At 36.9% G+C, this 72,089-nt stretch overlaps 3 protein-coding genes and 1 long non-coding RNA gene across 7 annotated transcripts; 1 reads left to right on the plus strand and 3 right to left on the minus strand.

The window, feature by feature from the left end:
* Positions 1-7,443: 7,443 nt before the first annotated feature.
* LOC122059587 lies at positions 7,444-25,212 on the minus strand. Its single transcript, XR_006134083.1, has 2 exons — positions 22,677-25,212; positions 7,444-8,243 (listed from the first exon to the last, which is right to left on the minus strand). It is a non-coding gene; the product is annotated as an uncharacterized LOC122059587 (long non-coding RNA).
* A 21,814-nt stretch (positions 25,213-47,026) lies between these two features.
* Positions 47,027-48,308, plus strand: LOC122060137 (protein TIFY 5A-like). The gene is made up of 3 exons (XM_042623315.1): positions 47,027-47,250; positions 47,361-47,448; positions 47,839-48,308. Exons 1-3 carry the CDS (start codon positions 47,144-47,146, stop codon positions 48,076-48,078), a joined length of 435 nt encoding a protein of 144 aa, XP_042479249.1. The 5' UTR covers positions 47,027-47,143; the 3' UTR covers positions 48,079-48,308.
* Positions 48,309-54,530: 6,222 nt separating this feature from the next.
* LOC122060091 (pentatricopeptide repeat-containing protein At1g11290, chloroplastic) lies at positions 54,531-62,485 on the minus strand. Of its 4 annotated transcripts, none has more exons than XM_042623261.1 (4): positions 59,469-62,485; positions 58,090-58,225; positions 55,131-55,383; positions 54,531-55,045 (listed from the first exon to the last, which is right to left on the minus strand). In XM_042623261.1, exon 1 carries the CDS (start codon positions 62,214-62,216, stop codon positions 59,733-59,735), a length of 2,484 nt encoding a protein of 827 aa, XP_042479195.1. In that variant the 5' UTR covers positions 62,217-62,485; the 3' UTR covers positions 54,531-55,045; positions 55,131-55,383; positions 58,090-58,225; positions 59,469-59,732. The 4 variants fall into 4 exon arrangements, with proteins under 4 accessions (XP_042479195.1, XP_042479194.1, XP_042479193.1 ...); XM_042623260.1 differs by having other exon boundaries at positions 58,087-58,225; XM_042623259.1 differs by having other exon boundaries at positions 55,131-56,465; positions 58,087-58,225.
* A 1,413-nt stretch (positions 62,486-63,898) lies between these two features.
* Positions 63,899-70,261, minus strand: LOC122060167 (eukaryotic translation initiation factor 3 subunit G-like). Its single transcript, XM_042623361.1, has 2 exons — positions 69,776-70,261; positions 63,899-64,685 (listed from the first exon to the last, which is right to left on the minus strand). The coding sequence occupies exons 1-2, from the start codon at positions 70,143-70,145 to the stop codon at positions 64,147-64,149; spliced, it is 909 nt and encodes a 302-aa protein (XP_042479295.1). The 5' UTR covers positions 70,146-70,261; the 3' UTR covers positions 63,899-64,146.
* Positions 70,262-72,089: the final 1,828 nt, after the last annotated feature.

A 72,089-nucleotide genomic window follows, 5' to 3' on the forward strand; every position in this document is an offset into this window, starting at 1 on the left:
GAGACCTCTAAAGGGCAAGGGGAGGGGAGGTGAGGGGGAGGTGCAAATAATAAGATTAGAAAAGCTGATGGTTGAAGGGTGAAATAGGCATGGTTGTTTAGGGTTCTTCCTTCCATGACTATGTTCCTTCACTCCATGCATCTAATAATCGTATTGTTAACTACTACTTCATCTCATTATCCTAATTAAATGGGATAAGTTTTTATGTATCTCAAATAAGCTCTATTCGAGATCATACTTGATAAAGGGCAAAATTTTTCATGTCTCTCCTCACTTCTCTCAAAGTCATTTAGGATTGCATCTGACTCTTTTAACTCTTTCAATATGAATCAGATCATTCCTTCATACTGGAGCATCTAAAGACCTCTGTCGAACACAAATATGTGACCTTAGATGACTTTTTCATGGTTTATCAGGTATCAAAACTACTCCCAAATCAACTCTAATTTGACCATTTATAAATCCATTATCTCAATTACATTGAGTTTATCTATATAATACTTCTTAACTACCCAACATTCTGCACCATATATCATAGGTGGTTAACAATGTTAAATAAATATTAAATTAACTTGCTCCCCAACTAGATGCCTCATTGTCAGGAGCCATGGTTGCGATTGTAGCCGCAGTGTGTACACACTTTTTTTTTGGATGAATGATAGCGTACACACATTGTTTTCTGAATAAGATCAATTGAATATAGCTATAGCTCCTTTCCACGTCCTTGTTTTCTATGAAACACATTAGAGAACTTGGGAACCCACAAGCAAACGAGAAAAAAGAAAAAAATCATGAGAAAGTTGGAAGTCATATATCACCTGGTCTGGTCTCTGAAATTTATGGACTATGACTAACTACCTGATGTATTCTTCAGCTATAGAATATGCAAAAAATAATATTAAACAAGTATAAGACTCCACTTCCAAAATAACAATCCTTAACTAAGACATAATTTTATTTACCCCAAAAAAAATAAAAAGTTAAGACATAATTTCCTTCCATTCTTATTCTTTTATGCTACCTAACTATAACACACGTGAAAGGCATCCTTCTTTCCTTTGTCATAGTCACAAATACCTAACCTCTTGGAGTTCGCTGCTAGAAATATAGCCATCCCTATCCTCCTCCTCACGTCAATTCCACAAGCCTCTTATCTATTCTCATTCGATCACGATGGGGGAGCAAGTCAAAATAGAAAAACTTACATTTGTTTTGGGATAATCAGGTTCGAAATGATACTTCCACCATTCAAGGTGATACTCTACCGTTGAGTTATACCCCTTCCCTGCCTCCATCGATAGATAGAATTGAGTAATCCTAAGGTAAAAGGGTCAAGAAACTCAATGCCATTATTCTCAACAACTTAGTCAAAATCTTTTTTTCGCACTACTACTACAGATATAAATAAAAATAAATAAATAAGATTCAATTATTAACTGCTCCTACAAAAAATAGGATCAATCACGAATTCCAACTTGACAGATACCCAACTCCTCGATAGTCATAGTCATCGTCTCCCCCAAAACTTTATAGCATCAAAGGTCTCTGCAATATATTATTATTACTATTATCTTCTCATTATTAGTAGCCTTTGTTATTTTATTTTCCCTTTTTGACTTGTATGTCATAAACTTGTTATACAAGAGAAGAAAGAGGGTAGGGAAGTGGCCACTCAATTTCTCCACTTCCATTGGATGACTACAAACATCTAATGAGACTAATAATGATCTACTAAATACTGTTCATCACATTCACTTCACTTCTATAATTTTTTATGCAATAATAATCTTCCTTACAAACCTAAGTTTCAAAACTCTATCCTTTTTGTTAGGTGGGCATTGACAAAACACCCATCACTTAAAATACCCAAAAGAAATAACAGACTATGCCCTACGCAATGTCGGTCAAATACTAGGATATTGTAATTATCTTTTTTGGTACAAAGACATTGTAATTCAGTACAACAAAAGAGAGCAAAAATGTGGCAGTTGTTGGAGATGGTAAACAAAAACAATCTCTAATTAAAGATCGATATTATAGGTGGTAATGCAAAAAAGATTTCAGAAGACTTCGATTTATACAAATTTAGCTAGAAGCAGTAACTATATATAGAAAAACTGCTAATGATTATGGGTGTAACTTCTTGTCAATAAAGTCGAAGTTAGTCACTTTTTTTTTTTTTCGTTAAAAGATCAATTTGTATTAAGTAGAAAAAAATATCAAATAGTACAAGATGAGAGGCGAGGAAACAAAAAATATACATGACTGAAAAAAGGAATCCACTTTCAGCATTGTCATCAACAAGACCCTCTATCATCTAAAAAACCAAAATCTAAGTAGAGATTTTTCATCTACAGTTAACTCTTCCTTGATGTACATAGGAAATTAAATCATTCATATCTGCCGAAGTTCCCAACTTTGCCGCTGAATTTACAAGAAAATCTGTAGTTGGGATAGCTTCAATGTGCAATAAACCAATGAGAAATGGGGATGCAACACAGCCTAAGGTACATTGCTTAGGCACATCCTAAACCACCCTAAGAAACATCTATTCATGTGTTTTACAAACCCCCACCCCAAATTTTTTTTTTTATTCATGAGAATTAAGAAATATTTTTTCAAAATATTAGTTCATAAATCCATTTCACTGTCGTGTGGAGTCTTACGCTCTACTATTTTCATACATCAGTCAGCTCTGCTCATGCACCAAATAATAACTGATAGGACCGAAATGAATGCTTGTAACCCTAATGACAACAAAGATGATAAGTTGATAAGGTTTTTCTTTAACACCAAAGTTCGTCTCTTCTCACAAAAGTGCAAAGCAGCAAAGTGGTTACTATAGTGTTATTAGCTTATTAAAAAAAAGGTATTGTTGGGGATAGATGCATTGCATAAGAATGTCTTAATTCAAAGCCATGAGTGCTGGCACCGTCACCACCACCAGCATCAAAGGCGCCACCATCAGCACATATGAGAAACACTCTAGATAGTACACTAAAACTGGCAGCACTTACTGGTTGATATATGTCCTTCCATGTAAGGATGTTAATCGGTTTGGTTTCGGTTTAAATGGTTTGGTTCAATTCGGTTCACATATATTTTGGTTGAAACAAAAATCGCACCATTTACTAAGGGCCTGTTTGGTATCGTTTCTGTTCCAGAAACGCTGTTTCGTTTCAAAAACGAAAATTTCAGTTTCTGTGTCAAAACGCAGTTTTTAAACGAAAAAATGGTGTTTTAAGATTTCAGATTTTTATCGGGAAATTTTTTTTTTTTTTTTTTTCACTTTTTGTTCCAAAAAAACAGAAACGGACCATAAGTGCACCAAACAGAAGATTCCGTTTTTTCGTTCCAATAGAACGAAAAAACTCCAGAAACGTTTTTTTAGAACGATACCAAACGGGCCCTAAACGGTTGCATTTTTTTGAAACCGCAACCATTTAGTAAACGATTTCAATTTCCATGGTTTTTAAATGGTTTCGGTTTCACGATTTTAAACGATTTTGATTTATTTCATACGGTTTCTAAACGGTTAGCAATCGGTTTGCTAGTTTATTTTCATGTTTACCAAAATTTTCTTTTGGTGATAAACGATTCAATCTTGAGCATGTGAAATGCAAACTATTATGTTTTGTTAAAACAACCAAACAACTGAGCAAAACAAAATATTTTGATAGAAAATAGTCTCAAGCACATCTAACAAGTTAGTAAGTAATGCTTACAACAGGTCCCCCCCACCCCCCCCCAAAAAAAAATAATGTGTTATAATATTAGAAAATATATATTTAATATGCCATGGTATAAGCAAAAATTGCATTTTTATAAGTTTACATTCTACTTAGTGCGTTGGATTAATTTAATCGGCATTCCAAACAATGAGCAAGCTACCTCTAGAATTACTTGCAATCTTGCAACATTCAATCTTTGAATCAAATGAGATACTAATGATTAGGGGTGTCAATCGGTCGAGCTGGGTCGGTCTCGATCGGGCCTAATCGGGCTTGACCAGTTGAAAGCCTTGCACCATGAACACCCGTTTAAGTAAACGGGCCAAGCTTTGGGGGACATGGTACAATTTATAATCCGGTTGGTCATGTCGGGCTTTAATCGGGCTTCCTTAAACGGGCCTTAAACGGGCTTTAACCTGGTTACGAACCTATTTAAGCCTAAACGAGCTCTAAAACGGGCTTTAAACGTGTCTACCCTGAAATTCTATTCTTAAGTGGGTTGAGATTTTGATTGTTCTTTTTTAAAAGAAAATAAGAGATTATGACCATTACAACTTACAAAATAAAGCTTAATTAAATCAAATCCTACTACAAAGCAAAAGGTAAGAAAACTTAATTAGTTTCTTACTAGTAGTGGCACAATAGGAATTTTATGTAGTAATAAAGGGGGTCGAGCTGGGTTGGGTACAACAAGTCAATTCAAGTTGGACATATAAACGTGTAGGTTTGGTCGGGAGCCCGACAGGCTAGCTACCTACACCGTGAATTGATATTTTGCAATCAATTGGGCCGGTCTAGGCCGGGCAATAAACGTGTCAAGCTCAATTGGGCCTACCGGTGCGGGCTTAGAATTGACACCCCTACTAATGATATTTTGCAATCAGCTTATTTAATCTTTAAACGGGTTAATCGGATCAGTTTTGACGATTTAAAGGGTTCAGTTTTCACGGTTTCAATTCGGTTTGAAACCAACAGGTTAAACAATCTCGGTTCGGTTTCAACCGATTTAGCTAATCGGCCTGAAACTTGAAACCAGAACCAAACCATTTACCAAACGATTTTGCAGTTTTGACGTAAACGGCTCGATTCAGTTTTAGTTTCAAATTCACATCCTTACTTCCATGTATTCCGCTGGCCCCGCCGGCCATTCTTTCAGGCATTGGAACATGGAGAAATCCCAGTTGCATGCAACACAAATAAAAAATTAGAGCAGTTGAGGGAGTTGTGGCTGCTTGTGGCCTACCAAGATTTTAATTACTTTTCTTTCACTGCTTTCAACAAATAAAGACAATCTATTTCATTATACTTAAATACTTCCTTCTGCCATTGGGTCTTAGATCACCCAAACCTTTCCATTTTAAGACTAATATCAAAGACACATTTTATACAATTCTCATGTTTCCTATCCTTCAAATGGGGGAAAACCACAATTGTCAATGGTCCAAAATTATGTCTTCGTGAACCCATGCAAGGTATATGTCAAAATCTAAAATTTGAAATTTGGTTGGTTCAGTAGAAGTCCGAAATTTTAGGACCTAACATGTAGAAATTTCACAAGAACTTGAACCATAAAATCTGGCTTCATGTGGTCCATTACTATAGGTTTTGATGACTTTGACTGAAGCAAGCTGCAAGGATAAAATCTTCATAACCTTATTTTCCTTAAAAGACTTTTTTTTGGTAAATATTTTCCTCAGTCTAATGCTTAAACAAATAGACAAAGCCAGGCTGTGCTAGGTACTTTAATGGACCATAAGCAAACGAGGAAAACTGAGTGGGGGAGTTTTGTAATTAATTAATTTCCATCCTTAACTAACAGTACTTTTAATATTCCAAAAAATATGGGAGGGTCCACATGCCGACAGTGAGGAGGATCTGTCGCCCCACATAATCACAATGTGAGAAATGGTTTTGTCAATAGGGGGTTCACATGATCACGATGTGAGAGGGCATGGAAAAATATCCCCACATTATCAGCATGGGAATCTTTTTCTCAAATCAAATATGAATCAAATGTAATCAAATTGGGGATACCCCTAAATGGATATAATGCATATCAAATTCAGATTTTTTATTATGCATTTACATCGTTGACTTGTGTAACCGAGACTTTCCTCCCCTTGGTAGATACGATTTGTTGTCAATACATGTCTCTCAATTGTTGGAGATATTTTCCTCATCCTCATCGAATTTTCAAGAACCCTCAAGATCATTAGCTACTTAATTTTTTATTATTAATTAAATATTTATTTGAATCAGACAGATTATCTTCCGGATTATCCAAATTCAGATCTAGATACCCTTGACTGGATAAGAATATTCCCTAAACAAATACAGATGCGAATTGAATTTGAATTTTCTCAATTATCTATTGACATCCCTACATAAGTATATATACTATCAATGACCTTTGTTAACAGATGCCTCTTGTGTTGAAAATTAAGTAACCCAGAAATAGTGGAGGGTATCAAATTTGGATTGGCGGGTTTTCTACTAAAATGCTGGTCTGAATTAGGATGGGTTGAACACCAAATGCATGAGCTGAGTTCTCATTGGGAACCAGGGCTCCGCTCAGCTATGATTTGATTGTTTCCTACTTGAATTTTAAAGCCAAGCTTCATTTGAGGCCAAATGAGGAAACCAGAATTGTAAAAACGAAAACCTAAATTGCAGATAAACAATCACACAATGCAATGTAAGATTTACATAGTTCAACAAGATTGTTTGCGTCCATGGTAAGATGAGATCTGCTTCACTATCTATAGAGAATATGTTTATAGTTGCTTGTCCTCACAACTCTCTCAAATTATAGAGAATGAACTCGTGTTAATTCATAGCAACACTAGATTAGTACACTAAAGCCTCAAACCCTACAATCCTTCAGAATCAACCCACAAAAACATTTTAAGGTATATAAGAAATCTTAACCCAACAAGAAGAAAACAAAATATGGCTCTATCAAGTGAAGTGTTCATTAGGTAACAGAGCTACCTTTTTGAGAGCGCAACCAAAGTTGAGATTTTGATATTCCACACACCACACCCACAAATACAGATTTTATAAAGGCTCACAAGATGAGAACCATTCAAATTCCCCTGAACCTTCCAACTTTCCATCCCTCATGAACAATAATAGGAAAGAACCCTCCAAATTGGATAAGCCTGATTATGTTCTTTCCCCTCCATATCTGGGGCCCACCACGTGTCACACTATTGACATTGAAGTAAAAGAATATTGCAACAAACAAATGCTATAGATACAGGGCAAAAAGAGATATCTGGTCCCCAGGAACATCTTGACATGGGGCTGTAGACTAAAAAAATGAGATGTCTTTTGAGTCCCTATCATGAAAGGTTTTACGTGTCGAATGCTCATTCATCCATCATAAGCCACATCATCATCTGTGATCAACCACTTTGTGGGCTGACCTCAGTGAATGCCTCATTCACATGACTCTCATTATTCACACATTAGATTATCACTTTCAGATACAATTAAAATATGTATACACACTCTGTGGCTACTTGCCTACCTATAGGAAGCCTTTTACTCAAAATTTAATATTGAAAATTTATGTGGTGGTGCATTAGGGACTCACATGATATCAGAACATGTAATAGTATAGAATAACCTCACAAACAAAATTAAATAAAGGGTACAAGATATATACTATGATATGGATAGTATACTGTGAAGCAGAACACAAGGAAAAGGATAATAAAAAGTGCAGTGGTTTCACTACTCAAAACGAGCGGAATAATTTACAGATATCGTTAAAAATGGGAATAAAGAAACAGATTTTCTATAAACCCAAGAAGTCAGACCAAGTCTTGAAGCATCTAGTGCCAAACTTGCACAATCCAATTTAGATTCAAAAAGTCTTCCACAAGGACAGATTTGATGCAGATATGGGCAAGAAAAGGTTAACTAACCATCCAAATCATATTGTAAATATTGTCTAAAGCAAATTATCTTCTTTCACTCAGGGACAAGGGTTAATTCCAGCTGCAGTTCTCCAGTTACTACCAGAGGGCTTAGGTGAACCAACCATCCAAATCATACTGTTATCTTGGCTACTGAAAACTGTCTTCTCTTCTACTCAGGGACAAGGATTAACATAAATGGAATAGAAATGCGTGCTATCCAGCAAGCATGTCCAGTTATGCATGGTAATCCATGTGTTAATCCAATTTTCCAGTTGCTGCTAGAGGGACAAGAAGCACCAAACAGATATTTGTTTGTGCGCTAAACATAAACCAGCATGCCCATGTTCATGTAAGAAGCACTCACATGCACAAAGAGACATGGTATTAGTAGTTGTAACATGACATGTTTACTTGCATTATAAGAATACAAGATGCACCTAAGAATATAAGCATGTAGGAACCTATGACACAATCATCTGCCTTCACCTGTGACACGCCTCCCCAGCTGCACTTGTTAGGTCTTGAGAATTAAGATAGAGCTAAATGGTGCTCATAGAGTAGCTAACTTGAATGCAAGGTTATGATGCTGTGAAGGAAAAGATAAGATCCATGTTTCAGGAACAGGATTCCAATATTTCACTAATGGACACTTCTTTCTCTAGTGTTCAAATTTCTCAATTTCGAAAATCGTAGATTTTATTCAAAGAGACATTTCCCTGGCCTATGGAATCTAAGCCTTGCAAGGATGCAATTTTTCTTCAAATAAAGAAAATAACTATAGAATAAAAAATGAAGATGAAAAAAAAAAAAAGAAGCAAAAGCATTAAAGGAATATAAAACTAACAAATTGCAAAAGGATCTTATTAATGTTTCAATTTTTTTATAAAAGAGCAACCCAGTGCACGAGGCTCCCGCTTCTGCAGGGTCTGAGAGGGGAAAATGTATGCAGACTTACCCCTTGCTTTGCAGAAGAGGCTGTTTCCAAGGTTTGAACCTATGACCAACATGTTGCAATAGTGCAACTTAACCGTTGCGCCATAGGCTCGCCCACTTAATGTTTCAATTTTTTGTAGAAGCAATAAATGATACTAAAGAAACTACATGCTAGAGGCACTTTCATATAATTATTGTATGAGTACTTAAATGGGAAAGATAAACACAGAGGACAACTATAACACCAGATGCTATCCAAGTGAGATTTAAAAATACATGGATTTGACTGGTTCACTTGATTAGCTAAACAATTCCACAAGATCATTAGTGCTAAGAAACGCTGGTTGAATATAGGAAAAGCATCTTGGTATCCAATTATGAGAAGAGATATTCAAAGTTTTTCCAATCATCATAGGATCAAACTTATGAGGCACAATATAATTACAGGATTGACAATACACATAAAAATTATTTTTGGTTTTCAGGAAATGATGTGTATATACCATGATTTAATTTAGATAGGAAAAAACAAATGGCTATCCACTTATAATTCACAAAGCATATGATTAAGTACACATAGAGGACAATGTCATTCCGTTTATGCAGCATATGCAAGGAAATCAAGAATCATGTATAACTACAACATAGATTTTACATCTAGCTACTCAAGCCAATTTATAGGATATCCATTGAGAAAGGGACTGCAAGTAGTGTGCAGCTTCAAGTCAGCCTAGGAACATTAAAAATGTCAATAAAAAGTAAAACATTTACATTGTGAAAACATTAATCTAAATGTCATGGAGTTGGACATTTTGTTGTTCAATTCCCTAGTTGGTCTTTATGTGAGCCGTATGCGGTGAGAGTCGCACGTACGGTAACGAGGGGGTGTTTCACTAACAACAATATATTGCGAACTACAAAACAAGACCACAATGACCAAACCAAAGAACATGCACTATATGACCTTCATAAATTCTCTTTTATTATTATTATTATTAATTTTTATTTTTTTTTAATGTATTCTGACTATCTTACTAATTAACATCAGGGAATAAATCTAGAAATTTATATGTAAAATTAAAGTGTCACAACCAAGTAAACTCTTATTTCGAAGTAACCATCATGTAACATAGATTCCAACAAATCTGAGAAAAGCTGAGCCGAACTAAAACCTTTTACATTCATTCAACTTCTGAAAAGGGAAGGTTCAGGCTTCCAGGGAAAATTCCCGGGTTTGAGTTTTGTGGGCGGCCACTTTCCGCAAAAATGCCAAAGGTTAAGACCTCCAAATTCACCCCACGTAGGACCAGCACTGAGAAATGGCCCATTAGGTTGTGAAAGGAATTATACGTAATCAGCAAAGGGAATGTAAGAATGCCACATCCAAGAATCAGCTTTTCCACTCCAGTGGCTTGCATACAAAGTCAAGAAGGGTTCTCCTCCATGTGGTGCATTCCCGATTGTTCATGCCCAGCATAAGTTTGAACTGGCTCCAAGGACAGATTTTTTTTACGTTAGATAGTAGCAAGTAAGCAAGAAACTAATTCACCAATCAGTGAGGGGCAAGCGAAGGAGAAGACACGAGTTCAGGAGAATGTGATCAGTCCGTTAGTTCATTCAAATCCAAAGAAGTTATTATGGGTGAGTCACATGCAAGGGTTGCACGTGTGGTTCTGGCCAAGGTCTTGTTCGGTATCTAACCTTGCTTCTGCTCGCCGTTGGCTCACCTCTACTAACTATTTTCCATTTATTCGGAATAATTTTTTGGTAGCTGGAAATTGAAAGTCGTTTCCTTTAGTACGAGACCGCTTCACACCTTGTGGTGCTTATAGCTCTCGTCTGTCGCCTATAGAACTTCTGTTCAACAACCTCCTACAAGAACTTGTATAGAGAAGGATTTCCCACGGTAGAGCAAAGGAAAACAGGATAAAAATATCCCATCAATAAAGTGAGGGCTTCATAGACCTTCCTCCTTTCAGCATGAGCCTCAACAAGCCTTTTTTCAATAAGCCCCTTAGGGAGCGGGGCCCCGCTAATTCTTTTGTGCTCTTGCTACTGGCTCGAGATCTTACTTCAAAGGTGCTGCTAGCTAAGGAGAAATTCCATCACAGCTGAACAGGGAGAGAAGGGGTTTACATTTTCCTTTAAACCAATGGGAGAATCCCCCCTTCTCGGCGTATTGAGGGGTTGGTAATTGATTACCAATCTCATCTTTCCTCACACTTGTTCTGACTTTTTGTTCACATAAAAGGCTTCACAGGCCCATGGAGAGTTTATGGTAAGCTTCTGTAGTTGAAGTTCTTCTAATTCCTTTATGGCTAACTGAAGATGGTCAGGGTTCATTCCTTTATATGCGAGGCTTTAATGGGATTGACATCTTTATTCTTTTTTAATGGAAGGGAAATGAAGAAATCAGGATTGGTCCACAAGGGGGAAGAACACTTGGAGAGAAACTCAGTATGGGAGTTTGCACAGGACAGTGTTACCAAATTTCTTTGGACATCATAAAATAAGGGAAAAAAGTTGGGTCCAATGGAGGAACTGGTTTTGTAAGTTAAGCCTTGGTCCGACCATCGTAATGAAATACGATGGAGACTATCAAATCCAATCAGAAAAATCTATACTGGGTAAGTATGAGCCACAAACTTATGCTTTATGGTCAAATTTGGAAATAGACAGGCATAACTAGGCTTACTGATTTGGGTGATCATGAACTTTTCACCATTGGCTTCCCTGAAGTGTTCCATACAAGGTTTTCACCAATCTGGAGGAAGTAGCTGTTAATTAATGATAGAAGACACCGTGCCCATGTCAAAGAATGAGATATCAAGAGAATCATTTGGGTTGTTTTTCTTATTTATAGAGTGGATAGCGAATTACAAATAAAGAATGCTATGTAAGGCCCAGTCACAATCCTTATCCAAACATACAATGAATCTAGACAGTCTAGTCGTAACCCTTAATCTGCATAGACATCCCTCACGCCCAAATTAAATACAATAGGATGGGATGACTCAAAAGTCAAACCCTTTGTGAATACATCAGCTAATTGATTCTCGGAATTGACAAACGGAATGCAAATTGACCCTTGTCCAAGCTTCTTCTTGATGATCTATCAATCTCAATATGCTTGATCCTATCGTGTTGGACTGGGGCTATGGGGTGTATTGACTACTGATTGCTATCTTATTATCACAGTAGAGCCTCATAGGTTCTTCAGATGTTACCCCTAAATCGCCTAGTAACACTTTGAGCCATATAAGCTCACCAACACCAAGTGTCGTTGCTTGTTATTCTGCTTCTGCACTGGATCTAGATACCATTGGTTGCTTCTTACTTCTGCACTGGATCTAGATACCATTGGTTGCTTCTTGCTTCACTAGGTAACCAGATTCCCTCCGAGAAGCATACAATATCCTATAGTAGAGCAGCAATCATCAATAGACCCAGCCCAGCCAACATCGGTAAAGAATTCCAACTGCAATAATTGGCATGGGGGAGAGAGAAATGAATGAGCAATAAAGTTTCTTTGATGAGATATTGCTCATTGTGCATGTTGACAACAATTCCAAAGGAGAAGATTGTTGTGCAATGTGCACAAAACGCAAGTGGTGTTGTCATTGTTGTCAATACAGTGCAATACAATGCAGTGTAGTCTAAGTCAGCAAAGCAGCAATGCAGATGGCAACTGTGAGTAAAGAAGTGTACATGCATTGTATTAGTGTGAAAAATCACATCTACACCACAAGTGTTCTGGTATTGTTGGCAGTGTGGGAGATGTCACACGGTCATTGGACAGAGCAGACAGGAAATGGCAGAACAAGTGTTTGTTTGGTAGTAATAAATGTTAGAATATTTGTATTAGGGGTACAATAGGAATTGTCTTATGTTAAGTGTCCTTATATGTATTTTCTCTTATTTCTCTTTCACCTCCCTTAGGGAGGAACTTGTAATTCCCTAAAACAATATTTAATCCTAATATTGGTAAGATGAGCAAGTTAGCTCATTCACGTTTCTCTCTCATTCCCTCTTCTTCTTCCCTCCTTCTTCCTTCATCTCTAACCCTAGTCTTCCTTATTTCTAACTTGGTATCAGAGCGTGTATAAGGGTTTGAGAGTCGATCAAGCATCCCGGTTCCATTGTTTAAGTCTCTTTTGGAACCCTTGAAGCAAAGGGGTCCATTAGAGGCTATACTATGTAAGAAAAGTATACAACAAGACCTAATGGAGTTCTAAAATCTACTTGAAAATAGTTGGAGGGAGCTTGAAGGACTACAAAGACCATTTGAAGTCCAAACTGAGAAGAAGACTGCTTCCTAGGTTTACCGCCAACCAGTTTTTCTCTTCCTTGTTTTTCCCTCATTCGACATTGGTTGGGAGTGAAACCTTGCTGAATAGGGTCGCCCAAGGGTCTTATATGATCCCTCCAAACTTTAGTTTTTGATTTGTTGTGATGAAGGAGCACAACTCCATCTACTGCTTGCTGCCAGGTACCGTTTTTTCCCTTGTTCTGGGTTGTTTCTGGCCTACATAGCTGGTAGTGAGGTTGTTGGTTCCATTTGTTAGATGTGCTCTATCCTATGATGCTTGTATGAGAGTTTTAGATGAAGCTCCACAATTGGAAGTGAGTTTTGTTGATGTTTTATGAAGATTTCATGCCTCTTTGGCTTGCTGGAATTTTTTTTTTTTTTGGTTCTGAGAAGACAATATTTGGGACTTGTGTATCCCCTTGGTTTGGATCTCCATTAGTGTTGTTTGAGGAGTATCCTTACACTATGTCTGATCTCATGGAACCTCTAGAAGCTACATCGGGTGGGTAGAGTAGTACTAACCCAAGTTCGATTGTCTTTGACAACCCTAACACCTAAATTCCTCTTATGAAATTAGATAGTACCAACTACTTGGATTGGTCACACTTTGTGAAGCTGTCCCTGCGGAGTAGAGGGAAGCTAGGATATATTACTGGGGCTATCAAGGCTCCTGCTGCTGCAGACCCGGGGTACCAGAAATAGGAGACTGAAAACTCTACTGTTATGACTTGGCTGCTCTTCTCCATGAAACCTGAGATAGGTAGGAGATTTATAAGGAAGGAGACTGCTAAGGATATTTGGGATAGTGTCTCTAGGACCTATGACAGGGTAGGTGACTCTATGAAGGTCTACCAGCTTCTTTAGCAAGCACTCTCCATGAAGCAGGGGACGAAGTCCATTTCTGACTACTATAACACTGTTATAGGACTCTGGGAGGAGTATGATCATTACCGAGATCTTCATTTGACCAATCCTAATGATGAAGCCAAGGCCTATAGATATCTTGAAAAATAGTGTGTTCTGATACTTCTAGGTGGGCTGAATTCAGAATATGAGCAGATTCGAGTACAAATTTTGGGCCGGTCACCCCTACTTACACTTGATGAGGTGTGTAGCTACCTTCTGAGTGAGGAAACCAGGAGAGGTGCCATGGATTCTACACCTTCACTTGAGCGCTCTGCTCTTTCCTCCACTTCTCACAGAGAATGGCGTGGAGGCGGCCGAGGTCAAGGGACCTCCCGTGGAGATGATAGGCATAGACGACAGTGTGATCATTGTGGGAAACCTGGACATGCTCGAGATAAGTGTTGGGTCCTTCATGGCCATCCTAGTACACGTGGTGGATCTACTGGCACACGTGGTGACCACAGAGGAGGGGCTACAACCCATGCTACTATGACAGAGACTGATACTAGAGACTCCTCACAGGCAGATAACAACTCCTCTAGGGATGATATTGCTGTGCTTCGCTGGTTTATGTCTCAGCTTGATGGCCCATCTACTCACAGGATACCTCAGCTTCTGCTATGCATGTCACCACCACTTCACCTTCCACAGCTCCGTCATGAGTCATTGACTTTGGTGCCACTGACCACATGATTGGTACGCCTCATCACTATGACTCTTACTCCATTTGTTCTGGTAAGGATAAGATCCGGATAGTTGATGGTACCTTCTCCTCTATCTTTGGTAAAGGCAGTATCCTTGTTACCTCTTCTATTTCACTTACTTCTGTCCTTCATGTCCCTAACCTTATCCTGAATCTATTGTCTGTGAGCACTTTAACTAAAACCTTGAATTGTTGTATCACTTTTTCTCACTTTCATTGTCTTTTTCAGGATTTGGTGACGAAGAGGATTATTGGCAGTGGACGTGAGGAGGGCAGCCTATATCGTCTGGAGCTGCAGTTACCTTTTTTTACTACACCACAATCCTATGTATGTGGCCATAGTGATGCTAGTTCTATAGACTCTGTGATGCCTTGGCATCAGCATTTGGGACATCCCTCTTTTATTGTTATGAGGAAACAATTACCTCACTTGGTTACATCTTTTTCTTCTTCTCACGTATTTCATTGTGAACCATGTACTTTTACTAAACATTGTCATTCATCTTATCCTTATCATGGTAATAGATATGTTGCTCCTTTTCACATTGTGCATACTGATGTTTGGGGACCTTGTCCCATTACCTCCCTCTTTGGCCATTGTTATTTTGTTTCTTTTGTTGATGATTTTTCTCGTTGTACTTGGACCATTCTTATGAAGCATAAGAGTGATGTTTATGATGCCTTCAAAATTTTTTATAAAATGGTTCATACTCAGTTTGACTCCAGAATCAAAATTGTCCAGTCTGATAAAGGGGGGGTACATGTTTGGTGGCCTGCAAGAATTTTTCACAGACAATGGTATTATCCATCAGCTTGCTTATGTTGATACACCCCAACAGAATGGGGTAGCTGAGAGGAAAAATCGCCATTTGTTAGAAGTTGGTCGAAATCTTTTGTTTGGTATGCATGTGCCTAAAACTTTTTGGTATGAAGCTGATCTTACTGCAATTTTCCTCATTAATCGCATGCCTACAAAAATTCTTGCGTCTCAAAACCCAATTGCCCTCTTGTCTCCTCAATCTCCTGCTTTCACACTTCCTCCAAAGGTGTTTGGTTGTGTTTGTTATGTGCATGTTCACAAATCCTCCCGCACCAAACTCAATCCTAAGGCTTTAAAATGCCTCTTCCTTGGGTATTCTTCCACCACCAAAGGCTACAAGTGTTAAGACCCTTCCTCTCGCAGGCGATTTCTCTCCAAAGATGTCACCTTTCTTGAGTCTGTACCTTACTTTGCACCTCATCAGTATCCTCTTTAGAGGGAGAATGGAAATGAAAGTGAAAAGGCTACTGATGCCATTTCATTTCTTACCCCATTACCTCTTACTCCTTTCTCCTTTGATATTGGTAAACACAAAGAGGTGGTTGATGTTGCTACTATGGAGGAACCTTGTATAGAAAAGGCACCTGTTATTGTGTATACAAGAAGGACAAAGAAGACCTGCCAAGAGTCCTCTTTGGATCCACATCCTGAGCTTCCCATTCCTCAGTCAGGTAACATCTCCTCTCCTCATTTGGAGTTGGATCTCCCTATTACTGTCCGTAAGGGTAAGAGAGCTTGCACTAATCCTATAGCCCAGTTTGTTTCCTATGATGCTCTTTCCCCTACAGGTGTTACTTTTACAGCTGCTCTTTCCTCTGCTTCCATTCCTAAGATTGTTACTGAGGCTATGTCAGACCCTAAGTGGAAACAAGCCATATCAAAGGAAATGATGGCTCTTGAGAAGAACTGTACCTGGAAACTAGTTGACCTTCCCAGGGGAAGAATCCCAGTTGGATGCAAATGGGTCTATACGATCAAGTACTGATCAGATGGTGTTATTGAGAGGTACAAGGCAAGATTGGTGGCCAAAGGGTATAGTCAAGTGTATGGAATTGACTATCAGGGGACCTTTGCTCCTGTGGCCAAACATAACTCTATAAGAGTCCTTTTATCTGTGGCAACAAATAGAGATTGGCCATTATATCAGTTGGATGTGAAGAATGCCTTTCTCCATAGAGATTTAAAGGAGGAAGTATATATGCAACCCCCTCTTGGCTTCAAGTTTTCGGCAGCCGATGGTAAGGTGTGTCTCCTAAAGAAGGCACTTTATGGTCTGAAGCAGTCACCAAAGGCTTGGTTTGAGAGGATCAAACAGGCCATTCTGAAAAATGGATATTCCCAGAGTCAAGCGGACCACACATTATAAAACCGGAGAGGTAATGGCACTATCACAACATTGATTGTGTATGTTAATGACATTGTGGTAACTGGAGATGACAATGAGGAGATATCTAGATTGAAAACTTATCTGGCCAAACAGTTTGAGATCAAGGACCTAAGACACTTGAAATATTTCTTGGGTATTGAAGTGTCAAGGTCTAAGAAGGGAATCAATGTATGCCAAAGAAAATTTGTTCTAGATCTATTGAAGGAAACAGGAATGCTGGGTTATAAATCGGCAAGTTCTCCTATGAGCAGAATCATAAGCTTGGAGAGAATTGTGGTCCTTCCCTTGTTGATGTAGGGAAATACCAAAGGCTAGTGGGGAAGCTGATTTATCTGTTTCTGACTTGCCTAGACATTTATTATGCAATGGGAGTAGTGAGTCAATTTATGCATGCACCCAAGAGTGGGCACTTGGATGCTGTGTACCGTATCCTCAGATACTTGAAGTCCTCTCTAGGAAAAGGCCTTTTGTATGCCAGGAACAATCACTTGAGGATAGAAGGCTATTCAAATGCTAATTGGGCTGGATCCATTTCTGATAGGAGATCTACATCTGGTTATTGCACATTTGTGGGTGGTAACCTGGTCACATGGAGAAGCAAGAAACAGCCGATTGTAGCTAGATTCAGTGCCGAGGCTGAGTACAGAGCAATGGCTCATGCTGTTTGTGAGCTCACTTGGTTGCGTCAGTTAGTTCTTGAGTTGGGGTATGACACTAAGGGACCTATGAGACTACTGTGACAACAAGGCAGTAATAAGCATTGCTCACAACCCAGTGCAACATGATAGAACAAAGCACATTGAAATAGACCAGCATTTCATCAAAGAGAAGATTGATTCCGGTGACCAATTGGCAGACATCTTCACCAAAGGACTCATTCCTCACCAGTTTAGTACCCTCTTATGCAAGCTGGGAATATATGACATTTATTCTCCAGCTTGAGGGGGCAATGTTAGAATATTTGTATTAGGGGTACAATAGGAACTGTCTTATGTTAAGTGTCCTTACATATATCTTCTCTTATTTCTCTTATTTCTCTTTCACCTCCCTTAGGGAGGAACTTGTAATTCCCTAAAACAATATTTGATCCTAATATTGGTGAGATGAGCAAGTTAGCTCACTCTCTTTTCTCTCTCATTCCCTCTTCTTCTTCCCTCCTTCTTCCCTCTTCTTCCCTCATCTCTAACCCTAGTCTTCCTTATTTCTAACTATAAAAAGGCATACACGCATGGAGAATATTATTTGGTAGGCTATTATGGCCTCGCACAATGTTTGGCAAAAGGTGGAAGCAACCTATGAAGGCTTTGTATAGTAAAAGTTGTGAATTTATAGGTTCAAGCTATGATAGCATGCTCGGAGCTATTTTGGAAGGTTTAATGGAAAAACTAGGCTACATAAGAAATGTAGATCTTTGAGTCGCCTTTTCAACATAACTGAAATCATGATGATCGGAGTTCGAATGAGGAAATTATGACAAAGGCATCTGAATCGGTCTATGTGTACATCAAAAAGCCAGTGTGTTGCATATAAGTGTTTAAGCCCATTTTTGGGACCCGAGCACTGCATTTGGATTAGATAAATCTTCATAAAAAAGTGTAGATTTTCGAGTCTTCTTTCCAACACCGCGGAATCAAGTCAAACAGAGCTCGGACAAAGAAGGTATTAGCCATTTTCGTGGAAGTCATGCAAATCTGTACAAAATAGGCTACATCAGACACAAGGACAGTCGATCGTGGGTTGTCCACGGTCATCTATGAAGTGGGATGGTCGACTGTAATGAGAGCCTTTGTGTGATGATTGAAGTCTATGTGACAGGTTCAGTTCACCCAAGTTTGGATAGAATTTTAAGCGTCTTCCTAGAAAGGCTATTTCTGTCAAAGATGCAACAAGAATCAGCTCGATCAGAGCTCTACACAACATTATGCCCTCCGGACTGATCAAATGTCCTTCTGCCAGACTCGTATCCAAGTTATAAACCAAACAGTTGAACCATGCACAAGTTTAGGGTTTTGGGGGCTATAAAGGAAGTTTTTGGGACTTATTTGATAGATCTTCCAACACAAAAAGAAGAGGAGAGAGCCTTAAGGAGAGAAGTAAAGAGAAAGGGAAGAGAGAGTCTCCAAGAAGACTTTTCAAGATCACCTTCAAGCCAGTATCTGTGCACTTCATTGGAAGGTTTCTTCAAGTGCATCAACCTTCATCAAAGTCTTTCTTGGTTGAAAGAAGAGGTTGAGAAGGAGAAAAGGAGAACAAACCTAGGGTTTTGAGAAAGAAAAAGAAAAGGAAGAAAGAGGAAGGAAGAAGAAGAGAGAGAGAAGGAGGAGAACTTATGTCTAGGTTCATGCGAAAGCTTCAACCATTTATTGGAGCATCGGCGGCACCAAGACAACGGTAGTTATGAGCTACATCAACACTGCCTCTCCAAAGGTTACCCAATGACATAGGTAACCCATTTGACAAATCCCCATTTATTGTATTGGACTATAGGCTAGGAGTTTCGGAAATTTCCTGAATCGGTATTTGTACATAATGGGTGGGATTTGATTTATTTATTTACATATTGAAACCTAGCAAGTTGGATTTGTCTACAGTTTGGGATTGTAGTCCTTGCCTTTGTTATCATCATAGTTATTAAGGCGGTGAGGCAACCGAGGCGTTTGAGGGTCTTTCGGAGCGCTTTGGCGATAGGGTGGGCATAAGGCGTCGCCTTATCGGATAAAGCGTTCTAATGTTGTTTTTTAATGTAACCATTTTATTTGGCACAAATAGCATATTAAAAATTATTTAATTCTACTTATAAACTAAATAAGATTAAAGATTCATGCCATTACAATAATAGCAATCTCAATCAATATACACTAACAAATTATCACAGCAATAGCACTCTCAATCAATATATAGAAGAATTCAAACATTTTCACTCATCATGCAATAGGAAGAAAGAACAAAGAATATAGAAGAATCAACGTAGAAGCAAAACTACAAAACAGAGTGGATATTAGTTCCTAATTAACTAGAAGAGCCATTAGATTTGGCTTGTCAAAGTGCTTGCTTTTGATAGGAGAAGTACATAGTCATGTAATCACAAAATTGCAACTCATATCAATAGATGTACAATTTACTTTGAATTATAGATTTGCAATAGAAGCAGTAGCGGCAATAGCAGCCAAAGCCACTAGCCACCACTAGTAGAAGCCAGTCTAGCCATGGTAGCTAGAAAAATGTTGACGGAGCCGGAGTCGATGGAGATAATCGCCGCTGCCAAGGGTTTCATTTTCAACCCTAAGCCAAGGCATGTGTGAGACTATGAGGGTTCCTTTCGATTATTATTTCCTTTTATGTGATTCGGTGTGACTCAGTGTTCAAGACTTTTGTACACAAGCTAATAGAAAACATAAAAATGGAGTATAAAATAAAATAATAAAAAATAAAATAAAACAATGCATTACCAATAAGGCGACAAACGCCTTAACCCCCATAAAACGCATGGCGACGTCTTAATAACCATGGTGATCATCAAGGCTTGAAGGCTCGAAGCAAAAGAGTGTGCTCCTGAGTTATTGTTGTGGCTAAAATACACCATCAGGGTTGTAACCCTTACACTTGTGTAGGTAAGCGTTGAAGTAGGAGAGGCTGTTCCTTAATCGTTGTTGAGGCTAAAAATACTCTGTGGATGTAGGCATATTGCTAAAGTACATTAAAATTGATTGTCCCTTGTCTTTGCATTTATTTGAATATTTGAAGTGCATGGTGATGACAAGATGGGTGTGCACTATCTGGTAAACCTGACCACTTTGTGGTAGCGAGGTAGAAGTGCATACGTTGTGTGTGGGATTAATTAAAAAGGTCAGCACCAACCAATCTGTTCTTGATAGACTATGTGTGTGCTTGTGTTGTTGCATGGCTGTGACACCATGATGTAGATAAGGCTGTCGAAATGAGGACTCGAACTGACCAAACCATGGTTCACTTCTGTCCCAAGTCTAGACCTGGTTTAGTCCCATCGAGCTAGCCTTGTTAACCCCAATTTTGCACATATGCTGGTCCACTCCTGCAGCCACCGAACCAGCATAGCAGCCCATTGATTAGTGCATATTTTACTTTCCTATTTTCTCTTCTAGAAGTGCCCAAGCAGCCATCAATCCGACCTGTCCAGCAGCTTCCATAACTTGTGTTACTGTTCATGTGAACAGTAATACATGAACAGTATATTTTCTCAGCAAGTTTTGGTCTTCAAAAGGATCTTATAGAAGCTATACAGTTGTGCCTTCTTCAACTCCAAGAGAAGATCTCCAGCAACCATCGAATTGGCCAGCTAGCATACGATTTAGTTTCCCTTTTTAGATTGTCAAGTTAGTTTCCTATTTTGCAACTTAGGCTAGCTTCTTTTTTATATTCAGTTGTTAGTTTCTAATTTGTTAAGCTTGATTAGCATGTTAGACACAAATTAGAAAGTCTTATTTCAGTCCATTAGTTTCCTTTTCTATTATTGCTTTATGTCCAAATTATGTAAGCCTATAAAGAGGCACCCATCAATTGCAATAGCTGGACATTGATGAATGAAATTATTGGGTGCAAGCTCTTGGCTAAAAAGCTATGTTTGAGAGGTGAGATGCCTAACCCATTGAGGGGTGTGATACCCAAAACCTAAGGGTGAGAGACCCATTCCACCATTCCTCTTCCACTCTTCTCCACCCCTCCATAAATTCTGTTTTCTTTATTTTATTTTTCTTCTTTCGTATTTTCTGTTTTAGCCATTGTGAGAGTGTTTTGAACATTTTTTTGTAGACTTGAAGCCCTTTAACATTGCTGATCAGAGACACAAACACAAAAAGCCTATCAATTTTCAATTACAAGGTTTTCCTGAGAAGAATGTTCAAGTGCATAACTTCCAGACCATATCTCTGATCATTGCAGGATTTTGAGGGTTTGTTGAGGACCTTAGGAGGACCATTCGATCCAAATTTGAGCATCATTCAAATGTGGAAGCTCAAGTTATTGAAGAAATACCATATGTTTCCTTTCTCATGTCGACAGCATAACTCTCAATTCAACCATCGGAATTTTCTCATCTTTTGAGGGTTTGTTGGCCCACGTAGGGCCTTCATCTACTCCAACTTTCAGCTTCATCTGAGTTACGGTTTGTGAGATTTCATATTTCTCTCTATTCAGCCAGATTTTTCAAATCCTGCATGGGATTAGGTCCTTTGTGATCTAGTCTTACATCACACCAACGAGTGAGTAGTGAAGCAAGCAAGTTGGAACTTAGTTTTTGAGGGTCACTGATTCACCCCCTCAGTGACACATTGGGACCAACAAATAATAAAATAAATAAATAAAATCCCTTTCCTAAATAAAGTAATTTTTACACAAAGAAAATCATGCAAAATTATTTTTGAGCGAAAAAGGCATAACAAATAATAATATGTTTGATCAAAAAACAAAAGGGCCAAACAAGAGAAAACATATTTATTAAGCAGGAGACAAAGTGACATCTTATCACAATCTAGCAAAAAACAACTAGTCATGATCAGTCAATACGTAAAGAAATTGATTGATGAATTATGCTTCCATCTCACAATGCTCATCTTGTTTTCATCACACAACACTCATTTTGAATGAAAATAGAAACCGTCTCTTCCTAAGTAAGCCTATATCCATTGTGGTTGTAAGATAAATGTGTCTAATGCTAATGCTTATGACTGAGCATCTCCCAATAATTAAAAAAAAAAAAAGGAAAAGATTTCACACGTTTAGCATGTAGCAAGGTAACAAATTGATCATAGGAGTGAAACTGAGTCAGGTTGACTCAAGTAAGCAATTCACCCATGCCTCCTTAGTCCAAATATTATAAAGCATCCTAATGGGCTACACATCATGTGAAAAGATAAGCCCTATGTAGCAATGAATTATGGCATCTTTACTGGCAATCATGTAATGTAGCAATGAATGGCATCTTACCCTCTTCCATGGCAATCCCAAGACACACGAATGGTGGTGTAGGATAGTCCTTCTGGTCCACCACCATGTCCCCCCTCATTCCATTACTACCTCCAAACAACGTGGAAGAACAAAATTAAATCAAACAACATATTTGTGTACATGGATGCAATTAGTAATATCAAGGAGTCAATAGTAACCAAAACAAAAAAATACAAATGAAAAAAGATTTTTCAGGGTGCAAACATCCAACATTCTTATCTGTTGTGAGAAGTTTTAGAGAGAGTTCTGCTTCTTGCTTTCAATGTATTTTCAGTTGTTCTAGGAAGCTCTTCGGGGTTGTACTTGAACTTTTCTAATGATGTTGTGATTTATCGGAAAACAAAAGTTAAGAAGAAAAAGAAGAAAGCAGTAGCAGACATCTAGAGAAAGCAGAAAAATTCATTGCCTTGGTTTTTTGTAATATTTATACCAACCTACAATATATATAAAAATAGAATAATTAGGGAAAAAGTTATAAGAAAATAAAATGATACATAATAGGTTAAGATGTTCATAAAAACAAGGGTAATTTACAGTGCCACCCCCTGAAGAATGCCACAATTATAAGATCACCCCCTCTATTTCACCAAATTATGCTCAGACCCCTACCGTTAGTCACTGTTAAGGAATATACCTTATATGCTGATGTCAGCAATTATATTTTATTTTAAATACCAAAATACCTTTATTAAATATGAAGTACCTAAAATACCCTTGTATTAAGTTAACCAATTCCAAAAACCTAATTTACCGTTATCCCAAATCATGGGATTTAGACCACCGGCGATCGTTGTAGCGGCGGCGGCATTAGCGACGGATGACGACCGGTAGGACATCGCGACGACCACAACGTTTCTTCTCTGCAGGAGGCAACCGCTATTGTTAGCTCCAGCCTCTCCTTCATATCCAGAAATAACAGAAGTCTAAAATCCTCTCCATCCCTCTCTCATTTTCTGGGGTTCCACCGCTGCTTTTCCATGGCTCGATCCCTCTCCCAAACCCTAATTCAACTCTCCTCTTCTCCTCAATTTCTCTCAACTAAAATCCCATCTTTCGCACTATCATCACGCTTTCTAAAAGATAGGAATAGATCGAATCATTCTGAGAAAGCGCAGCTGATCGAGGTCGAATCATCGTTAGAAGATCGGCACCAGTTGGCTCCCATTTCTACCTGGATCTTCTTATTGGATTCCTCCTCGGAGACGGCCTCATGGAATCTTTGAGTTGGTTGGTAAGTTAGCGAATCCTTTGACGAAGGAGGAATCACTTTCTCTTTCAACTATTCGTGGTTGGCCTTCGTCGGCCCTTCCTCGTTCTCTCCACCGACCTTCTTCCCCAAAGACCTCTCCTTATCATAGTAATCATCAATTGCATACTCCGCTCTTGCAGCGACTGAAGCTCTAAAATCCAACGGAACAGTCGAGAAATGAAAATCTAACGCCAAAACTTCGCCGGAAACTTAGAACGCGAAGATGAAAAAATTTCACCACTAAACACAGTCTTTAACAGTTTCAGAAGCTATTGTAGATGAATCAAAACGAAATGACCCCAAAGAGATCAAAGCAATTCGAGTCTGCTTCGATGCCAAGGAAGCAATCAAAGCTGACTTCCTGAACATGTGATTCATCTTGTTTAATGTTTCAGTAGCCTTTTAAACTCAGAAAAGTAACAGTAGACACCCAAGAACCAAAGAAACATGACATTAATTGGAGCTTTCCAGGTAGATAAAAAACCCTACAAACCCCATGTTCGGTGCTGATTGTAGGTTTTTTTTTTCCAATTGATTTGCCATGAGATTACTCTTTTTTTTATTTTTTTTTCTTTCAAGCTGTTTTGGATTATTTCTAGATTGTTTTTTTGCAAATTCTCATACGGTTCTAACATAGTATGGATTTTTTTTCTCGCCGGCGACCTAAGATGGCAGCGATGGGAACCGCACTTCTCACCGGCGACGAAAGGAGAAGTATTTGCCGGCAACGGAACTAGCAGTACTCGGCTCGGCTGGAACTCATCTAAACCCCTGGTCGCACTATGGAGAGAAGGAGAGAAAGAGATAAGGAGAATGAAATGGTAAAATGGTAAAAGGGGTATTTTTGGGATAATGAAAATGGATAAGTTATCAATTTTTTACTCATAAGGGCAAAAGCGTCACTTCATAGCATTCCTTAACAGTAACTGATAGTAGGGGATCTGAGTATAATTTGGTGAAACAGAGGGGGTGGTCTTATAATTGTGGCATTCTCCAGGGGGTGGCAATATAAATTACCCTAAAAGCAATAACCAAATGGTAGTATTGAATACACGTGATCCAATACATGTGACCCAACATGTCATGAGTACTATGACAGTTAAACATGTGCAAGGTGGGACAAACCAATCCGGTCAAACTTTAAGATGGCGGCCGCCAGGTCATAAATGGGTGTTTGTTGAAGCACCACCATTGCAACTGAATTGCAAGATACTTAGATGGGACCCAAGTTGGTGCTTCAGGTAACAGAGCCAGAAAAGCAGAGGTGCAATGGGGTTGAAATCGTCTGCAATTCCGATCTCGTACAATTCCGTGAAATACCACCTTCAGGGGGTGACACGTGTATTGATACCAATACAATGGTCCAGATCTGGTATAACTAATAAAACCTTAAATCAGTGAAGAGGCATTTAAATCATATCTGGACCATTGCATTGGTATCAATACACGTGTCACCCCCCTAAAGGTGGTATTTCACGGAATTGTACGAGATCGGAATTGCAGACGATTTTTTTCCGGTGCAATGTGATTCCATGAAGACCATCAGAGTGTCCGAGGCAGAATGGGACACTTCTAATATTGTTGAAGACATGGGCTTGCAGGGATCCTTTGTATTCAATGGACTAGCAAAGTATGGAATGGGTATGCACAGAACCCCATCAAAAACTTTTTCTTATCATGGAGTTCTGAGAGTTCATGTAACAGTGGCTGTCTAGTATAACCTTCCTTCAGCATTAAAGTAAAAGAGAGACTGGGAAGCCATCTTGTCTAACCTTTTTGGTGGATTACCCACCGATGAAACCTAAGATAGTGTGACCAGATGAAGCAATGCTACTAAAACACATGTTATTGTACATAAAAATTACTGGAATTGAAGAAAAGAAACTCTGCTGGTTCATGTTTGGAAGTATGGACTTATATTTAGATCAGCTGCTGCCTTCAAGGATGGCTAAGTAGAAAACAGAGTCCCATTGTTTACAGAGTTGGTCACACTATCAAAGACATGCGGGGACACACACACATAGGATTCCATTCAGTAATGCATAATCAATCATCACTGCTAGTTCTAGAAGACTCAATCATCTCAAAATAGCAGCATTCAATTCAATATCCATAAACCCCTACCTAAATTGCAGAACTGATTACAAGTAATGCAAGTTTTAATCCAAAATAGTTCTTCTATTGAGGTACATGTTTCAACTCGGAGCAAAAAAAAAGGCTGAAAGATCTTAGGATGGTCGAATAAGTGATTGGATAGTAGACAATTGTTTGAAATTCGAAAGAGAAAGAGGCGTAATTAACTTGTAAATAAACAGGTACATGCCTGGATATATTGGCATAGAAGTTGAGTCGGACAAAACAATACTTTGAGGTTGAACCACCTTCGCCCAAGTGCAGGTTGTAAAGCAGAGGCTTGATTGAGCTTTGTAGACTCACTTTCTTGAGTTGCAGGAATCATCTTCGATCCTTCAATTCCTTCCACCGAACCCTCTTCAATTCTCACCGACGCCTTAACTCTAGCCGTCAATTCTCGTCGCCAATTTCCTTCCTCAGATACCCAGCAACTGCAACAGTCATTACCCACAGATCCCAATCACCACTGGACCAAAACGAATCTTTACTGTTCAAAAACAGCCCTGCCTTGGCTGCCATTAATGACGTCGACCAACCTTCAGCCTATTTGAATCCCCACAGCTACTCCTTCAATCGCAAGAATTTCACAGCTGCTGAAACCCATCTGTATTGTCACAATGTGGACAGAAGCATCGCAAGCATTTCACCTTTTCCTTTTTTTTCTTAAGTTTTTCATTGTTTCTTTCTGTCTCTATGAGAGACCACAGTCCCGTCATCGTCTCCGAGCTTTTCCCTGTTTAGCCATTCTCCCACTTTATTAATTTTTCCTTTCTTCGTTTTGGTTTCCTTCTACAACCTTTCCCCTTTTCTGGTTTCTTCTTCTACATTGACATATCCCCAGATTCTAAAACCCTAGGTATTTATTTGGGTTCTAAATTTGGAATTTGAAATTGTGGGGGACGATCTGTGCAGGTATGTGCTATCAGGAACAAATACGATTGGAGCAAATACGATTGGAAGTTATCCATTAGGGGTGTAAGTTTAGCCCTGACATTCCGAGCCCGTTTTAACTTATCCTGAGCCCAAACCCTGTCTAACCCTACTATAAGGGCCAACTCAGTCTAATCCGACCCAACCCTGTATGGGATTGGGCTGGGTTTGGGTTGAGGCATAGAAAATTCAGTTCGACTCTAACCCGCCCTGAATCTAACCCTAATTATTATTGTGTGCTTTGTAGAATGCAAGTGTCTCTCCTAGCCAAGAGAGTTTCTTGTTGTTGTCATTGAATTTCTTGTGTAGCAAGAATATATAGAGAACAGTATAGCTAAAAGAGAGCACAAAGCCAAAGGAAAAACCATCTCTACAACTATGAAATAATTCTACCCAAAAAAAAAAAAAATAAGGAATGAGGAGAGGTGGGGGCGTGCAATACTTGAGTTTCTTGGTCCTTATATATTAAAAATTAAGCATTATCATAGATCAAGATGAAATTCTAACAACAATGAATGATTAGATTATGTCTTGATATGTTGACTTCTGATGGAGGAGATTAAAAAAATGGTCACATGAAAAAATAGGGGCACATGGAATCTCCATGAAAGAAGGATAAAATATCACATTCAGTATAGTTTAATGGAGGAATTCATTTTAAGGTTTTAATTAAAAAATTTGGTTTCAATTCATTCTTGGAATTGAATCGTACTTATCGGAATGTGATTCCACTAAGAAGACCAGCTAGGGTCAACCCGACCCAACCCAACCCAACCCAATCCTAAGCCCGATAGGGTTGGGCCTGAGCATGAACCCGACAGGGTTGGGTTAGGATTGGGTTGAGTTTTGGGATCTAGGGTTGGGTTAGGGTTTTAAGTAACCCGGCCTAACCCGGCCCTATTACACCCCTAGTATCCATCACACAGGGGTGATGGAAGGATGGTTTGGTAGCCATTGGTGGACTTCATGTTTCTTCTTGCTGCTTCTCACCACTCTTCTCCTCTTTGCTCCATTGGTCAGGTTGAAGGAGAAAGATGAAGAGCCTAATATGTTTATGGCTGGATTTGGAGTGGCCAGATTAATAACTGTGTCAAGCTCAATTTCGACATGTTTATTAAATGGGCATTCACGGTGCAGGTAGCTAGTCCGTCGGATGCCTGACCAAACTGACATGCTTATACAACAAGCTTAAACCGGCTCAATACCTCTTTAATACTATATAAAATTTCTATTTTGTCACTGCTAGTAGGAAACTAATTAAGATTTCTTATCGTTTGTTTTGTAATAGGATTTGATTTGATTAAGCTTAGTTTTATAAGTTGTAATGGTCAAGAATTTATTTTTTTTGGCAATAATAATCATAATCTTATATCATTTTTCTTCTTTATTAAAGATTTTTAGGATAGACACGTTTGAAGCTCGTTTACAACCCATTTAGACTTGAATACGCTTGTAGCTCGGTTAAGGCCCTTTTAAGGTAACCTGATTAAAGCCCGACACCAATTAACTTGATTACAAACTATACCATGCCCCCAAAGCTAGGCCCATGTACTTAAACAGACGTTCACAGTGCAAGGCTTTCAAGTAACCAAGCTCAATTAGACCCGACTGAAACCGGCCCAGCCTGACCGGTTGATACCCCCTACTCTCTTATATCCAGGAGAGGATCCGAACTCACATAAAGTGCTTCAAAGTTGGCCCATATCATCCAATGGTTCAACACTTCAACCATCTCTTCAGAACTCTTTGGCTTTATTGCATTGAGTGGAACATCGATCCCTAATTTTAAACGGGCACAACGATCTCCCTCCCTCATGTTTTTTCTAGGGATGTTGATCTTGCATCATGAAGTGTTTGGCCATATATGATATTGTAAGATGGGGGACATGAGAATGCCTCACCTTATTTAATTTGGTCCATTAATATTAGTTTTGGAATGGAATTTTTTTTCTTCTAATTTCTTAGAAATACTTATGATTACAATAGCAAAAAGGATTGTATGCCTCTTCTCACTAATGATTATAATGCTTAGCCATGGAACCTCTTTGAGATTCTACTTGAAATAAATGAACTTATATATGGTTTTGTGAAAATGTTTCTTGAATTGTTAAGTGAGCTTTCGATAAGAACCTCACCCATGATGCTGAATAGTGCCTCAATCACAATTTGGAGCACTTTTTTCCCCCTCATTATGATATACTATAATCACATTTGGTTGAGCCACCTTTTGCCTATAAAAAGGGACTTTGTTGGATCATCTTTGGTGATCCAATACTCTACAACTTTTTTGTTTTAATTTAGTGACAAAATTTAATCCTCTGGGCTTCCAGGGTAGGAAAAGAGACTGTTTGTAACTTATCCAACTTGCCTTTCTTTATCTTCTTCTTCTTGTAGAAACACCTTGCCTATCTTACTAGTATTTTTCTTGTAATTTTTTTTTTTTCTTTTAAGAGTTGTCCTTGTGTGTAAAGTGTGTCCTAAACAAGTAAAACGACGGTAGTGATTAATGAATGTTCATAGTGAAGGTTTGATTGGAATGAGTATCTATTTGAGAGTGGGTGTAGTTCCACTGATTCAAAGGTGTCGTGTGTTAAGAGACGTCTACAATTCGAGTCTCCTCGCAACTGATTTGTTATACAGGTTAGGTGTGACTACGTATAACTGGGGTTTCCTCTTTGACCTCAACCTTAAAACCAGGCAAGTACAAAGGAAAAAAATGAGTATCTATATGAGAGTGGATATAGGCAATTAAAATTGCCAAACTACTATAAATCATTGAATCTTTTGCTCTTTATTTATTGTTCTGGATTGAGTGGCCAATATCCCTTTGTCTTTCGCAATTGCATTTGTTAAAAAAGCTTATACTTGAAATAATGTTGGGTTGCCTATCAATCCCTTAGAACGAAAAGATATACACAATAAGATATATTAATATTGAGATATGATATCAAATTTGACATGTGACATTTCTAAAGTGTTCATCACCTATCTAATGATCAAATATGTCGAGTTAATGTCCACACAATAGAAAAACTTTCAGTATAAAAATGAACTCCCCACATTATCCTTGTAGAAATATTTAATTATAAATTTAAAGGATTGAAGTATTGTAGCATAATCGATTCATGTAATTTTTTTTTTTTTGGTGGGTTAGGGGGGATGAGTGCGACTCCTATACACAAGGGTCAATGGAAAACACATGAAGAAGCATCAATAGAAACATCATTTTCTATTTCATAGAGATAGGTCGATCATTTCATCCTCATATATCTAGACGCAAGGGCCCCTGCCCCCACCCCTACCACCACCACAAACTATTTTCCTATAAATATTAAACTAACCAAACAATGTTTCCAACTAGAATTTTCTTCCTATCAAAAAAATAAAAAATAAGTAGCATTTCTTGCCTCCAATGTTGTTCCTCGTTTCCTCTGAGTTGTTTTCTCCACATCAAAAATATTTTGAATAGCAATTCTTGTTGAATGTTTTGTTAGGATTCATCAAATAAATAAATAAAAAATCTGACTAAAGAAATTAAATTAACAACTCCCTAACTTTCGTTGAATAATTTTTTTTTTTTTCTCTATCTCTAATCACTCCTTCCATTTCATGGCTGAAAAATGACATATCCCATAAACATTGGCTACTTGTCCAAGTAATTAAATTCAAAAGCTGCTTCCACGTTTTTTTTTTTTTTTTTTTTCTATAGTTCCTAGGATTTTGAATGCCAATCCTGATTGAGTGTTTCATTTATTATGATTTTTAATACGTCAATAAAGAATATTTCCTCTCTCTCACATATATATATATATATAGTCGCATCTTTCTTTTCTTTAATTTTTATATAAAATTCCTTCAATATATCATGAATTTTCTCATCGTGTCCCATGGATGGCATATTTTTTTGGTAATCTTATTATTTTATTAGAACTTCATAATGCAATGTTCTAAGAATTAGAACCAAATACGTCATCACAAGATCAAGACAGTCAACCTTATGACATCTTTATAAGTGTATTTAGAAGTTGTAAATTGTAATCTTCTATTGATTGTTCTTTGTTTTATTTTCGAAGTTTGTATAATTAAGTGTAAAAGATATTTTTTAATTACTTTAAAAATGACTGACCATAATGTAATTGTGAAGAATTGCCATTGTCATATGTGAAATAACAAATAGGTGTATCAGATCAAAGGACAATAAAAGTAAGGTTACACATGCCATGTCCTTTTTTTCACTTATGCATGGTTCCACATGTCATGTTTTTTTTCTTTTTTTGTACAAATTCCACATGACGTGTCGGTATCAAGTAATGTGTGACCAAACGTATGTGGGATGAACTCTACTCTATGCTACTTGTAGTGAATCCACTTATAAGTGGGTTTGGTTTCAACACGTGGGATATTAAGAGTCCCAAAATATGTGATAAATCCATCAAGACCATTTATATATATGGGTATAGATATACATCATTTTCATACAAAAAAAGTGAATGTCTATGACTTGACATGCAAGTGATCACCCCACAGACCACCATGTGAATTATTATATCAATAGTTAATAGCTAGCACATGCATATTAGGTTGGATTATATTTAGAGATAAATTTTTAGTTCAGTGCCGCCAAGTAGGGAAGCAAATTGGAAGTCCAAAGAAGGTCGAAGGTTCAATCCTTCTAACCCCTTGTCCCACCTTTCTTGATATTATAGTAGATAAGTTAATATTTAGTAATAAGTGTGGGATAATGCTTCTTTTGTTGGCCCCTCGTAAGTCTCTATCTGCCCAGAGTGGGTTTTGCACCAAAGAAAAAAAAAAGGCTATATAGAATGAATTATTTGTAGTAATAGGTTTGTGGATGTACTTTATCTTGCATATAGGAAAGATAATATTTCTACCCAAAAAAAAAAAAAAGGAAAGAAATAGATGATATAACCCCAAATTAGTGGGTGAAGAACCCTCTCAAGTCTCAACCATCCATTTATCTTTTCTAATTTTGGTTCTATTGACCTAGCCTAATTTTTGTTCTCTTGTCGAGCTAGATTGTAAGCTTCTAAGTATTCAAAAAGGAGGAGAACCATAATGCCGCCTGTATGTAATGAATTCTTTATGCCTAACCAATAGGAACGTGAGATAGTCTAAGAACAATAAAAAAACATTTGTATCTTATAAGAGAATGTTTTCTATCGGGAGTGTAGGGATTGTGTTGTCCAAACACATAAGTGAGTAAAATAACCGTCTCACCCCTAAGAAAAAAAAAAATGATCACCTTATTGATGCTTTTCTTTTCTTGTTTTCCTTAAATTAACCCACAAGGATTTGGGGATTTAGAAAGTTGGGGACAACATGATATGATGCAAAGTAGGCTTTAGTCACAATTAGGAGTACCTCAACATGATGAGTTTCTTATAATGTTAAGTTTCGCAGGAAGGCCATGCAAATTCTTTTTCCTTATTAAGATATCCTTCTAAGAATGTCCAACGACGCAGAGTGGTGAACACATGGGCCAGCCTAGTGATCAAGAACGTGCATTTTTTTTGTGTTTTTGGTGAGAAGGAAGTGGAGATGTGCTTTAACCAAGCAATCTTATTCAAACAAAGAGTCAAAAGCGAAGGACTTCTTGCCAGAGAGAATGGCGGGACCTACAATGAAGAGTGGTGGTTAATTGAAACATTTTTTTTCAGAAAACTATAACATGATTTTAAAATTTTGTTGGGATCGATTAGGATCAACCGGATAGGATTGGTATTGATTCGATTTATATCGGTCCACTGGTAAGGTTAAAGGTAAAATAATTTAAAAAAAAAAAGAAAAAACAACGTAAATCTGTCCAATTCATATCAATTGAGATCAATCTCGAGTTTTAAAATCTTGCCTCAAGAGCTGGGTCTTTAGGCTGTTTTTGGTAACTAAGAGAAGAAAATAAAACAAAATAAAAAAATACAATTTTTTCTCTTGGTTTAAGAAATTCTCTTTGTGCTTGGCATGTCCTCAACCAATAGAAGATTCTTTTTTTGAATTTCAAAATTCAATTATTATTAAAAAATAATCTTGTCAAAAACACTAGAAAACAAAAATTCTCTTTTCTTTTCTTATCTTATCTTCTAATGGTCATCAAACATACATACTTTTTCTATTTTCTTCCCATTTCATTTCATTTCTATTATTTTATTTTCTTCTCTTAGCTACCAGACATAGCCTTATGGATTTTTATTTTTTTTTTTTTTAAGATAATGAACAAAGCCTTTTTTTTTTTTTTTTTTTTTTGGCAAAGAGTGAAATATCAATTAGAAAATCAAATATGTTGGGGAGTACAAGGCTCCTTAATGAACAATGCCTTTGCACAGAGACAAAATGGCATCTGCTATCAGGTGAAGAAGCAGTATAATTCAAGCAAGACACGAGTCATTTAAGCTATATTTGGTAGCCAATAAAAGAAAAGAAATGAAAAGAAAAACTTTTTAAAAATGAAAAATAAGAAATTGCAAATACAGCAAAGCTTGGTTGATCGATCGATCACTCAATTTCACTCCAGTTCAGTAGCTTCCCATTGATCTCGCGAAAGGCTAGTTCGATCTATTCTTCTCTCATCCTTTTTGCGTCGTTCTTACAACGACAAGGTATTCTGCTTCAAATTTAGTTCTATTTTGCTCTCTAGATTTTAAAAACAATTTTGAACTTAAGGAGGGACATAAAAAATTTTTAAAAAAAATCATTATTTAATTATAATTTTTTCATTTATGAAGATTCAAGCTCCTAGTCAGTAAAAAAGTGTCCCTGATTGATTAACATAATAATGTGTGAAATCTTAGGGATATAAGTGTACATTTTGCCCCATTTTGGATAGTACTTTTATTTTTCTTGTTTTTTTTTTCAGTTTTCAAGTCTACAAGAGAAAGTGCTTAAAGTGAATCAAGAACCAGTCCAAAGATGGGACCCACTCATTGGTACTACATCTTCTCTCCTACAAAATTCTGAAGATTATTCTCTCTCCTTGCCACCTCACAAGATCTTGAAGATGCTATGCAGAGATTCTTTTCTGATTTAATCAAAATTGCAAGATATTGGTTAATATTGCAAGGAATGAATAGAATTTGTTAATTTTAGAAACAGATTTTCTCATTCTTCACACAATATCTCAGAGAATGAGGATTTTTACCAAGATTTAATTTAATTTAATTATTTTTATTTTCTTAAAGAAGACTTGTAGAAGGAAGGAGGCAAGACAAAAGCCCTATAAAAATCCCTTCCTCCCCCCTCCTATTTATTATTGTTCCTCTTAGTTTATTTTATAGTTTATATTTAGTTTTCTTCTCTCTCTCCCTCTCTCACTCTCTTTAGTTTTAGTTCTTCTTTATTTTTGCTTTAATCACTTTTGTAATAGTTTTTTATGTCAATTAATGCAAACACTCTTTTATTTTTATTCAACCTTTTATGTTTATGATTTATGCAATTGAGTTGTAATTTTTAAAGTTATAGTTTTAAGCTTAAATCTAGGTGACAAGATCAAGAGCTGTGGAGCATTTTTTTTTTCAAGATTTGTTTTCTCTAGTACTAAAAATTTTAGATTTGGTTTGTTCTAGATCTGATTTTTAGTACTAGTAGTATCTCAAATCACCCAAGTTTTAAAGTTCAAGCATTGATTCAAGTAAGTAGGTTCATTCAGTAATCTTCTCTCCCCCCTCTCATTCCCTCTTCTAACTACTCTTTCTTTCTTAATTTAAGATTTTAATTTCAGTCGTTACATTATTGTTATCCCTTTCCCTCAAGGTTCATGGCTAGTGTATGTGTTGGCTTTGCCCCTCCTAACTATAGAACCATCAATTTATTGCTTTTATTTTAATTGTCTCCCTTTTTCTAAAGCCAAATAGAATAACCCTGGTAAGAGTGACTCTCTAGTCAAGTAGGGAAGCTCATATTATGATGCATCCCTCGGGCTAAGTAGAGAAACCTACTTGTGAGTCTCTCTCTAGCTTTATCCTTTTTCTTTTACTTTATTTTTATTTCAGTATTTTTTTCTTTTATTATTTTCTTTAATTGCGTGGGTTGTTTATTTTTAATTAATTAATTATTTAATTTTAATTTTGTGGCTTGCGTCTTTAAATTCTTAGATAACGAATGGTTAAGACGTTATTTTATATACATATGTTTAGGATGGTAGTTAGAATTAGATCACAACCATTAATAGGTTCACTTTCGCATTATTAAAAGAAAAAAAAAGTGGCTACTCTCCCTGAGTTCGACCCGTAGCTACACTGATCTGTACGCTTGCGATTACATTTAAAATCTCAAACAAGTTTTTGGCGCTGTTGTCGGAGAGACAGTTCCATGTTATTTTTTGCTTTCTTTTGGTAAATCGGAGTGCTTTATTTGTTTTGTTTTATTTTTTTTCTTTTCTTTTATTAAATTTCTGAGAAGATCAACTTACAATAATAGTTGTATCAGTGGAGATCACCATGCCTCACAATATGATAAAGACAGGTTTCGCCCTGTAGCAGTACCTCAGGAATTGACCTGAGCAACCCCGGATCTCTGTCGGTAACCTCCCAAAAAGCCAAAAAAAAATCAAAAATCAAATAAGAAAAAAAGAGTTTTTCTTTCCATTCTTTTGTGTTTGTCTTACTCTAGTTGTAGATAGTTTTCTATTACATGAGTGTGTGGACCCGTGATTCTACCAATTGTTTAGTAAGAGTACTTATTTTAAGAATGGCAGAACAACATAAGCTTACTTTAAATGATAGATTCTACCCAACCAGGGCAGCCCAACCTGCTTGCATTAGATTACCAGCTGCCACAGGGAACAATTATGAGTTTAAAACTCAATTCATCATTATGTTACTCCACTTTCATGGACTATTCTCCGAAGATGTTTATTTCTTCTAGAGAGAATTTGAGGAGGTTTGTGTCCTCATTAAGATACAACAGCTGAGTGATGATACTATTAAACTTAGATGCATTACCTTTTCGCTCAAGGATGGAGTAAAAAGACGGTAATATGGACTGCCAATTAATTCCATTACCACATGGGATCAGTTTACGGTAGCGTTCTTAAGAAAAAATTTTCCTTTGCATAAAATAAACAAACTTAAGAGCAAAATCATGCAGTTCCGATAAAAACCTCAAGAGTCATTTCCTAGACTCATGGAAAAGTTCCAAGATCTTCTCCAAGAGTGTCCCCATCATAGGATTGACAAATGACATATTTTTCAAATAATTTATGAAGGGATAGACTACCATACCAAGCAGATGTTAGAGTCTATGTGTCCTACAGGCTTCACAGCTTATGCAGACGAAAACGAAGCTTGGAATTTTTTGGTTGACCTAGCTAAAAAGACAAGAGAATGGGAGTCTACTCGGGAAAGTGAGAGAATTGTAGGAGATAAAGGGTACTATGTCGATGGGATAGTAACTAAGGAGGCCCATTTAGATAGCCTCATTAAGAGAATAGAAGCCCTTGTCCCTAAAGCACATGCCCTAGTGCACCAAGTTCAAAATCAGGTCTCTATGTGCAATTGGTGTCACTCCCCTGGACAAATAATGGAAGAATGCCCCAATAGTTCTAGAGACAATGAAAGTGTTAATGCTCTTTACCCGAACAACCCGTTTAGCAACACTTACAATCCAGGGTGAAAAAATCACCCTAATTTTTTATGGAGCCAAGGGAATCAAGGAGGTCCATCCAACTTTCACAACCAAGGGTAGCCTAGTCCCCAGAGGCCCAATTTCGCACCAGTACCTAATTATTTTCCTCGGCCTAATCTAGGTCTTCAGTCAAATTTTGCTAGGCCCCCTCTCTAAGCACCTAATCAACAACCCCCGGGATTTACATCCACTGGAGAGACGGCAAGAATTAGTGGGCTAGAGAAAAGTATGGCCCTTCTCATGACAAGCCACAATAATGTGGAGATGCAACTCACCCAACTTGTCACAATCATGCATGAGAAAGAGAAAGAAAAATTACCTAGTCAGCCAGAGCCGAATCCTAGACATCAGGTGCTGACCCCACAAGGGCTACCTCCTCCTCAGCTCAATGTTCTACAGAGTCAACAACACCAAGGGTCCTCCAACTAGTGTAATGCAGTATATGCCCTACGGAATGGCCGAGAGTATCTACGGAATGATACCACTCATTCTTTATCATCTGACCTTTCTGTTGACCCTCCAACTATCGAGGCTACTACTATGCCTCCCATTCCAGGTTCGTCAGATGGACCTGAAGAGATTAAGGATGATTTGGTAGAAGCCATAAAACATAATTCTATTGATGAGAGAACTTCTGACAGTGTTTATGTTCCTCCCGTCTCATATCCTAACCATTTGATGAATAAGAAGAAGACAATTTTAATGGAAAAAATTTTAGAAGTTTTCAAGAAGGTAGAGGTAAACATTTCTCTTTTGGATGTCATAACTCAAATCCCAGCCTATGCCAAAGTCCTCAAAGACTTATGCACTCACAAGCGTACCACAAGTATAAGGATCCGGGGTGTCCTACCATCTCTTGTGTCATTGGCAACACTTGTATTGATCATGCCTTACTTAACCTTGGTGCAAGTGTGAACCTTCTACCTTATCATGTCTATTAACAACTTGGATTAAGAGATTTGAAAGTTATAGGGACCACTCTCCAATTGGTCGATCGTTCTATCAAGATTTCAAAAGGGATGATCAAAGATGTCCTACTTAAGGTAGGAGATTCTTTGACTGTGAATACTCCAGTTAACGAGTATTTTTCCGATGAGCAACTCTTTACAGCATCTAGTGAACCTTGGTTTGTAGATATTATAAATTTTTTAGTTACAAACAAGACTTTAGATCATTGGTCTCCCCAAAAGAAGTATTGTTTTCACTCACAGGTTAAGTATTTCTTTTGGGATGATCATTACCTTTTTAAATCATGCCCTAATCAAATTATCCAGAGATGTATCCCTGATCATGAGCACCATTATATTCTTTTCTTTTGCCATGATCAGGCTTGTGGTGGTCATTTTAGACCTACTAAGACTGCAGCCAAGGTATTGCAATGTGGATTTTATTGGCACAATCTCTTCAAAGATGCATTTGCTTATTGTAAGGCTTGTTATTCTTGTCAGTCTTTAGGAAAAATCAGTAGAAGGAACATGATACCTCTCAACCCAATCCTCATGGTTAAAATTTTTGATGTTTGGGGAATAAATTTTATAGGCCCTTTCCCTAAGTCATGTGGATATGAATATATTTTGTTGACTGTGGACTATGTGTCCAAATGGATTGAGGCTCATGTTTGTAAGACCAATGATCATAAGATGGTCATTCAATTCTTAAGGAAAAACATTTTTTTTCGATTTGATACCCCTAGAGCTATTATTAGTGATGGGAAAAAACACTTTTGTAATAAGCCTTTTGAGGTCTTAATGAAGAAGTATGGGATTACCCACAAGTTGGCTAACCCATACCATCCCCAAACCAGTGGGCAGGTAGAAGTGTCCAATAGACAGATCAAGCAAATTATAGCAAAGACAGTTAACCCAATTCGAAAGGATTGGTCTAACCGTCTATTAGATGCTTTGTGAGCGTATAGAATTGCTTACAAGACCATACTTGGTCAATCCCCATACCGTTTGGTATACAGGAAAGCCTACCACCTTCCTGTTGAGTTAAAACATCGTGCCTTTTGAGCGATTAAGAAATTTAATTTTGATTTGTCTACCGCAGAAGCTTATAGAGATCTCCAACTATCTGAGTTGGAGGAATTACGAAATGATGCCTATGATAGTTCAAAAATTTTCAAGGAAAAGACTAAAGCTTTTCATGATAGGCACCTTGTTAAGAAATCTTTTATGCCTGGTGATAAAATTTTGTTGTACAATTCTATATTGTATATCTTTCCAGAAAAAATTCGTTCTCGATGGGAAGGTCCTTACCTTGTGCAAACAGTATTCCCCCATGGTGCCATAGAGGTTATGAATCCATCCACTCGAAAAAATTTTAAAATTAATGGGCACCGTTTGAAGCCATTCCTTAAATTGCCTTCAATGCATGATGCAGAGGTCATGATTCTCCATGAGCCTCTTTATGATGATATTCGATCACATTTGATTATTTCTTCTCCTTTGTCCTTCTTGTTCTATTGTCTTATCATTTTTTTTTCTTTTTTTGCATTGAGGACATTGCACAATTTAAGTATGGGGGAGGGTTTGACTGTTTAGAATTTGAGATTACTTTTAAGAGTTTTCTGGTGCTTTATACACACTCTACAAAAAAAAATTGAGATCTAGGACCCATCTTGGTACTAGAATCCCTATTGGGAGGATGGTAATGAATATATGTCTTGAAGTGAGACCTCACTTAAATGATTTAGAGATACTTGTCTTAAGGTGTAGGACTATTTGTTAGTTGGTGTCCTTGTTCTTAGGTTAGGAGTTGAGACCATATTCTTGGCATGAAATAAAAATATATAATATGGATATGCAAAGAAAGTGAAAATTAGTCAAAAAGTAAAAAGTAAGTATAGAATTTCTACGAGATAGACAGAATACTGCACCTCATGAAGTGGGGTGTTTTGATCGAACCTCTTAGGAAGGAACACTTCTGAAAAGAACTTAGCATCACTGTCTTTGTTGGCATATGCATAAAGCGAAACTACTTAGTAACTTGGATTTCTGGTGTTTGCTCCATCATGTTTTTCAGACCAAATGTAGTGGAGTAGAATGAGTTCTCTATTAAAAAAAAAAAAAAAAAAAGATACCATTATACATTGTTGTTTATGATTGGTTAACGCTCCAAAACCCTAGTTCATGGTCCCTACCTTACAATGTGGTTTGCCTTAGGATTGGACGTGCTTTAGAAGATACAAGGGTCGTCCCTATTTGAGATGTATGATTGTTCCTAAATCTAGATGGAGTATTAAAGTTCAAGTGTGGGGGTTCCTCAGTTGATGTGCTCTAATTGAAAGAGGGTGTGTGTTTTGTAGTTATTGGAAACTTTAAATGGTAATTTTTTAAGTTAATTTAAATTTTGGATGTAAATTCACTGTAAACATCCACGAGACACAACTCGTCCACTAAGGTAATTTAGGGGTTTAAAGGCTTATTGCACGTACTAAATACAACCGTGATTCCTACAAAAGTGAGTTAGGCTTTTTTCTTTCGCTTTTTTATTTATTTGTCTTGCTTGAGGACGAACAAAAGTCAAGTATGGAGGAATTTGATGAGCACAATAATGTGTGAAATCTTAGGGATATAAGTATACATTTTACCTCATTTTGGATAGTACTTTTATTTTTCTTGTTTTTTTTTTCAGTTTCCAAGTCTATAAGAGAAAGTGCTTAAAGTGAATCAAGAACCAGTCCAAATGTAGGACCTACTCATTGGTACCACATCCTCTCTCCTACAAAATCCTGAAGATTATTCTCTGTCCTTACCACCTCATAAGATCTTGAAGATGCTATGTAGAGATTCCTTTCTGATTTAATCAAGATTGCAATATATTGATTAATATTGCAAGGAAGGAATAGAATTTGTTAATTTTGGAAACAGATTCTCTCATTCTTCACACAATATCTCAGAGAATGAAGATTTTTACCAAGATTTAATTTTATTTTATTTTCTTTATTTTCTTAAAGAAGACTTGTAGAAGGAATGAGGCAAGACAAAAGCCCTATAAAAGCCCCTTCCTTCCCCTCTCTTATTAATTATTATTCCTCTTAGTTTATTTTTTAGTTTATGGTTAGTTTTCTTCTCTCTCTCCCTCTCTCACTCTCTTTAGTTTTAGTTCTTATTTATTTTTGCTTTAATCACTTTTGTTATAGTTTTTTATGTCAATTAATGCAAACACTCTTTTATTCTTATTCAACCTTTTATGTTTATATTTATGCAATTGAGTTGTAATTTTTAAATTTATAGTTTTAGGCTTAGATCTAGGTGACAAGATCACGAGCCATGGAGCATTTTTTTTTTTCAAGATTTGTTTTCTCTAATACTAGAAATTTTAGATTTTGTCTATTCCAGATCTGGTTTTTAGTACTGGTAGTATCTCAAATCACCCAAGCTTTCAAGTTCAAGCATTGATTCAAGTAAGTAGGCTCCTTCATTAATCTTCTCTCCCCCCTCGCATTCCCTCTTTTGACTACCATTTCTTTATTAATTTAGAATTTTAATTTCAGTCGTTACATTATTGTTATCCCTTTCCCTCAAGGTTCATGGCTAGTGTATGTGTTGGCTTTGCCCCTCCTAGTCATAGAAGCATTAATTTATTACTTTTATTTTAATTGTCTCACTTTTCCTAAAGCCAAGTAGAGTAACTCTTGTAAGAGTGACCCTCTGGTCAAGTGGGGAAGCTCATATTATGATGCATCCCTCGGGTTAAGTAGAAAAACTTACTTGTGAGTCTCTCTCTAGCTTTATCCCCTTTCTTTTATTTTATTTTTATTTCATCATTTTTTTCCTTTATTATTTTTTTTAATTGCGTGGATTGTTTATTTTCAGTTATTTATTTATTTAATTTTAATTACGTGGCTTGCGTTTTTAAATTATTAGATGACGAATGGTTAGGACGTTATTTTATATACATATGTTTAGGACGGTAGTTAGAATTAAATCACAACCATTAATAGGTTCACTTTCGCATTATTAAAAGAAAAAAAAATAAAGTGATTGCTCTCCCTGAGTTCAACCTGTAACTACACTGATCCATACGCTTACGATTACATTTAAAATCTCAAACACTGATAATAGTTACAAAAATGTTATTACAATCACAGATGATTACAACTCCTCCCCCTCCCCCACCATTGAGGCATTTATATTTCCAACCACCATGAGAATGAATAAGAAAACGATCCATCAGAGGAAGAAAAGTATACTAAGTAATGGGGACAGACAGATAGGTATTTCGTTTAATAAAACCTATATCATCACATTCATTTTTATTTTTTTTAGACCCAAAATGAGCCAAATAGGGACTTGCAAAAGGACTCACTTGGCGACACTTATTATTAGTTACTAAAATATTATTTTTCAAGTAGATGGAAGGTAAGAGAGTTAAAACCTTGTAATCATAATTAAAAATGTTCTAGAAAAAAACTTGAAAATTAGTGTGCCCCCAAACCCTACGCCTAGACACATAGGGGGAAAATTTACAACCTGCCCCATGAAAATAAATTTTTTTTATCACTATTAACACTTCTACACATGCTCTCATTGGTCTCATGCTAGTATAGAGACACACTGCGTTTTAGTAAGTCAATAACTCAAGTGCATTTGTTCATGAGGAAAAATTGTGAAGGGTTGAGCAAATCGGAGTCCTCTCTTAAACGGTGATCACCTAAATCTTGTCCATAATTACCTGGGCAATTGATACTTGTTTAAGCAATGATGCAATAGTTTTCGATACAATATCTCTATTTTAATCGATAAAAATATAACCATTAGATCATCGTTTGAAGACATATCGATCGCCACTGCTCTCATAAGAGAAGCCGGATCCAAGGCCAAGTGGGTTTATAACTCAAGTGAGAGCTCAAGGAAGCCGCAAATCGGTTGGGCTGATCTACCCGGTTACATCCTTTGATTTCATGCTTCCTTGGTGACCGACATAAAGAGGATAACGAAAAGCGCCGCGCAATTGAGAGTTTAGACTGGCTGTCGACTTCATTGCAACTTGCAACCACGTGGCCACTTAAGAGTCGCGGTTTGCCAAACCTTTTTATACAACACAGGGGGAAATTTTAAATGGAAACCAATAAAGTCACGTGACAAAAGAATGCACATGCATCACGTGCACCAAAGTCTAAAATAGAAATTATGGGTTGGGTCGGCCAGCCGGTTTAATTGAAACCCTTTTGATTCTTGTTTTTAATGAAAATTTTAATTAAAACTTAAATCTCAATATGGGGGCTATGGTCTCATGATTTATTTGTTAATTAATAATTCATAAATATGCTTCCAAACCCATTGTATTTGGAGAGCAAACAAAACAACAACAACTACAATATTCAAAACTTTATCTTAACTTAATGGGATCGATTATATGGAGATTTCAAACAAGAATGAATGAGAAATTCATGTAAAAAGATTGACATGATATGACTAATTATAATAAATACCAATTGTCAATATATTACACTATAGATCAGTTACATGTTTATAACGATAGATTATAATAAGGCATCAATTGTCTATCTGATGTACCATATAGATCGATTAAGTCAAAGTGTCAAACAGGTATTACATCCACTACTAAGACAATTCATCACCCATCCTACTTTCATGAAAAGAAGAAGGAGATAACGAATTCTTGACAACCCACTAAGCATGAAAGTGATAACTTGAACACACAACCTCGCATCGAAAACTAGATATGCATCACTTTTTTTTTTTTTGTTAACCAAGGTGTTTAGGCCAACTTACATGTACCTCGACTAATCCTTGGGGAGACTAGTACAGTAACATGCCACTACGGTTTTCACTTAAATCGCAGATGCATAGATAGAGAATTGAACCTGGACTATGCGCCTATCCACACAATCCCCAATTCGCCCTGACCATCTAGGCAACCCACGGATGGGTACCTACTAGATATGCAATACACAACTCCGCATTAAAAACTAAATAAGCTACCCACAACTAAAGCTAAATTTATCTGTGAATAGTGGTTCAATGCACCAATATAAAGTCCACCACCAAAAGCAAACCAATTGCAACACTCATGTGTTATGTCCACCACCACTAGATCTACAACAATGTAATAAGAATTTAGAGAGCAAAACTAACCTTAATTTTGGAGCACTTCAATTAATAAACAGGGTGGGATGATTTTGGACCATGGCTTTAGAACTGATTAATGAACAAGATGGGTTGGTTCTATAACGGATTTTTCTTAATGGTTCCATAATCAAAAAAGCAATTAGGAACTAATTGAAATTAATAAAGTTATGTTATAAGCATGGCTTGAAAAAAAAGGTCTTAGATTGGGTGTATCGACTGATCCATATTGATATCAATGATACCTTTCTAATCCTATATGGGTAGAATGATTCTAATTTAGAGTAAATTCATTCAACAATGATTTTTTTTCCAATTGCAATTGAGGGCAAAATCTTTAGTTTTAGCCCAAAAAAGGTCAATCCATGTTAGTATCAATTTTGGCCAAAACCAATGTCGATCTCATTATCATTTTTGAAACCATTCATATTAGGTTGTTACCAAGATTGGTGAAATAGATTGTCTTCAAAAAATTGTTGTAACCTTATTGGGCAAGAACTGATACACAAGGATATGAAACTGTTCATTTAGAAATAATCATTTATTTTTTTTATTTTTTTATTTACTATTCTATCGTATTGAGCACTACCCAAGTAAGCATGACCACTTATTCTTACACACACTCACTCACATACGCATGCGTGTATACAACATGATTTAATCCACAATCTCCTCCCCTGGATACCTGCTCTTTAAACCAAGACTACCACCACTAGACTATAGTCAAATAGAACAAGTCACAACATTATCAGACCTAACAACATGCATGAGAAAAATGATAGAAATCAAAATGAGTCTCAAATGGCTGTTTACCCAAAGAAAAATAACACAATGGTTGAAATATCTGATGGCGGTTTGAATCTTGTGGTCCTGAACCCTAGATTCTACCAATAAATAAATAAAAGTCCTAAACTCTAGACAGTCTCATCTACCTATTAACATTTCTTTACCAATGAAGCCTTGGCAAGTTGGCATTGATCGACAACCATTTTGACCCTCCATGTACTATTAATGTGAGAAATTGATTTATTTTTTATCTGATATTAATATTTGAAAATTTTATTCTCTAATTTGTGTATTCCCATATTTTTGCTATTTTTATATTTTTAACAAAATTAATAATTAAATAAGAAATAATGTAAATTATATTAGGTAAAAGGTTCTATGAGCTGTGGGGGTAGAGTATGCTAGTTTTTAATGTTTATCTTTTTTTTTTTCTCTTCATATGAAATGACAATATTTTCTATTAAAAAAATTTTTTGACCATGTTGCCTCTAATCTGCTGCGACCCATTTCACGATCCTAGAAAAAACTTGTTTTTCACATTTTTTCTTTTCATCCGCACCCAATGACTGGCAAAGTTTATTATACTTGATCAACAAACAAGCAATTATGTATGAGAAAATCTAATAAATGTATCCCATCGTTGTCCAAAACCAATGTTTCACGTTATAGGGAAAGTAAAACATCTTCTACTGCAGTGAGGATCTTGACGGTTCAGAATATCTTGGGGTGTGTGTCTATGTACTTCTAATCATCAAATATTCACTACATCGATTTAGTGATTATAGAGAATCCAAGCTCGAAACTTCTTCAGTCTCATCAGATATTTCTTTTTTTTTTTTTTTTGGTAATAAATGTTGGACTTTGATTAAGCCTCACTATTCTAAGTCTAGTCTCTTCTTTCTTTTCATTTTTTATATTTTATAATCTAGTCCAGTGATGTTATTATGTTGTTATGTTGAGGTGGCCTACAATTTTAGACTTGGACTGGCCTGGTTTGTTAAACGGGTGAGATATGATAATGAACTAATGATGGCCTAGTGCCCCTTGAACCAAATTCTGGATTTTGATCTATTCTCCTTTTATATTTATAAAAACGATGGTCCCCCCCATTTTCTTTTTCTTGGGTTTCACGTTTGCCCACATTCAACCCTCATTTTATTACAAAGAATTCTTGCCCACAAAATATTTCATTGATATCCAGAGATGGCCACTTCATAAGAACTAATCCTGAACTATATAACTAATTTTATTGTAGGTTTGAACCTAAACTGCTAATATCCTTACACAAGATTGTCAATCACAGTTTTTTTGTGATTCTTTAATTTTTTTATTTTATTGGAAGAAATTTTCTTCACTCTCGGTATTCATTGACCCTCTTCAGATGATGTGTAGAGGTTATCGAGGAACAGTGAAGGAATATTTCTCGACTTTGTACAGTAAAAGGGTAGACCATTTGCATTAAAAAAATAATAATAAATAAATGAATCACCTTGAGTAGGCGTGATTAATTTGATTCACAAGGTTATGTTTAGGATACAATATATTTAAATCCAAATTGAACAAAAAACTAAGCAATTTTCATAACCTCAAAATCGGAATCAATCGAATTGAATCGGTTCAGTTTTACTTGATTTTTACATTCAGTTCTATTTGTTTTGTACACAGTGTCGGCAATTGGGGTTCAAATTCAATTTACGTTGAATAAACTACTGAAACAAATTCAAAAAAAAAAAAAATGGTGAGAATAAAATTAGAATGCATGCAATTTCACCCAATTCAACAATAACAGGTGAATTATAGGGTTCAATATGATTTAGGTTCAGTTTATATGGGTTACATTGAAAATAAACCCAATAAAATTTTACATCACAAACCCAAAATCGAACCAAACTTTTTTTAGTCCAATCATAAATTAGCACCCTTGGAGTCAAGTCACAATACTTGATTTCCTAACAATCCTTTCATTGATAAGCTTCATTAAAGTACTAGAACCACCAATATTGGATTGTCTACATTAATTCAGCCTCTAACCAACCCTAACATGAACCCGGTTCATATTTACATCCGAAAAGGGCAAAAAAAAAAACAAACAAGTCGGCAAGCCGGCTCAAGAAACGCCAGCTGTAGTCTGTAGAACTGTGAACTGTCTCCATCCGTTCTATCAAACCCAACTCCAATCCCATATTCCCATGTTTTTTTTCTGGGTAGAATCCAATCCCATGTGTTGACGCTCCGCTCCACCCTTTTACCTTTTCCGTCAATTTTTGATCAATTTTGGAAACTTACACCTAATTATATTACCTAAAGTCCATATATATAAGGCAGGTGGTAAATTAAATCGAGACATTTAAGCACGTGTTTCACGTTTTTTATAAAGTCTTTGCCGTCTTCGCTCCTTTTTTGTCCTGTAGTGTTCAAAGTGCCCATGTGTTGCGAATCTCCCACAAACAACACAACCCAACGGTCCCAACCTATATATTAAAATTCCCTCAAGACTCCTTCCAAGTCTTCCTCTATTTCCATCTCCCTATTTATTCAGGCAAAGCAAATAAACAACCACTGTCCCTTCTTCTTCTTCTTCTCTGCTAAGAACTCTTTGTTCTATTACGAGAGAGATGACTCTCCCCTTCTCTGCAAGAAGGAACTGCAACCTTGATCTTATGCTTACTCCCGCCGGCATGGATTCTGTTCCGGTCACAACGGATTCCGGCAACAACTCCATGTAAGTTAGATACAAATTAACCCAGTTTTTCTTCATTGTTTGTATTTTAAATGGTGTTGATGATCTCATTAATCTGACGATATTGTTTCCATCTCTATATTTGATTGAAGGACTCACAGATCAGCTGAAACCCCACAGCAACGACTCACCATTTTCTATAATGGGCAAGTTTCTGCATGCGATGTTACTGAGCTTCAGGTATGTGTTCATGTCCATTAATGCAATCCTCTTATCTGCCACTGTCTAAAGGGTACCCAACCCAATACCTTTCTTGATACCCAGAAGAATCTTTATTGAGTAAAGATCCAACCCATGTTGGAGTTGGGTAGATTTTAAGTTATGTTTGGTATACATTCTTCGGAATAGATTATAGGTTTAGAATGCTTTCTAAAATGGAAAAAATTTGAAAAAATTGAGTTTTAGAATGCAATCTAGACCTAGAATTTATAGAATTATTTCTTCTTGAGGGTTTATTGTTTCTAATTAAAGAGTCTATAAATTGAAATGAAGTGTTTTTACTAGATCAAGGTTTTCTAATTATGGAATTTTCTTATCAAAACTAATATGTTGTTGAATGTGATCATGCAGGCTAGAGCTATCATATGTTTGGCAAGACGAGAAATGGAGGAAAAGATGAACACACCACGATCGGAGTCTATTTCGCCATTGCAGTCTCAGCTTCATAATCCAACGGGTATGTCGATGAAGAGATCACTGCAACAGTTCCTCCAAAAGAGAAAGAATCGGATACAATCTGCTTCCCCTTACAACAACCAACAGAAGAATAAAAGGGATGCATGGCATCTTCCCCTTCAATGTGAAGAGTAAGGGATGAAAATTGAGGCAATGAAGACTCTTTTTATAAACTTTGATGGCAGCGGAATAGATGATTTATTAGAGCATATAATTAATGTATATATAATATCAACTAGGGTTTGAAATTGAGAAGATACTTCTTCTCTAACCAATTTTACCATTGATTGATTTGTGATTTCATTTCTTAGAATGACTTGATTATATATTTCTTGTGGAAAATGAAGTATCAATATATTTGTGCTTGTGTCTGTTTCAATACAAGACAAGTATTGCATTACAAGGCCAAGCATCAATATTTTCTTTTATTCAGGAAACTAAAATAGTACTTGAAAGAAATTAATGTTGGCTGTTCGAGAGAATTATTAATTTGAGTTCAATTCCTTTGCATGTATGTTGATCTGCACGAATATGTCAAAGGCTGACACCTGTCTCTTTTACTTTTTTAAATACCCCTCTTCACCCTATAAATGATTTATGGTAAATGAGACGCGTTGGCATCTAATATATACGTGGTAAGATCCATTCTCGAACTATTTTGGGTATTGGCATTAATTTGATCAATCCCCATATTTCATCTGTGAAGAATGCGAGACCAAAAGATTGATTGCATTTGAACTTAAGAACACAGAATACATGAATTTAATCTGACGTGTTCAATGCTTATCATAATATGAAATGGATGTGTGTTGATGCATTGTGTTTTGATCTAAGATTTCAATTCTGCCATGTTTCACCAGTCAAACCTACTGATCATCTTGTTTCGTCTGATCTAATAAATCTTTTGTTCTCTCGAATCAACATATCATGCCGTTTCTTTCTCCAAGGCTAATTAACAGTCAATCCTTAATTAGAACCAATATTGTATCCATTTGCAATATATCTTTGAACAGTACTCCAATCTTTATGTATTACTTCTGTGATTTAGGCTCTACTATAATGCATGGAAAACTTCTCGTAAATGACTTTATATTTATAAACTACCTAGCAGCCTACTCATAATACTGACCTTTTTTCCTCTATTGGAATTGGCAGCATTTTCATGTATCCGCAACCTATATATGATCACTATATTTTAGGCAATCTTAACTGCTTTGAGTTTATGCACAGCCTTACTATATTTACCCAAACAAATTCTTTTGAGGTCGGTCAAATTCCATGAAAACAAATCCCTTTGAGTGTGGTCAAATACCATGAAAACATTGATGGACAGCCACTTAAGACTGAAGAGAAGAAAATCCACCACTAGTGGGAATGCAACTCATTTTAAAGGTGTTTGGCTAGGGTATATACACGTTTGGTACTTATGATCTTATATCTATCTAAATGAGTGGAAAACTGTAGAAACAAAAATCTAATATGATGCAAATATATATATATATATATATATATTACACAATATAAGGATTTATGTGGTTTAATAAAATTGTCTACATCCATGGTGAGATGAGATCTATTTTATTAGCAATAGAGAATTTAGTCTTTTGTCATCACGTCTCTCAGATTCAGAGAACGCACTCCTTACAAAACCATAACAATATTAGATAGGTACAATTTACTAAAATACCCATATAACCCCCCAAAAAATATTTCCTTTCAGGACCCCAAGCTTTTAGCGTCCCTTTGGAATCATCCCACAAACCAGTGTTATGGAATACAAGACATCGTACACCAATAAAAACTACAGAAAACATACCCATTTTTTGTTTAGGATGGAAGTTAACTAGCCAGGCGTTTAATAATTAATAAGAAATAAGAAAAATAACTTTATCCCGGAGCATGGTTTACACTAGCACTCTCATGTGTCTATCTCCTTCCTCTCCATATAAAAAGATATATTTATCTCATTTTTTTACAGAGGAAAGAGATAGATACAAGAAGCACTAATGTAAGTAACCTGCACTCCTAAACATAGAACTATCTCCCAAAAGAGATTTTGACACCTACCAACTACTCTCTTAAGTCACTATCTTCTCTATCTCTTTCTCTTTCCCACCTTGGGTTTCCTTGCTTCTACGTTTTAATAACATGCACCCCTCCCTCTCTCTCTCTCTCTCTCTCTATATATATATATATTTCTCTTTCCCAACCTGGTTTCCTGCTTTTAGGTCTTGAACAACATGTACCCATGTCTCTCTCTCTCTTTCTCTCTTCATGGAGATGGAGATGATGGGACTCTCTTTTAAACTTACAAGTCCAGTCAGTGTTGTCACTCTAAGTTGGAAATTTATGAGTTCGACTTAGACGAGATTTTTTAGACGCTTAACACTCCCAAAAGATGGAAAAGAGGCCAATTGACTCTGTGCTTATGAGAGAGTGAAATAAGGAGGAAAGAAACATTTCTATCACCCCTATAAGTCTATAACCAAATCTACTTTCAGGCTTTGGTTGGTAAATAGTAATATACTAACACCAAACCCAACAATGTACATCATCAGTCAGTTAGGTAGTTCTCCACTTCATATGTTAATGGGTTGGATGATGGCAATTCATGGATTGAAGTATTGGTATCGGTCACGGTATCAATTGGTTAAATTTAACATACGTATCAAAGGGCATCGTATCATATTAGAGATACTGTAAGATATGTTGAAGATCAAGGATTAAAATATCGAAATCGATTATCGAATTGTATGACTAAATTTAAGATACATATCGAAAAGATATCGTATCGTATCGGAGATACTTTAAACCACATTGACATGCAACTAATAATCTGATCTGGTTAAACTGAATTAAAATCCATAAATAGAATCCACACTCATGCATGAAATTATTTTCTTACAAAATTAATTTTATTTCCAATAATTAATGGAGATGCTTCCCAACACTTCTATTGGTGGCTCTTGCATGCATGAGGTTTGCCCACCTCATGCCAGCAATATAGAGGACATGATTTTTTTTGGTAGAAAGAGGACATGATTTAATGTCTGCCTAACATCAGAATTAGGCGATATTCCTTATGAACTATGTTTGATTTTCCTTCTAATCAGTGCTGTGATAGGCGTGAAACACATATTCTAATTAATTTAAAAATAGAAAAATGTGCTTTAATTCTTAATTAAATGTAACCTAAATAAAGAAGATTCTATATATATTCAAGGTCAAGATTTAGTCTTCATCCATAGCTAAGAGAAGTTAATTAAATAAATTAAAGGACATGACTGTGCTGCATTTTTTCATTGATAATTCAACTCTTACAAAATATATATATATATATATTAGCATAATTATTACCAAATTTCTCACTAACACAACACTTTCTACCTTGCCCTTTTTAATGTTTCAAATTTGTTCTCAAATTTTTCACCCAAAAATTTTTTATTCCTCAAAATAATAATATAGGTTCCCTTTTCTCATGATTTTGTTATGAAAGTTTAATGTGACAACTTTTTTTTTTTTCTAATGATATATCGATCAACAATAATACAGATCTCATTGCATAGGATATGAAAATTAAATTCTTTTTATATAATAGCATCTATATGCCATTGACTTGAGTTGTGGCTATTTGAGTCTATATGCAACAGAATTTTATGGGTAGGATTCCTTTCCATAGAGCCTATGGACCATAGAGTGATCTCACAACTGGAGTGACCTCGAGACATGTGCCCAGGTCCTCCTAACTGTGGGATTACTATTTGATCCCTAGACTCTATGGAGAGGATCCGGATCCAAATTTTACTAGGTTAATTGTGCACTTGGTGGGAATGGGTAATGAGAGGATGGGCACATAGCATCTTGTGCTAACTTTAAAACTAATTCATATTAACACATTTTCTAGGAGGGATAATTTTTTAATTAAAAAGACATGTGATAAGTTAAGCATTAATTGTGTAGGTCTAAGTAATTGGTTCAAGTGTATCAATCCAGACATTTGATAAATTAAGACTAACACATTGTTCTAGAGGAGTAATTTTTTAATTAAAAAGATATATGAAAAAAAATTAAGCATTGTTTAAGTCTAAGTATTGATTAAAATGTATCGATCCAAACATATTATCCAATTGGGCCATTTGTTTAAAAAATGTATGACTATGTCATGTGTTATAATTGATGACATGTCAACTAGGGTTATTGATCTGAATATGATATTCTGATTAAAGTGTATGTATCTGCCACATGTCACAAGTGATGAAGTGTCAACTAAAGTGATAAATCAGAATATCTGACATCGTGGGGTCTTTGTTATCACGTTAGATGATGTGTCAACTTAGCGGATTAGTTCAATATTCGACCTAAGTCTGTGTTTGGTAGTCAAGGGAAGAAAAGAAAAAGGTACAAAAAATTTTTATTTTTTCTTGATTTAAGAATTTCTCTTTGTGTTTGGCATGTCTTCAAGAGAAGATTTAGTTTTTTAATTTTAAAATTTCCCTTGAGAATTATGAAGTTTTCTTTTGATTCGAAAAAATATATATAAAAAACACAAGAAAACATGAAAAAATACAAAAAAAAAAAATTCTTTAAGTTTCTTCTCTCCAAATGGTAATCAAACATACAAATTTTTTTATTTTCTCATCAGTTTATTTCTTTTCTCTTTTCCTTTCTTTTTTAGATTATTTTTTTTTTTTCCTTTTTTCTCCTGGCTACCAAGCATAGTCTAAGTGGATCCATTTTGATTAGAATGTAGTTTGTTGCCATGTGTCACAAGAATTATTTTTTGGTAAAAATGTGTCACAAGAGTTGATGCGTCAGTTACATGTGATGACATGTTAACTTGTGTTATTATCCAACCTGGTGGGCCCATTTGATTAATTTGTAAATTTTGTCCACATGTTACATGTGATGACTTGTTCATTAATTTTTTTTTTTTTTTTTCACATTCCTAGAGAACTGTCCAAAAAATGTTACTCACGCACACAAGAAGAAAGGGAGATGATTGGGGGGGGGGGACGGAGAGAGAATGCGTGTGACCCACAATTACCAAATATCAGATCCTTGTGGATTATTACCCAAAAAAAAAAATCCTGGTAGATTACGGCCATGTGTCACAATTATGGTGTGTCAACTAGGGTATTATCCAAATATTTGACCCGACTGGGCCCATTTTAACGAATTGTATCTCTCAGCCAGGTGTGACATGTGATGACATATCAACTTGGATCCATTTGATTGATGTGTATGTTTTTGCCACATATTGCAATTGATGATGTGTCGACTAGGTTTATCGATCTCTGGATATCCGAGGAAAATAATCCTCTGTTTTTTTCATCCATGTTTTTCCTTGTTTTGTTACCTACAGAACGCGACACATGGACAATTTTAAGACCCGCACCAGATGTAATAATCCTCACCAAATCTTGACCATTGGTCTCTTTGTTGTCCACGTGTCGCGTTTTGCAGGTAACAAAACAAGGAAAAACATGAATAAGAAAAACAGAGGATTTTGATCCGATATCCGACCCAATGTTTGACCTATTTGATTAAATGTGTAGATTTCTTAAATGTGGAGATATGTCACCTGAGCATCTCAATCTGAATATTGGATCCTAGTGGTCTGACTTTACTGACGTGTATTTCTGTGCCACATGTCATAATGATGTATCAATTAGTGTCACCCATCTAAATATCCAACCGGACTGGGCCCAGTCTCTACTAAAGTGTCACAAAGTGTAAGTCTCTACCAAGTGTCATAAGTGATAATGTGTCAACTAGGGTTATCTACCTGAATATTCGATCCTACCATGTGTCATGAATGCTGATGTGTCACCTAGGGTTAGCAATCCAAATATCTAGCCAATTAGGCCAATTTAATTAAAGTGTATGTCTTTGCCATGTGTCACAAGTGATGATATGTCAATTAGGATTATCAACCAAAGTATCCACTCCTAATGATCTTTAAGTCATCAAAATCCACAACATTGAAAGGAAAGGGAAGTAAAATTTTCATAATTTAAAAAGAAATGTATGTAATTATTACCCCATGTGATCCAATGTAACTGTATAAGCTATTTAATTTTTTCAACTATAATTATAAATATATATTTTACATATTAGAGCAAAAGGTTTTTGATGCAAAGTATAGTGAAATTTTATAATAAAATACATAATGATTTGAAGCTAACGTTCAAATCACATGGGGTAATGAATACAAACATTAATTTCACTTTTCTTCCCTTTAATTCCTCTTACAACCAAACATAGCTTAGGCCTTAGGGTCATGAAAAAATTCCCTTACAATAAGGGTTTCCAAATATCGCAAGAGATACCACTATGCCTACTGAAACCTTCTCCATTACAGAGATAGGGGTAGGGGAAGAGAACAGGGTGAGCATTGGGCCAACATGGTGAGGTTTCTTCGTTGCGTAGCAAAGACAGAGAGCGAGAGAACTGTAGGAGTTTTCCAAGTAAAGATTCAAACTGTCTCAACCGATGATCAATATTCGCTAGCATGCAAGATTTTAATACATAATGCTACGTGTGAGGAAGCTTATTGGCCTTGTCGGATGGCTTTACAGAAGAAGTCATGCCTCCTCAAAATAGAGAAAATATAATATTTCAAACATATTTCAATTATTCATAGGTTAAAGTGGTTACAACATAGTTACAATCTCTTACTCCACATACTCCCCTTACAGTCCACTACTTTCACATACTTCAATAATTTCTACTAGGTCCCTCTTAACACTAACTACTAATTACCCATTACATGGTACAAACAATACTCCTATAAAAACCTTCCATGCAAGAACCATTCAACCATCCCAGAGATGATTTATACAAGTTTATTGAGATGGACTGAGGTGATATAGGTGTTGGCATTATACCCTAGGTATAATTGGTTATGGATCTTGATGCCAACAGTGACCCTGGACAACCCCGGATCAGAATAGAGTGCAACTGCTTCTCCTTCCAAATTGACTACCATCACTCTCCCATTACTACTCTGCACGAGTCGGACTCTCACAACTTTTTCCAACATCCACACCATCTTCCGAATTATAGGATATTTCAATAGTGCATCCCAGAAGATCGTCTTTCCCTGCCTCCACAAGAAGAAAATGTGTTGGAACAAACACTAAAGAAAACGAATAAATTCGCACAAGATGATAGAGAAATTTCATTACTCGATGGATCCATAGGAGGAAAAAATAAATTCTGATGCATTAACCCTGTCAACAAAGCCTTCATCTGGTGAGGCAAGATCCATGTAAGAACACCTTGAGATCCTGCGTTGCCACTTGCCACATGCCCACAAGATCAGCATACCATGAGAGGCACCACCACCCTTACCAAGCTGTTGCAAGGGGTATTGACCTTGGTTTCTTCTGCTTCCCTCTTTTTATGTTCTCAGCTCAGAGAATTCAAGGTGGCTACACTCTGGATTTAAAGGAAGACATGGGGGCAAATAATCAAAATGATAACAGCAACAAGTTCAAACTACTTATCGAATTGAAAAACTTCAGCAAGGAAGAGAAGAGTTCCCTCAAGTAGATCTTTTTTAGTCAGTACGTGATATCTTCCAAACATGAACAGGCAAATCAGCTTATCAGAAAAAAAAAATTTCTAGTGCTCAAATGAGTTTGAAGTCCACATAAGCCAAATAAGTGCTGAAAAAAAACTCATATTCCAGAACTCAGTTGAATGAACAGTGGGTAAACCACCTCCCCCCCCCCCCCCCCCAAACTCAACCCATACACAAATCAAAACCTAGAAAGGTATTAGACTAGTCTTGATATTAACCAGACACAGGTATTCATGAGGTCACATTAACATTTTATATTTCTTCCTTACTCAAACTTGACGAGAGTACAAGCTTAAGGAAACAGGGGATACTTCAGGATGTGCCATTTTTTCGTATGGTAGTTCAAGCAATCATAATGGGCATTGATATCTTAGAACCCGAGATAGTAGTGTCATGTCTTAACTAGAACACATCAATAAGGATAGAAATATAATTTTCAATGAAACAAACATGTTAAAATAAGATATCAACATAAGCAAAGCAGGTTCTAGAAGACCAACAAACAAGCATTGATGACAAACAAGCAAATGAATCATAAACTCCCATAGGGGGAGGGGAAGGGAGGGAGGTTGGTCTCGGTTTGAATAACATGTGGTCGGATGCGATTGTTGAAAGTGATTCATGATGGGGACGAATACCCAACCCCAACAATTCACAGTTGGTGAGGAGATGTCTTCAAACACAAACAACTAGTCCATGGCTCTATATGCATCTGATTAGGAGATGCTCTTAAGGGAACTTCTTGTTTTCTTGGACTGCATTCTACTAACTCCATAGAAGATGAGCTGGCCAAGGAGGGGGATCTCCAGGCAATCTATGCAATCTTTGTAACTTGGTCCTTCTCTATGGTCTAGTCCCTTTCTGATGGTCTTTCGCTTCAGCCATCAATTGCTGCTGTATTTTATGCTTCGTGCTGTTCTTGTAATCTTCCATCTCCCTTCACAATAAAATTTTTTGTTACCCATTAAATATAAAAAAAAAAAAGGGGGAGGTGGAAGCTAATGTCATCTTTTTTTCCCACTAAAAGACACTATGAACGAAAAGAACAACCCCGAAATGATTTTAGTTTCAATCCAAGATTACAATAAATCAAGAATGTAACCGAAAAATATGTTGGCATACAACCAATCAGCAACATTGAGGTGTTGGAGAATCTTTGACTTTGAGAATGAAAATCTATTCTCCCTGAGGGTCCACAACCCTCTGCACATGACTTGTAGCCATTATAAACAGTGTTTGGCAATTTCTCGTTTGCAATGGCCTCACTGTCAGCATCAGGTATCTTAACATTTATTGTTGAAAGATTAGGCTTCCCTTACAATCTAGCATCAAATTCATAAATCATAAGCACCCTATTCTAATTATATTGCACCTATAAAAACAAGACAAGATCCAAATATAGTCCTATATCAAATTCTATCAAAACATTTTGATTATCCTAAACTTTGATTTACAGTCCCCCACAAAATTCTTATTGGACCCACAGCAGGGAAATAGAAAATACATTATCTGATCTAGGACTACCAGAGGATAAATACAAAGAAATGGAACCAAAAGTTTTGTGAGGTACATGCTGAGAAATAAAACAAAAGTGTAATCTCAGTTGTTAGTTTCTAATTTTGTTAAGCTTGGTTAGCAAGTTAAACACAAATTAGAAAGTCTTATTTCAGTCCATTAGTTTCCTTTTTTTGCTAGTGCTTTATGTCCAAGTTATGTAAGGCTAGTTAAAGTCCATTGAACATAATGAAAAAAAGATTGAAGTTTAAGAAAATTGAGTATTTACTCATGGCTGAGATAGCTATTACCTTGAGGGATGAGATGCCCATTCACTAATTCTTCTTCCACCCTTCTCAACCATCCATCAATTTTCTTTTCTTTCTTTTCCTTTTTTATTTGTTTGCTCTGAGAGAGTGTTTCAGTGATCAAAGCAAGTTTTTTGAAGCCTAGAAGCACCATCAAAAGATCAGTTTGAAGACCATTCAAGGCCTATAGCTGCTGGTACTACAGAACTCCATAAAGTTTCCTTTTCCATTATTCGAGCACAACTTCCTAACCAGCCATCAGTTGAGACTCCCTATTCAGCCAGATTTTTTCAGATCTTGCATGGGATTAGGATCACTTGTCATTCTAGTCTTACATTAAAAAGTATATTTAATCTATTTCTATGAGAATCAATTTGTAGTAATAAATCTATTTTTTATTTTTTTCTTATTTTACATGACGAAGGACGCATAATTAAGCATGGCTAAACAAGCAAAACAATAGCACCCATTGACAGACAAAGAGTCCCCCTGGAAAGCAATAGTATGATTGACCAAGATACCATCACTTTTTTTATAAGGAAAACAATATCTAGTAAATTAAATCAGAGGTTGCTGTTCAGATTTTTGTATTCCTTTTGAGTAAAATAATTTAGAGTTTTCCATATTTATATAATTTTCTTTTGATTTTAAGACAATTCCTACAAAATATTTTCAGTTGTAACAACATGAACCAGCACAAGAGAGGAAAACAAAAAACTCTTCAATAAACAAAAAATTGGAAAAGCTTGTACACACTACAGTTGCGTACGGCTCTCTCGCACTCTCTCCTCCTTGACATGTGGGCCCCCCGGTATATGAACCATGAAGCACCCCTCCCATGCTTCAATTGGCTCAGCATGTAGATGCCATTACCTGCCGGCAGCATGCAAATCCCCTGCCCACAAAAAATGCACTCAGTCCATGATCTGCTCGGTAAAGACCCATGTGGAGAAAACATATAAAATCTGAAACACAAAACACCTAAATCTCCCCACCCACACACACACACACAAGATAATGCAAACAGGAATACCAAAAGTATATATAATCTATACATTCACCAGCCTGGATTGGTTGAGTTTTCACATAAAACAATGCACATTGACTTGTAATGAAACTCCCACTAGGAAACATAGAGGAAATCAAAGACAAAGTTTTATATTAAATAACTGAAAATAATTAGGAATACTCAATTTCAGATCACCTTCTGATAAAAAAAAAATACTTAACAATGGAACAAAGAGTCTGAAATAAAGTTCTGCTACAAGTTATCACACTCAAACCAAATAATAAAACTAAAAACTCTTAAGACTCTATTTACATCCATCAGCCAAAGCAGAAGAATTCTAATAAATCCAAAAATAAGAAACAGCTGAGATCAAATACAGATACAACATGCCACACGTAAGGGGTGCCTTTTAAATATCTAAAATCACATAGCACAAACTGCCAGTGGTGAGGGGCCATGACCGAAGCAGTATCAATTCCCTACTACTTAGAGGTGTCAGGTTACTACTAATCATTTATTTTTTAGAACACCTCTACCCAACTTGAATTTGAGTGGGTTGCTGAAACAGAGGCACTGAACTTATCACCCGGAATGGAGCTCATAGACGTATATAACAACAAATGCTTTGTCTGTACTGGTAGAATAGAATCATCCACTCCAAGCCATGAAGAGAAATATTACAGCCACTTCATTTATTGAATCTAACATTAATCCCAAAACTAGCAACACCATATATGTGTTTTAGGTAATCAAGATAGCAATAACTCCCAGTGCAATGCATCCAATCATAAACAACTAATAGCTTTACAGCTCACAGATTAGATATCAAGAATGTTAGAACTTTTTTTAATCTATTTAAAACTAATTACTGAAAAAATAATTTTAGTAAACTTTAAAAAAATTTACCATATCAAAATTTTTCTGTACATAAATCAACTAGCCTGGACAGGGACTCAAGGTGGAAAAGGTAATTAACAATTCTTAACAAAAAATAAATTGGAAAAGGAAAAATACATAAATTTGGAGATGCCTTTAACAATGAACAAATAAAAAGGAGATGATGACATGACAATCTATAGCTGGTCAATCAGCAAAAATATTTATACATGCATGAGAGATAAGCTCTTACAATAACTTGGAAATACATTTCCTGGTACAACATTGGCTAGATGGACTTCTGAAGTGTGAGCCGCCTGTACAATCATGGTACTCTAGCCTTCAACTCTGCAAAACTCTGGTATGATCATCCACTTCTGTCTGATGTCACTGAAAATCTAAGATTCCCAATAAACACATCTTATGTAGATGCATCATGGAAATGGAAAAAGGGGAACGAGTTCCTGATATCTACAACAGTGGACCACACTCTCTCAGAGTCATCTATGAAGAAACTTCACCAATAATCAGCACAGGAGCAGGTTCCATTCTTGAAATGGTGGAACCGTTGCATGTCCCTCACAATGATCTCTCGCCCAGTCACAAGTGAGATGTATTTGGTTGCCTCATGGCAATCACCACAAACACGGAGGTTTTTTCGAATGTGGATGGTGGTACCTGGGTTTGTATTTATGAGTGCAAATGCAATGGCCAACTTTTCACTATGGCTGTTGAGCAGCTGTTCCTTTACCTCATCTTCAACATCATGTATTGAATTTGTAACAGGTACATAACCAGCAGCTTTGATCTCATCTCCCAGTACTTCAAGTTTTGTATATATCCTTTTGGATTGCGGATGGTCTGTGCTGCCGGAGTAGAATGTGTGGACTTCATTTCTCAACTCAACCAAACTGCAACCAGGGGTCTTCTGAAGCCCTTTCTTCTCCATCATTGTCCTCACCTTGGCTACATTATCCCACATTGAAGCATTGGCATATATGTTAGACAAGAGCACATGGTACCCACCTTCTTCTGGGCCTAGATCAAACAGTCTTTCTGCTGCCTTCTCTCCCAACTCAACATTTTTGTGAATCCTGCAAGCACCCAACATGGCCCCAAACACACTTATTCCTGGTTCAATAGGCATCTTTTGGATGAAGTCCCAAGCCTCATCAAGCTTGCCAGCACGTCCAAGAAGGTCCACCATGGTTCCATAATGATCCACCACAGGCTCTATGCCATAATCACTCTTCATCATAGTGAAGCAACGGCACCCATCTTCCACCAAGCCAGCATGGCTGCAAGCTGAAAGCACACATAGAAACGTCACATCATTGGGCTTGATAACTCCCCTACGCATAACCTCAAACAGTTTAACAGCAGCTTTCCCAAGTCCATGTGTTCCATATCCATCTATCATGGCATTCCAAGTCGTCACATGCCGGTCTTGCATCATGTCAAAGAGTTTGCGTGCAGTGGGAAGACCACCACATTTTGCATACATATCCACCAGGGCAGTCATCACAAATACATTCCTTTCCAAGCAATATCTAATGGAAAGTCCATGGATCCACTTTGCCTGGCGTAAGACTGATAAATCTGCAATAGCAGGAATAATGCTCACCATAGTGAAAGAGTCTGGTTTTATCTTCTCCTGTTGCATCTTACAGAAGTAATTGAGAGCCTCATTTACATGCCCATTTTGGGAATAACCTGATATCATGGCATTCCATGAAACTAGAGTCTTTTCCCGCAGGTTTTCAAATATTTTGGCAGAAATATCTACTCTCTTACACTTGGAATACATGGTAATCAGAGAGTTCATGACTGAAACATTAGACCCAAGCCCAACTTGGTTCAGTAATTCATGGATGTAACTTCCCCGTTCAAGATCCCGCAAATCAGCACAGGCATGCAGGGCTGCCATAATAGTAACGTCTGTGGGTTTCAAACCTTCATCCAGCATTTTCTGCAAAACGACCATGGCTTCCTCAGAATGTCCACTTTGGGCATAGCCATCAATCATTGAATTCCATGAAACAAGAGTCCTATTACGCATCCTATCAAAAACTAATCGAGCAGTCTTCACCAACCCACATTTTGAGTACATATCCGCAAGGGCAGTCGAAACATTCACCAATGATGCAAACCCAGCCCTGATAACAAAACCGTGAACTGACTTGCCAATCCTAGAATACCCTAAATCTCCACATGAAGGCAAAGTGGTGACAATTGTAATGGAGTCGGGTCGTTGGCCTTCCTCTTGCATCTTTATAACCAATTCCAAAGCTCTCCTAGCCAAACCATTTTGAGCATACCCGGCAATAATTGCATTCCAAGCAACCAAATCTCTCTGAATCATTCTATCAAACATCTTCCATGCATCGTCAACTTGACCACATTTCCCATACATACTCACAATCCCAGTCATTGCAAAGACATTAGACCCAAACCCATTACAGAACAACTGAGCATGAATCTCCTTCCCCCTTTTAAGGTCTGAATTATCCCCACAAGTCTTCAACAAATAAGTAAAATTGTAAACAACATGTTGCACTTCATCGTGCTTCATCCTGTTAAAGAACGCTATGGTCTCATCAACGGACGAATATTTAGCATGACCCTTGAGAAGGGTGTGATATAAGGCGTCAACTTTCTCTTCAATTGGATTAAAAACAGTGGTTGCAGCCGCCAAATTACCAAACTTGGAGAACAAACTCACTAGTTTAGTTTGGAACAAGTGTTCATTATAGAGACCGTTTTTTATTACAAGAGGTAGGATTTGGTTCAGTTCTCTCATGTCTGAGCATATTTCAAGAAGGATAGCAGAGGGGTGACAGTAGACATGAGAAGGAATGTAAGTTCTATAAGGTTGCAGCTGCAGCAGGCGCTCAGGTTTTGAAGATGGGGAGTTTAGGACATGAGGGGATGAGGTGACTCGTGCTTTGGAGGGGCTTGGAGTGGCGGAGAGAAGCGAGAAGGGCATCAGCGTTGAACCCATTTCTCTCCCTAGTTTGCTCTTCGGTTTTCTGCCATTCTAGTGTTTCTGGAAATTTTGGATTTGGTTCCACCATGGGCCTTTTTTCTTCTTTTTTTTTATTTAATGAGAAAAGAAAATTTCAAATTAAAATTAAAGATGTTCCAAAGTTTAGATGTTCGGATTACAGAGATCATTGCACTACGCATTAATTTGGTCAAAATAACAATCCGTTCGTTGGTAGGCCTGAGGTGAAACTACTGATGTTAGTTAAAGTATTATAAACTTAAAAAAAAAAGGGAAAATGTGCTCAAAGGCCATGAAATGGTTGTTGGATAAAAAAGAAGCTTATCTAGAATTTTCGCATCAGACCACAGCTCTTTAATCGTCCATCCGTTTATAGCTGTGCTTCTGTGACTCTGCTAAGTAATCCCCTTAGTTGGATGAATATTACACCTATGGATCTAAACGTAGTTACATGGCTGCACTTAAGAACATTAATCAAGTTCTTGATAGATTTGGTATGATTCAATTAAAACGATTCAAATATCTTAAACCGAAATCAATTAATAAATGGCTTTGATTAAATAATTCCAACCTAACGGTTTTATTGTAAATTCAAGTTACCAAATTTGGGCTCAATTAAGAATGAACCTATTTTTGATGAACCTGAGTTGTTGCATATAGGCTCAAATTGTGATTTAAGAATTAAAAATATATTAAATTAATGGGAAAAAACAGGGTATGTTAGTAGTTTACCCAAATCTGTAATCTGTGTCTGTCTCATCTAAATCCTCCCATGGGTTGAGCCGCTAGCAGCATACATACACTCCTCCCTAAATTAATTTAGGAGAGAAGGTTCTCTAAGAAAGCAAGTACTAGACACTCTCAAAAAAATAAAATTTAAATAAAAATAATATAATAATTCTTCCTAGAGGGTTCTCATAGCAAGCAAGTACTACACCCTATTATAATAAATTTTTTGAAAAAAATAATATAATAATTCCATGTAAGATGATGAACAATACACCTCAGGCCCAGAGAACCTTTCTTCCCTTATTTTACATGCATACCCAACCTCCTCCCTAATTAATTTACATAGGGTAATCCCTTTGAAAGTGAATATACTATATAGCATACCATAAGTAACTGGTTTTTAATCAGTTTAGTATATATAATTGATTCAATAAAATACCATTACTAATCGGTTCAAAACCAACAGTTCTTAAAACTAAAACCAAACCAATTGGTGAATGGTTTATTAGTTTCGGTTTAAACGATCCGATCAGTAATTGACACCCTTATTAGCTACGCTTGGTTTGCTTGCATTGAGATTTTAGGTGAGGGTTTGTAATTCCAGTTACTGTTGCCCATCGTTTGAATATCCAGGCCATGCCCCTCTTGGTATGACCCAATCGATTGGTTCGATCAGTAAACCTACACATATGAGAAAGTGAAGCCAAGGCATGGACATCTTTTCACGGGTTCAAATCCTCTGTGGCTGGCAGTAAGTGACAGTGAGGATCCATGCTGGAAGGACCCGACATGCACCACAGATGGCGGTTGGATGTTCACTGCCTCCCCACAGGATTTTACGCTCTTTCACAGCCTGGTTTCACTCCACTGGTACACTGGGTGATAGCGTTCATTTTCCCAAAAAATAATAACAAGAACTAGGAGATAACATGCTCGCCGCCAACCAACCAGACCACAGAACAGACTTCCAAGTTCCAACCGATAAATACAATATCCAACCTATTATAAGAAATAAAGTTACAAACCAGCTCATTACTCTCAAAATTATTGAGAGAATCATCTGTTCTTGCCACTGTAAAAAACTGATAATAGTAAGAGAACTCTTTAAGACGAAATTCAAACACTGTCAACGACTTCAAATCAGAAATCAATCAAAACTGCAACTGTCTCTTGTGACTAATTCTTGTTTAGAAGCTTCCTAGTTCGACCTTGGTGTAGCCCACTCAACTCTCAGGATCAAATTGTCATATCCATACCCATTCAGCTTGTTGATGGCTCTTTCAGCATCTTCCTTGTTCACAAAGTTCACAAAACCAAATCCTCGACTCACACCTGTCTTCTGGTCAACAGCAACATACACACGGCTGACGGGACCAAAGGTACGGAAGAGCTCAAGCAAGTCAGGTTCACGTGTATCCTCTGAAAGATTGGTAACCCGAACTGAATTTTCTTCATTCCTACGCCTATCAGGTGCACTGCCTCTCTCTGCAGCACCACCTCTCATGCCTGGAGGAACGTAGGTTGATCCCTTGCTTGCGCCAGAAGCAGGAGCTGTAGTTTCGGATGCAGGTTTGTCAACAAAGCCTTCAGATGGAGGAGCAAGATCCTTGTAGGGGCACCTTGATGTCCAGTGGTCACCCTTCTTTCCACATGTACGGCATACCATGAGAACAGCACCACCTTTCCCAAGCTGTGCCAAGGGATCTCCAGCAACTTTGGTTTCTTCTGCTTTGCTCCCTGTTGTGACGTACTCAGGTTAGGGTATGGGCCACATTCCAAATTGAAAGGAAGATAGGAGATGATGATGGAAACAGCAAGAAGCAGAAGCAGACACATCTTAATAAAAACATCAGTAAGGAACAGAGTTGAAATGAGCTTTTCATTCACCAGTATAACACAAGCTATCAAAAATGAACTGGCAAATCAGTTCTCTTGAATTAGCCAAGCAAACAAACCAAAGAAAACAACCAGGCCATGTTAAACTCTAAACGTATAATGCTTATACACAACGAAAAGACAGTGTTAATAGAACAGGATTCCTATCACATGTTTAACTTGCAAAATACCCCAAGCAACAATTGATGATTGTCCAAAAAACGCATACCCAGCGCACGAGGATCCCGCCACTGCAGGGTCTGGGGAGGGTCATAATATACACAGCTTTACCAACGCTTCGCGTAGAGGTTGGCTCCCAACTCGAACCCACAACCACTAGGTCGCAATGGAGCAACCTTACCGTTGTGTCGTGGTCCTCCCTCTAGGTTTTAACTTATGACCCTCTATCATAACAACTGATGATTTCCAAGTTTTAAAAAAATTAAATAATGAGTAGAATTGCCAAGGCCATGCTAAAGCTACAAGGCAAGATTCAAAGCATTACTCCACATTAATGGGAAAACATGTACCTTTTGTCTTCCAACTCGACAACATAATGTCAAATAACTCTTTAAGTACTAATTACTTCGTAAGCATGAAATTCAGAACTCAATAAACCAACACAAACCCAAAAAAAAAAACCCCTAATTTGGAACTAAACAACACTCAAGTCAATGGCATACCCCTTTTTATAATTTCTCAGCCGGGACAACTTTAACAGAGAAAGGCCACAGAAATTCTAGATTCTCAACCAACAATACTCAAATACTCCAAAGCGAGAGTATTTCCAAAACAGCATTGTTGCAGAAATTGATTGCATGCACTTCTTTGTGTGAGAAAAGAAAAGGGGCTCTATTAGAGCATAACAATTAGGTCCTGCATATAAACCATCATATCATACGAGAGAAAGTACTGCACGAGGCTATCAGCAACAGGTGTAACTCGAGCAGTTCGAGTAATCTTGGGGCCAACCGGCCAAGTGCAGCAACTGGTGCAAGAATTGAGTCACCACCACTTGAAAAATTAAGCAGTTACACAAATGTCCTAATATCCCAGGTCATTAAAAGAAATAGCAATCCTCATCCCACTAGGACCAACGACGCTCCCATATTCATCATTTGACAAGAATTTCCTAGTAAACTGCTTCTAACTACACTTTTTTCCTTTATTTTTATTGTCCTCTGCTTCTAACCACACTGCCACACATAGCTCACTGCAATGAGTGGATTACATAAGTGAACCCCCCACCCCAAAAAAATATAATAATAATAATAAATGATTAATTACTAACTGTTTCAATACCAGGCTTGGTTTTAGTTGAACACCTGCTGCATGTTTGGGTTGCAAAATCATTATCTTCCAGTAAGGAGAGTGATGATTTAGGGTTGAAATCGTCTGCGATTCCGATCTCGTACAATTCCGTGCAATACCACCTTCAGGCGGTGACACGTGTATTGATACCAATACAATGGTCCAGATCTGGTACAACTAATAAAACATTAAATCAGTGAAAAGGCATTTAAATCAGATCTAGACCATTGCATTGGTATCAATACACGTGTCACCCCCTGAAGGTGGTATTTCACGGAATTGTACGAGATCGGAATTGCAGACGATTTTTTTCCGATGATTTATGAGCCTTGCATCTAGTGGAATAAAGTGGATCAATTAAATGAGGGAAGTAAGAAAAAGAAAACCAAGCCTGGTTACAACCTAAAGCTAAAACAACTGCCAGTAATGAAAAACACAGCAGCCTATTGCAACATCAACACCTGAACAGTCAGTTTTCTTTTGTGCGATGTGCACTCCATAAATCTTGCTCATAACTCTCAGCAAAACATCCTCTTAAATATCTCGTTCCTTGTGCATGGTTGAACAGTCGAATCAGAACTCACCAAGAAACCTTCAACAACCAATTGTGTGATTCTACCACAAGCATCGGTCATGCTAAGAGGGCACCTTGAAAGCAGCCGCCAAAGAATCAAGCCATGTTTTGCAATCAAGACAACTTCTAGGCGACCCTAGGGGCTCTTTTGATTGCCCTCAAGTCCAAAACAAGGCGTGATGCTTAGCATTTTCATACAAAATAGCAAAAGAAGCCAACTGAATTATCCATGAAAGATCTAAAAATGCTAGCTCAACAGTCGCCATCAGGAAAATGACCTAACAGACCAATAATATGTAAAGAAAACTTGTTAGGGGTCATTACATGGGCCAAAAACTTGTCATTGCACTTGCTCTTGCCTTGTGGAACATATGGAAGGGTGTGGATGGGTCAATGTAATAGAGGACTCAACCCCCATCACAACGGTCAAATTTCAGCCTAATATAAGCACTAGAAGTGGTCAACAAATGAGTACAACTTTCAAAGAATTACACAAATGTCATTTCATTTGTAACAGACTCTAGTGGAATTTCTGTAATTTTATCGATTTGAACTCAAATTTAAGACACTTCCCTACCTACTTTGGATGAAACTTGACCAGTGGGATGAAAGTTTCCTCTATCACAAACAGTCATATTGTTCATATAAGGACCTTTTTTCTAAATTTGATTTCTTTGCACATGTTTAATTCTACTCCCATACCATGTTGGATATACACATTGGACCGTCAACCCATTTCCCTAATGGTGACCATCAAGCTACTAGAACTCAATAAATAACAAATTACGTCAAGGAGATGACACTTTTTCCGTTTCCTCAACTAAACTTCTCTACAGAAAGGAATCAAAGAAATTGCAGTTAATATGATCATACCCTTTTCTCCAAGTCTTAATTTGTGTTGAATTTTTTAATTCCTCAAGTGAAATACTCCCATTAATACACTTTTCTTATCCCACAAAGACCCATCAATGATGCTTCCTCTAACCTTGATACACATCCAAGGCCTAGAAGATTTGCATATCAAGTTTGTACTTCCAAGTAAGTTAATCAAGTTTTACACCCTTTACAATTCATTGCAAGCACAATAACATTTCCATCAATGATTGATGCAAGCATGACATCACTTGCATTTATTGCCCAATATCATGATGTAGGCATGATGTCATGTGGCATTTAATACAATAACCCAATGTCTCTCTCCAAATGACTTCTTCTATCCTAAATGCTCTCCCCTTTCCAATGGCTCTCTTCCAAACGCCTCTCCCAATCAGTTCTCATTCTGAAGGCCCTCTCCAACGGTTCTCTCTTTCCCTCTCAACAGTTCTCTCCAAAAGGCACTCTCAAAGTTTTTTCCTCTCCCCCCCCCCTTATATATACATATACAGGAAAAACGCTCTCATGCGGACAGTGTACCATACGCTCTCTCAAAATGAGTTAGTTACTATATTTTGTCTCTTACCCTCCGTGTGTGTGTGTGTGTGTGTGTGTGTGTGTTTGAGTTGAATTGAGTAATTTGTACTTCATGAGTGCCATTGCGAGCCCCATTTGAGTTGAGGTACTCTAGTGGTGAGAGAGTCCCCAAGGGACTTGCGAGTTCAATGGCCTTCTCTGATCCTTGTTATTTTGTACGTGGCTACTCCATTTGTTATAAAACTTAGTCTTTATTCTCCTCCACTTTTCTCCATTTTCTTGTTTATTACAAATTTCGATCCTAGCTGCATCGGTGGTTCACTCAAGATTGATTCAACCAAAATCTCCAGCTTCCTTTCTGAAATTATTACTTACCATCACATCTTTCTAAACACCATAATTGGTCCATAAGCTTTGCTAATAACACATCTCTCTCCCAAGGATTTCAAGATGCATATTTTCTGATTGTCCTCCCAACGAATCACTTGCTTTTAATTCGAACACATTCGTTTCACATTTTCCACCCATGTCAACCAGAAACTTCAAAATAGCAGCAGTAAACATGTCTAGAGCATGGGGCTACTACCTCAAAATTTTCTGATTGTTTATATCACTCTAGCTGCTAACTACCTCACTCAATTCAAATAATATTCCTGAACCCTTCCTCGAGTTCAGATTTTCTCATGAGACAACTCAGCAGTCTTCCTCGACTGCAGCTCTTCTTTCTTAACAAGGGCAACAACTTCCTCCGGGATACCTCTACCAACAACTCAACTACTACTGAAATTCTCATGCAAATTTTATATTCCTTCTTTTAAAATTCAAGTTTCAAGAACATAAGAGAATTTCCTACAAACTTGAAGTCAGATTCCCAAACACAAAAATATAAACCTGCCAAGGTGGCTGGCAATGTATCAGCCAGGTCTTGGCTAGGAGACCAAGAAAAATAATTAGTTAATTGAATATGAGTTTTACGGAGTTACCAAATTATTACAACATATATGCAAGTGCTGAAAAGATAAAAATCAATGGAGCTAATTAAGATTAAGATTCAAAACTAAGAAAACAGTGAACTAAAACCCATGCGGGCTTCATAAAAGCACTAAATGAAGGGAAATCTGGTTTTGCATAAAACTGGGAAGGTCAAAATTACTTATTCCCCAAAACTCCCAAAAGAAAAATGCATAAGATAGATGAGGGATCTTAAAGTACAGATTGTAAGTAAAATACAAACTACCAGCAGGACTATTTTGCACTAAAAAGTCCCCAGTGGAACCGCTTCCTGAAATCTCAACAGGGGTCCCCTGAATCATTATATAACAGTTAACTTATGTGATGTAAACATCAGAAATAATGATGATCCATGCAATTTAGGATTCCATAACTAAATGCACCACCAACAGAAATAACCCAAAAGCGTAAACATTAGAAATAACCATTATCCATGGAATTTAAGATACGATGACTAAGCCAATCAACAGAAATTATCCAAAAGCGATTTTCTAAGCATAGGTCGATTAGATAGCGTCCCTCTCTACTCAAAACGATGTAATATAAATAAAACGAATTGGATAGAAGAGATTCACCAAATAGCCTGCAAATATTGGTGTGGAAAAAAAAATTAAGGCATAAAAAGGGAAAAGGAAAGCAAACGAACCGGGAGCCCTAGGTCTCTCAAGGAGAATCTCTTCGGTGGAAACCATGGTGAGTCTGCTACCAACCTCCTCATGCACAGCATCACCAAACTTAGGCCACGAGCGACGCTCAAGGGCACGCTTACTAAGTCGGGCCTTGGCGAGTTTGCGAGTCCGAGTTGTAGTTGTGATCTTAACCTTGTTGCCATCTTCGTTGAACTTGTACTCAATTACCTTCTTCACGCCATTCTCATCTGGCCCAATCACCATACGAGGTGGGAGAAGGAAATCCAAATCCTCTCCGTCGTCTTCTTCGAGCTCACCCCATCGAAGCTTGTTCGATTGCGGTGGGTTATACGAAGCAGAAGCCGGCCTGTCCACTGCCGTAGCCATTATAATCCTTAGATAGTATTCGATAGAACACTGAATCAGTTGATGATAACAGAGATTGGGATATGAGAATCGAAGAAGACGAGGCAGACAGCAAACTAGGGTAAATTTCAGGGATTTCACGATGGACTATATAGATGGGTTATGTTGCGTCTGTGTGTAACCAAGCACGTTACAAACAGACACTGTAACCGGACTATTTTACCCCTTACAAAGTGACATGGCTCTAAAATAGAAAACCTAATTACGTGATTTCACAAGTCACAATCCCTATAAACTGAAGTGGCACTTAGGCACTGGGGCTGTGTTTGATAGCCGATAATAGAAAAAGGTACACTTTTTGTATTTTTTTGTTTGAATTAAGAATTTTTCTTTGTACTTAGTATGTTTTTATTCAAGAAAATATTCTTTTTTTCAAATTTAAATTTCATTTTAGGAATTGTAAAATTTTCTTTTTCTCTCCTAAAAATTTTCTTACAAAAAATAAAAGAAAACATGAGAAAATATGAAAACATAATAAGACAAAAATGAATGATTACACAATAATTTTCTCTGTGTCTATCTCTCTCCTAAAATTCAAAATTTTTTGAATTTTTTCTTTTCTTTTCTTTTCTTGGTAACCAAACATACATATTCTTTTTTATTTCTCACCACTTTTTCTCTTTTCTTTTTTTTTCTATATTCTTTTTTCTTTTATTTTCTTCTCTTGGCTACCAAACATAGCCTGGAATAAAAGGCCTAATTACGTGATTTCACAATAAACAATCCCCTGGTGCCGCATCGTAGGCCTATTGAGTCGATGCAGGCTCGGGGTTACCTATTTCAAGGAAATTCAAGGAAAATTTTCGAAGGCAATGAGTAATTTTGTGAATTTTTTATATAAAGTTCCGTTATATATTTTATATTTATATTAAGGATTTTTTTCTCTGTAATTATATTGAGGGAGGTGTAAAGACAAGTATTGTAACTTTATTCTCCATTGATAGTAAAGTTGGATCTTATCTCATCGAGGGTAGACAATCTTATTGACACTCGTAAATATTCTCTATTGATAGTAAACAAAATCTCATCTCACTTAGGATATAAGCTATCTTTTCAAACTCGTCATTCTACGTCCAATTATATGATTAATTGTTCTTGATTTTCTATTTTTTCCTACATCATTTTTTAAAGTTGTGTTTACAATTCGTTGTCACTCCCCCTAGAGATGAGATAAATTGGCAGCATTTGTGCGTAGCCGAATTCCAAACACCCAGAACCAGTGTGTCTTACAATCACAATGAGTTACGAAAGATTAAACGATTCTATTCAACTATAACACTATTGGATCAAAACTTTTCAGTGACAAGAGAAAAAGGAAAAAAACTTTAATTAATGAGCAAGCCCAATCTTAAAGATTGGCAAATTACAGCTTAATTATCACAATTCCAATGAACAATATACCTAGATAGCAGGGGCGGTGGACTATACTAACTGGCACGGCCGAGGTTGGCCCAACAAATCAACGGCAGCCATGCTATGTGGTCTAATAAGTCTACAACGAGTAGTCACAATTTTTTACCACGACATGTACATCGTGTCATTGCTTGTTGCCTTGCTTTTATTTGTATAAATGTGATCCAAGTGGATTCAAGTAGTGAAAGGGAATCTACTGAACTCAGGGTATTGCCCTACTGCCCTATACACGGATGGGCGGCACGGATGGACTTATATATCCCATTTGATTGATTGCTTGCCCAAATTCATCTATAATTCTAAACCCATGCAAAGTGGAGAAATTATTAATTAATAGACGATTTTTTTAGTAGCATTTTAATTGGATAGGTTTTTTTGCATCCACAACACGATCCTACGGTCATTAGTAATATCCCATTAAGTTGGAGATTTAAAATGTCTCTCCTAGGTTTTTGATATATATCCCATCGCAACAATATTGTAGAGAAACTA

Source organism: Macadamia integrifolia, chromosome 13, assembly GCF_013358625.1.
Source record: "Macadamia integrifolia cultivar HAES 741 chromosome 13, SCU_Mint_v3, whole genome shotgun sequence".
Taxonomy (NCBI): Eukaryota; Viridiplantae; Streptophyta; class Magnoliopsida; order Proteales; family Proteaceae; genus Macadamia; species Macadamia integrifolia.

Bases quoted from the DNA above. Each gene is read 5' to 3' on its own strand.
- LOC122060137 (XM_042623315.1), top strand. From the start codon at position 47,144: ATGACTCTCCCCTTCTCTGCAAGAAGGAACTGCAACCTTGATCTTATG. The intron at 47,251-47,360 runs GTAAGTTAGATA...ATTTGATTGAAG, and splicing joins GATTCCGGCAACAACTCCAT to GACTCACAGATCAGCTGAAA. The intron at 47,449-47,838 runs GTATGTGTTCAT...GTGATCATGCAG, and splicing joins GCGATGTTACTGAGCTTCAG to GCTAGAGCTATCATATGTTT.
- LOC122060091 (XM_042623261.1), bottom strand. From the start codon at position 62,216: ATGGGTTCAACGCTGATGCCCTTCTCGCTTCTCTCCGCCACTCCAAGC.
- LOC122060167 (XM_042623361.1), bottom strand. From the start codon at position 70,145: ATGGCTACGGCAGTGGACAGGCCGGCTTCTGCTTCGTATAACCCACCG. The intron at 64,686-69,775 runs GTTCGTTTGCTT...ACGTCACAACAG, and splicing joins TGAGAGACCTAGGGCTCCCG to GGAGCAAAGCAGAAGAAACC.